General features: G+C 39.3%; 5 protein-coding genes and 1 long non-coding RNA gene across 6 annotated transcripts; 1 reads left to right on the top strand and 5 right to left on the bottom strand.

Moving 5' to 3' along the window:
* The first annotated feature begins 36,145 nt into the window (after positions 1-36,145).
* Positions 36,146-37,903, top strand: LOC145793045 (uncharacterized). Its single transcript, XM_082875433.1, has 3 exons — positions 36,146-36,532; positions 36,712-36,800; positions 36,880-37,903. The coding sequence occupies exons 1-3, from the start codon at positions 36,449-36,451 to the stop codon at positions 37,655-37,657; spliced, it is 951 nt and encodes a 316-aa protein (XP_082731559.1). The 5' UTR covers positions 36,146-36,448; the 3' UTR covers positions 37,658-37,903.
* Positions 37,904-39,845: 1,942 nt separating this feature from the next.
* LOC145793046 (uncharacterized) lies at positions 39,846-42,146 on the bottom strand. The gene is made up of 2 exons (XM_082875434.1): positions 41,354-42,146; positions 39,846-40,383 (listed from the first exon to the last, which is right to left on the bottom strand). The coding sequence occupies exons 1-2, from the start codon at positions 41,602-41,604 to the stop codon at positions 40,326-40,328; spliced, it is 309 nt and encodes a 102-aa protein (XP_082731560.1). The 5' UTR covers positions 41,605-42,146; the 3' UTR covers positions 39,846-40,325.
* A 6,316-nt stretch (positions 42,147-48,462) lies between these two features.
* LOC145793836 (transcription factor VIP1-like) lies at positions 48,463-48,951 on the bottom strand. Its single transcript, XM_082876708.1, has one exon. It carries the CDS (start codon positions 48,949-48,951, stop codon positions 48,463-48,465), a length of 489 nt encoding a protein of 162 aa, XP_082732834.1.
* Positions 48,952-52,432: 3,481 nt separating this feature from the next.
* On the bottom strand, positions 52,433-57,267 carry LOC145793044 (uncharacterized). Its single transcript, XR_014333550.1, has 3 exons — positions 57,168-57,267; positions 53,826-54,207; positions 52,433-52,921 (listed from the first exon to the last, which is right to left on the bottom strand). It is a non-coding gene; the product is annotated as an uncharacterized LOC145793044 (long non-coding RNA).
* Positions 57,268-61,027: 3,760 nt separating this feature from the next.
* LOC145793835 (uncharacterized) lies at positions 61,028-62,030 on the bottom strand. The gene is made up of 2 exons (XM_082876707.1): positions 61,292-62,030; positions 61,028-61,204 (listed from the first exon to the last, which is right to left on the bottom strand). Exons 1-2 carry the CDS (start codon positions 61,853-61,855, stop codon positions 61,028-61,030), a joined length of 741 nt encoding a protein of 246 aa, XP_082732833.1. The 5' UTR covers positions 61,856-62,030.
* Positions 62,031-62,286: 256 nt separating this feature from the next.
* LOC145793834 (uncharacterized) lies at positions 62,287-65,904 on the bottom strand. The gene is made up of 4 exons (XM_082876706.1): positions 63,596-65,904; positions 63,307-63,504; positions 63,006-63,093; positions 62,287-62,925 (listed from the first exon to the last, which is right to left on the bottom strand). The coding sequence occupies exons 1-4, from the start codon at positions 65,902-65,904 to the stop codon at positions 62,287-62,289; spliced, it is 3,234 nt and encodes a 1,077-aa protein (XP_082732832.1).
* Between the last annotated feature and the right edge of the window lie 5,977 nt (positions 65,905-71,881).

The following is a 71,881-nucleotide window of genomic DNA, read 5'->3' as shown; positions in this document are numbered from 1 at the left end:
TATTTTACAGTCTAAGGTATTGGTGAATGTCACGACCTAAACCCGGACCTATGGGTTTAGCACCGTAACCGGCCGGTAATCTGAGATTACCGAAGGCTTGCAGAACAGTAATACAGTAAAACAGAGTACAGGGCCTGGCGGAAGCCAAAACAGTAAATAAACCATGCCCAATGAGCTGTGACAGTCTGTATGCAAAAGGACTTTTCATACATTTATACATAACCAGTACAGAATAGTATGCACAATATATACAATCATTCCGACTAGGGACTCAACCCTATAAAACAGTACAGTAAACATATACAAAACAGTAAGACGGTGCAGAAGGGGGAAAAACAAGACACCCCAAAGCCATAACATGGCAACTCGGAACCTCGCGGTAAGGCACAAAGGCTGGCTTGACAAAACTGGAGCCTAACCCGTGCTCCTAGCTTCGGTCTGGTGGCTGAGCACCTACATATATATAAACAGTGAGCTAAAGCCCAGTGAATAACATAATGTGTAAGGAGGTTAAGAATGAAATGTCCTTACAGTAATGAAATCAGTTCATTAAACAATACTTCAGTCTTTCAGTCAGAACAGTTATTCAATCATATGTGGTACATCCATTAGCATAACAGTAAACAGTAGGTCTTAAAGACCGAACAGTAATGATGGCCATCAATCAATAAACAGTAGTGGTTCCACAAGGGAACCGACAGAGATCTCTGTACAGTAAGAGTCAGTAACAGTAGTTGCTAAGGATGCCACAATACAGTTCAGAATAGAGGACATACATTCATTCAATTAACAGTAACAGTTCAGAAAGCAGTACAGTTCAATTGTTCAGGAGATAATCATTTGGAACATATCGTTACACAGTTGTTACTCACAGAGTTTGGGCTACAGTATGCTAGAGCGCGTCTCCCCAGTCGCCAACCCTACACAGTTAACAGATTGAACACACACTAAGCTACACAGTTGGGAGATAACATAATTTAACCCCTAATGCCTCGGTGTGTTCTACATCTATCCTCAACAAGATGTCTAAAACTAGGCCTAAGAATGCCTAGAATGGGATGAGGATGCAAAGATGTACATTTAAAAAGCATTTTCAGAAAAACAGAGTCCCGCTCGAGCGCAGGTTTACCCGCTCGAGCGGTCATGCAACAAGGGTACACGCTCGAGCGTCAACTTTCCCGCTCGAGCGTACTGTAAAAGTACTGGATGGGTGAAATCTCCGCTCGACGCCCGCTTGAGCTTGAGACATGACTCTGCTCGAGCGCCCAATCCTCCACTCGAGCGGACTGTAAAACAGTGCAGAGGTATTGGATGCTCGAATTCCATGCTCGAGCGACACTTCCCCTGCTCGAGCGGAAGTGCAGAATCTGGGAATTCCAGATTGCACCTCCAAGCTCCAACACACATTCAAATGCATCAAAACCAATCCTCTTGGGCCCATTTTCTGAGAAATCAAGGCCCAAGGGTGTTTAATTGAAACCCAATTTCAAACCATTTTTCAAGAACAATATGAACATGCAAACATGCATGAATTCAAATCATTTTGAAGTTCCAAATTGATGCTCTAAGGAGCCAATTGTTTCTAAAACATGATGAAATTATGGACTTGAACATAATTGTGAACATGCATGCAATATTTGCCATGAACTCAACTCAAACTCCAACAACACTAACATGCATGCAAGAAATGAGCTTCAATTCACCATTAATGAACCAATTCAAACATCTACAATTCAAACATAGCTCTATAATTAGGCATGAACCATGCAAGAACTAGCTCAATGACATCAATAAGAAGATGAGTTTCCTACCTTAGTCTTGTATTCAAGGTTTAGGAGCTCAAATATGAAATCTACACTTCAATTCTCCAGGTTGTCCAAGCCAAACTCTCAAGAATTACACAAACTCTCACTCTCTCCCTCTCTAAGGTCGGCTAGAACAAGAGATATGGACTGATGAAATGTTTTGATCAAGTGTAATGAACTCAAAGGTGTATAAGCTAGTGGCCCACTAAGGCTAATTTGGTAAATAAGTCAAACTTCAGCAATTAACTTATTTTACTCTAATTTAATCATACCTAATCAGTTTTCAGATAAAAAATACTATAAAATCACATTAATTATGATGATCATAAAACACCAATCGGTTTCTAATTCAGCCGCCGATAAGGCCTTCAATGAGCAGTTTAAACACAAGACATGAACAGATCAAACAAACAGTCAACAGATAAAATGCAATTCAAACAGATGTATTCATCCAATTCAGTTTCAATTTCGGTCAATCAGTTCAGTACTTTTAATCAGTCCAATTATCAGTCATAATCAATTCAGTTTAATGGTAATCGATGGTTATCGGTAATCAATCAGTCATTATTCGGTAAACAGTATGAGGGTTGTTACAGTGAAGGATGATGAGATTAAGGAAAGATGGAAGAATTATTTTAAGAAACTATTAAATGAGGAACATGGAGGTACGACAATAGGGGAAGAAATAGCCAGTAATACGATAAACCAAGACTATAGGTTCTATCGCAGGATTAGGAACTTTGAAGTGGAGATTGCACTTAAGAAGATGAAATCAAATAAGGCTTTAGGACCCGATGATATCCCTATTGAAGCTTGGAAGTGTTTGGGTAAAAAGGGAGTTGCTTGGTTGACTAGGTTGTTTAGCAAAATTTTGTTGACTAGGAACATGCCAGATGAGTGGAGGAAGAGTATTTTAGTGCCAATCTATAAGAATAAAGGTGATGTCCAGAATTGTAACAACTATAGAGGAATCAAGCCAATGTGTCATTGTAGACACCCTATTTTTGACCGACCTTAAGACTCAGACGTCATCGATTAAGTGCTCGGTGATGGTGCATGTTGTGCTCGTTCTGAAGTTTTGGAATTTGCTGAGAGCCTTACCCCCAAACTTCGGGACTCTTTTGTGCTTTGCCTCGGATTGCGAACTGGGTTCTGTCTTCTCTTCCCGAAGGGAGGGAGAGGTCTCATAGACCATCTCTCAGTGGCCCTAGGCTACTTTTCGTGGTCGTAGACCACTGTTCCCTTTTGGAGACCAGTTTTCGATTTTCGGAGCCGTCGATCGTGCGCCTCGGTTCGAGACCGCTTAACTTTCTCCGTTTGCTTCGGTTTTTGGCACACACCTTGTTTCCTCTCTCTAGAGGGACACTGTGGCCTGGGAGACCACCTTCGTGGTCGCACGCCACTTTCAATGCTTAACAGTCAGTTTTCGGGGCACTCGGCTGCGCATTTTGACCCCCGAACCCTCGTTTTGCATCCGTCTTGGTTCATTTTTGGCATGGACCTTGTTTTCATTGTTTGGAAAGTGGTACAAGGGTGGGAGACCACATTTTCTCCTTGGAGACCACTTTTCCCTTGCTGGCCGGTTTCCTTGACAGGTAACTGGTTTCCCTTACTTTTGGGCCACAATTGCTAGTCTCCCACCACACCACTAGCTTGCATTCAATTGGGAGACCACCAATTAGGATGGCCGACCACCATTTACTTACTTGAACCTTTTGAACTAGTCGGCCGACCAGGGGGAGTGGTCGGCCGACCACCTGAACTGGTCGACCTGCCTCCCTTAGTTCTGTCTCTATGAGTTGTTGCCAGTTGTGTCAGCTGGAAGGCACAGAATGGATCCTCCATATACGTGTATGGAGGACCTTCAAGCTTGTTTTTTAGCTTCTTTGAGAAGCTTTGGACCCCTTTGGCTATAAAAGAGACCCTCTCCCTCATTAGAAAATGTTCAAAATTTTAGTCTAAGGCATACAATACCTCTCTATCTATATCTCTACATTCAAGCTCAAAAAGTGCTAAGTTCTTGCCCCTTTGCACACTACCTCTTAGCCTAACACCTCCAACACCAACCTAATCTTCTTGGAGGGTCTTGAGAGGTCCTAAGGAACTGCATTTTTGGTCCATAAGCTGCTGGAGTTGCTGAGCTACAAGGGTAACACCCTATTCCCTCTTTGGAGCTTTATTTTGCTCCATCTTTTAGCCATACTTGAAAACATTTTTGAGCTTCGGTGTAAACTGAAAAAGTCTTATTTTGAGGTCCTTAACATGTTTGTTTAAGATCATTTTCCCGTTGGGGGTCATCTACCCCATTGCATGCTTCATTTTGCCTTATTTTGAGCATGCATTAGGGCCTTTGCATCGACCTTTGTTTGGCCTTCTAGCCACTGAAATCCAGTAGATTTTTAGTGGCTAGGATGCTGTTTTGAGTGCCAAAATGAGAGAGGGGTGACCCTTTCTCCCCTTGTTTTGTTTCCTAGCATATTTTGCCTAACAAATGAGCCCTTATTTGCATGCTTCCAAGCCATGTTTCAGGCTATTTTTGGTGAGTTTTAGGACCTACATAGGCTCTGTCCAGAGCTTGTTTTTCCATATTGGGTGTCCATCTTGCATGTGTAGAATAACCCTCTTCATAGCCTATCAAAGGAGCATGTCATTCTTGCATGCATTGACCATGTTTCAATGAGTTTTTGGGCTTTATTTGGCATGTCATACCTCTGAATTTTGCTGGTTTAGTGACCTCTTGAATGCTTCATATACTTGTAGTGTAAACCCTCTTCACTAGCTTGTATTGCATACTATTTTGGTCTTTGATTCTAGCAGTTTTTGGCCATGCCTTTTATGCCTCATGGTCGAATGATGCTTTCTATACATGGTTGCAGTGTAATACCCTTGCCTAGCCTTGAGTTTTGAAGCCTATTGCATGCTTATACTGAGGTGTTTTCATGTTTTGGGGCCATTGAGCATGTCATTTCAGAGCCTATACTTGTGTCATATTCTCATATTTTCCATTCTTTAAACGTGTTTGAGAGTTGTGCATGAATACCTCATTTGTAGACCATTGCATGAGCTTCATTTCTATGCATTTCGAGCCATCATTTTAGACCATTTTCCCACTGTCTTGGACCTGCATAGGGACTTTTTGGGGCTGGTTGGGTCATTTGAGCATTGCTTTGTATACCTCTAGTGTAATGCACTTCACTAGTTTCGGTATTTGAGCCATCTAGCATGCATTGTGTGAGGTGTTTGCATGATTCGGGACCGTCTTGCATGTCATTTCAGAGTTGGAAAATATGTGATTGTATAACATATTTCATGCTTACCATGCTTTGGTGGAGTTGCACTTTGTGCCTTAGGTTTGGTCCCCTGCATTTGTGCATGTTTGCATATGTGTTGCTTCATTTTCATCATGTTTGGCCACTGATTTGAGTGTGGCTGAGGCCCATTCATTTTAGTTTAAGTCCATCTTGCATTGTATATGCCATGTCCATGTTGTCGCATGCTTGATCGTCGCATTGTGTATGCCTTGATTATGCCTTTGTGTATGTCCATCGTCATATGTGCGTTGTGTATGCCATATAGCGTCATGTGCATTGAGTATGCCATTCATAGTTCATAGCATTGCATATGTTAGTTGCACCTTTGCATGTCATTCCCTGTATGTTTGCATGTCTTAGTTGCATGTCGTTTAGGATTGCATGCTAGTTGTTGCATTGTGTTTGCATGCCATGCCATTCTAGTTGTTGCATAGTGTTTGGAGTAGGGTTTAGTCCAAACACGGGAAACGAGGGACGTTTCGTACTCAAAGTGACGAAACGTGCTTCGATTCCCGGTCGCCGACACTCTTGATTATCCATAATGGAGTTTAGGCCTTATTGTGTTCATTTGTGCATCCATTTGACATTGAGTCATGCAATTCGACTATCGGCCATCATGCATCGAGATGCGTGATTGGTGGCACGAGGATCGAGGACTACACTCCCTAGAGCTTATGCAATGATGGGGAGAGTTGTCGTGCACACATATGTTAAAAATACTTTGCCATGCTCTTTTCTTGCTCTCTGTTGCAGCAAACCGAAAGCCAGCAGCAAAAACTAGTCGGTAGTATCCCTACAGCATGGTAGAGTTTCAGCCTTCTGGAGTTTTGTACAGTGTTCTGGGACCAGTTGCAAACAGAGGCAAATCGGGGCATTGCGATGGATTTTCCGGCAAGGCGACTCGGGCATGCATACATTCCTTATCATTCAAGACCGAGCTGAGGCAGTCCATTTCATATGTTTTGCATGCTAGCTTATTTATTTTAGTTAATTTGTTAATTAATTAGGGTTGTGTAATAATTAGCTATAATTCGTTATTCATTCGGTTGTGTATTATTTATTCGGACCCTCCGAGGAGGGCAATGTTATAATAAGTGTGCATGTGTGTGATGTATGTCTTCCAACCCCACGTCTTCTCCCTTTTATTTTCTAGCTTATGATGGTTAGTTTTAGGGCATGTTTCAATTAGCATCTATATGTTCGCATGTTTGCATTCATTCATCTGTATTGCATGCATTGGGCTCGGCGCATCATGCTAACTGCATTGTATTTCAATTCCAAGTTAAATACATGTATCGATTGTTGCATCTCATATGCCATCTTAAAATAGCCGAGTCTATTGTAGTTGCATTTTTGCCTGTGTTGCATTAGGCATTCTTAGCATAGTTAGGATTCATGCATGATTTCTAATTAGCTTCTTTCTTTGGCTCGGAGTACTCGGTAAGTGTTTATGCTTTAGCATTCTTGCATGTGTGTGAGCGACTGCCATGATAGCATGCTTACCATGAGGCTATGTGCTTATGTGATATAACTGCCTGAATGCCTGTGGGTGAAGGTTGGGTTATTTGAATTGAAACAATTCACCAATTGAGAGTTTTAAGTCCACTTGAGAGTGGCAAAATCATGTTTTCTTAAGCCCACTTAGGGGTGGCAAATCCACGTCTTAGCCTACTTGCGAGTAGCACCATCAAACCACCTTTCAAATAAACAAACATGAAATGTTTTGTTACAACTCAAACGATCCAGTCTATACTTGTATGATGTGTGCATCACATAGTAATTCTAAGCTAATAACCGGAATAAGAGCACATAATGTTTTCAAAACTCGATATCATGGTTAGTAGAGGCCGATCTTTAATCGGGTGCGCGGGGGTGCTCACGAAGTGACCTTTTCCAATCGTACCCAAGTTTCCAAGCCGAGGCAACTTTGGTGATGACGGACACGTGGCCTTAGGCACGAGTCAGGGTTTCCTAAATTCTCTCAAAATAAAATATTTAGGTGGCGACCCTGTATCTGGCAAAGCAGTCCATGTTTGGCACTTTTTTCTAAAAATTAGTTTTTCAAAACGATTTGCCGGATTTGGACTCTTTGATGATTCATCGGTCTTGCATTGCATTCTGCGAGATTAGATACAAGACCGTGACATTGAGTCCAAACTGTAGTAAGCCCCAATGAACAAAATGAGATTCCCTCCTGGGACGTTCTGGGACGTCTACAGTCATATAATGAAAGTGTGGGAGAGGGTGATGGAACACCGATTGCGAGACATAATAGACGTGTCAGAGAATCAATTTGGGTTTATGCCTGGTAGGTCAACAATGGAAGCGATCTATCTTTTGAAGAGAGTAATAGAAAAGTATAAAGAAAAGAAAAGAGACAGTCATATGGTATTTATCGACCTTGAGAAAACATATGACAGAGTGTCCTGGGATATAATATGGTGGGTGTTAGAGAAGAAAGGGGTGACAAAAGGTTACATTGACGTGATTAGGGACATGTATGAAGGGGTGGTGACCACTATTAGTTTCACAACCCAAACTCGCCCTTATGGGTTTAGCACCGTAACCGGCCACTAATCCGTGATTACCAAAGGTGTGCTTAACAGTAAAGACAGTAATACAGAGTAAGGGGCTGGCGAAAGCCAAAACAATAAATAAAATGTGTTCAATGAGCTGTGACATTCTGAACGCAAAAAGACTTTCCTGAACATATTCACATTCAAACCAAAACAATGTATACATACATCATATACAGACATTCAGGCTAGGGACCAAATCCCTAACATAACAGTACAGTGCAAGTCTCAACATTTATTACAGAACAGAGGCAAAAGAGGAAATCTAAAACACCCCAAACCAGCCTTGGCTTTGACGCACTCGGGACCTCGAAGTGAGGCACAATGGTTGGCTTTGACAAAACAGGAGCTTAGCCTGACGCTCCTAGCATTGGTTCGGTGCCTGGACACCTACGTATATATATATATATATATAAACAGTGAGCTAAAACCCAATGAATAACAGTTATGCAAAGAGGTTAAGAATAAATGTCCTTTCAGTAATTAAACAGTCATATCAGTTGTTTAGAAACCATAGCAGTCATATGTGGTACATCCTATAGCAAAACAATACAGTAGGTCTTAACAGACCGAACAGTCAGTTGATGGCCATCATAACAGTAGCAGTAGTGGTTCCAAACTTGGGAACCGACAGAGATCTCTGTGACAGTAGCAGTAACAGTACAATAACAGTAAGTTGCTAAGGATGCCACGAATACAATTTACAAATAGGACAAACATTCGTTCATTAAACAATAATGTTTCAGTAAACAGAACAGTTGATCATTCATAAAATATTCATAATTGAACATATCTTTACAACATTGTTGCTCACAGAGCACTGGGCTATAAGCAGCTAATGAGCGTCCTCGGATGCCAACCCTACACAGTTACAGAACGAACACACACTAAGTTACACACTTGGGAATCAACAACTTAGTCCCTATCTTGACTCGGTGTGGTTTTACATCAATATGCTCATTAAGATGCCTTAAACATGGCCTCGGAATGCCTAGGATGGAAAGAGGATGCAAAGATGCACTATAAAACACTTTTCAAAATTTTCAGAAAACAGGGGTCTCGCTCGAGCGTGGCTTTCTACGCTTGAGCGGACATGCAGACAAAGGATCTCCGCTCGAGCATGACTTCCTTCGCTCGAGCGGACTGCAAACTTCATGAAAAGTACTGGATACATGCAATTCACGCTCAACGGACGCTCGACCTCTGCTCGAGCGTGAGACTCAGGTCCTCGCTCGAGCGTGAACTCTCTCGCTCGAGCGGACTGTAAAACACAAAAACTTCTTGGTACATGCATTTCACGCTCGAGCGCAACTTTCCATGCTTGAGCGGAAGTGCACGACTCAGAGGGTACGCTCGAGCGTGAAGTCCTACGTTCGAGCGTGGGTCCAAAATCTAGAATTTTCAGATTCATCCCCAAGCACGAAACTCAAGCATTTAAGCCTCAAACTCGATCCTTTTGGGCTAATTTTCTGGAAAAACACTTTAAACCCATAATACAACATATTTCAAAGATCAATTTTGTAAAATCAAGCCCAAAGGTAAACCAATTGAACACCAATTTCAAATAAACTTCAAGAACAAGATGTACATTTAACATGCATGTGTTCAATTGAATTCAAAGCTACTAGCACATGACCAAATGCAAGTTTTAGCTCAAGAACATGATGAATTCATGGACTATAACAAAAATGTGGACATGCATGTGGAAATTCATGAAGAACAACCTTAAAATGCTATGGTATATACATGCATGTATGAATTCACTCTCAAACTTGACTCTTAAAACCAATTCTTGAATCTAAACACTAATTTACCATGGACCATGCAAGATATAACTCAAATTCACAAATGAGAGGATAAAATCTCTACCTTAGGTCTTCAATTTCAAGTATGGAAGCTTAATTATGCAATTCCTCTTCAAATTTTCTAAGTTTCCAAGCAAAACTCTTGATGAAACCAATTTTCCTCTACTCTCCCTCTCTCTGACGGTTTTCCTCTAGAAAAGGATGAAGAATGATGCAACTAAGCTCTAAACAATATTTTTGACAAAGTGGCCCACTAGTATGGCAAAAATGTAATTAAGTCCAACTAATGTACTTTAACTTAAATAACTCTAATTTAATCATCCCAAATCAAATTTAAATTAAAACTACCATAAAATCACATAAATTCTAATTAACATAAAACACCAATCAATTTCTGAATCGGCCGCTGACAAGGCCTTCAATTCGCAATTCGAAACTAAAAATATGAACAGATCAATTTATGACAAACAAATTAAAAATGCAATTAAGCAACATACTCATGCGTTTAGTTCAGAATTTCAGTCTGTTCAATTACTTATCATGCTTAATCATAGATTAGCACTAATCAGATGTGAGGGTTGTCACAATTAGATCGCCAGCTGGAGAGACAAATGAATTTCCCATCACTGTAGGGTTACACCAAGGATCTACCTTAAGCCCTTATCTTTTTGCTTTAGTTATGGACGAGTTGATGATAAATATTCAGGATGACGTGCCATGGTGTATGCTTTTTGCAGACGATATTATGCTAGTGGATGAGACTAGAGAAAAAGTTAATACAAAAATGGAGATTTGAAGAAAAGCTCTTGAATCTAAAGGATTCCGGATAAGCAGAACTAAGACAGAGTACATGGAGTGTAAATTTAGTAACAGTAACAATGAAAGCAGAGGAGAAGTGAAGATTGAGAACCAAGAACTGCCTAAGAGTGAACATTTTCGCTATTTAGGATCGATTATCACAACAGCAGGAGAGATTGATGCAGATGTGACCCATAGGATTAATGTGGGATGGTGTAAGTGGAGAAGTGCGTCTGGGATATTGTGCGATAAACGAATACCCACTAGACTAAAATGTAAGTTTTATAGAACGGCTATTAGACCAGTTATGTTGTATGGGACGGAGTGTTGGGCAACCAAGAAACAGCATGTAGATAAGATGAGTGTGACTAAGATGATGATGCTAAGGTGGTTGTGTGGTAAGACTGGACAAGACAAGATTAGGAATAAGTGTATTCGAGAATGGGTAGGAGTAGTACCGATAGAAGATAAGTTGAGAGAGAATCGTTTGAGATGGTTTGGTCATATTCAACGGAGACCAACAGAGGCAGTAGTAAAGAGATGCGATGCTGTAACGGTAGATGGAAATGTTAGAGGACGGGGTAGGCCTAGATTAACGTTGACTAGCGTTATAAATAGAGATATGAATCTACTTAACTTGACTAATGAAATGACCTTTGATAGGGCCGCGTGGAGAAGAAGGATTCATGTAGCCAATCCCATTTGATGGGACTTAAGGCTTGGTTTGGTTTGGTTTGGTTTGGTTTATTTTATAATCTTATAATTTAATATATATATATATATATATATCATATATAACCATTATATGATAATTCAACTATAACATATTTATATTTAATTTTTTTAATAAATTTTATATAATTTTTATTTCTACATATTTTTATTTTTCAAATGAATATAAAAGAAAATTAAATAGTTAGAATTACTTTTAATTTTTTGTTACTAATTCTTCTTCTCATTTAACTATTATTTTTAATATTAAAATGAGTATTTATTTTATTATTTTATAATTTAATATATATCATACAAAATTATTATATGATAATTGTATTTTTATAATACAATAGAACTAAAATTATCAAAATACACAGATAATTTAACTAACATTAATATATATATATATATATATATAAGCATTCAAGAAATAATTTTATAAAAAACTAGCGCTAATATTATTAAAATAAATAGTTAAAATTAAAATTAAAATTATTTTTTATAACACATTATATGGTCAAATATTTTTTGAAAAGAAAATAACACGGAAACTGCACGAGTCAACTGCTAGCCATATTACTTATTTTAAAAAATTAACAATAACTCCTACCACTCTCAAGTTCATAATCGAGTTTTTCCAGTAAAAATGCTTTTAAGTTGATTTTCTTCAAATTTTAAAGGGTAAATTACACTGACATCCTTGAGGTTCATATTTATTAAAGTTTCCTCCTCACTTTTTAGAAATTACATTTCTCACTCGAGGTTTAAAGTCTCATTACATATTCTTCCTTCAGCAATTTAATATTTTTAAATACCAATTTTGCTCTCATTGGATAAATTACATTGACACCCCTTACATTTTAAAAATTACAATCCCCTTTCTAAGGTTTAAAGTAGCATTACTAATTGCCCCCCAGTTAGTATTAGTTGGAAAAAAAATTCATTGAACAAAAAATTAATTAGAAAAAAAATTATTTGAAAAAAATATTAATTGAAAAAAAATTTTGTTAGTAAAGTTTTTAAATTTCTGTTTAAAAACCAACGTAAGCTCATTTTTTGAATTTATGTTTTTTTTTCAAATTTACAAGCTGAGACAACCATTTATAAACCAAAACAATTATCAAACAAGTTTTTATGATAGTTTTTTAAATTTTTGTAAACATAAATTGAAAACTGAAAACGAAATAATTACCAAACATGCTTGATGGTAAAAATGTCGTAAAATTAACAGATAATTAAATAAGTTACCAACGTAAGAAATGACTTATCAAAAGATTCTTAGACTATGTATGATTTGATTTTTAAAAAAAAAAATTTAAAAATTAAAAATTAATTTGGTTAAGAAATAAAAAATAAAAAAGTAAAAAATATTATGTGTTTGGTGGTACATAGCCTAAGAATTTAGTATTTCTAGGCTATGTTTGGTTTGATAATTATTTTTATTTTTTATTTCTTAACTAAATTAATTTTTAATTTTTTTTAAAAAAATCTAAAAATCAAATCATACATAGCTTAAAAATCTTTTGATAAGTCACTTCTTACGTTGGTAACTTATTTAATTATTTGTTAATTTTACGACATTTTTACAATCAAGCTTGTTTGGTAATCATTTCGTTTTCAGTTTTCAATTTATATTTACAAAATTTTTAAAAATTGTCATAAAAACCTGTTTGATAATTTTTTTAGTTTATAAAAGGTTGTCTCAGTTTGTAAATTTGAGAAAAAAACGTAAATTCAAAAAATGAGCTTACATTGATTTTTAAACAGAAATTTAAAAACTTTACTAACAAAAAAATTTCAATTAATTTTTTTTTCAACTAATTTTTTTTCAATGAATTTTTTTTCTAACTAATACTAGTTGAGGGGGTAATTGGTAATGTTACTTTAAACCTTAGGGAGGGGATTGTAATTTCTAAAATGTGAGGAGTGTCAATGTAATTTACCCAATGAGGGCAAAATTGGTATTTAAAAAAATTAAATTGCTGAAGGGAGAAATTTATAATGAAACTTTAAACCTCAAGAGGAGATATAATTTTCAAAAGATAAGGAGAAATTGTAATAAATATAAACCTCAAGTGATATCAGTGTAATTTATCCAATTTTAAAATTTTAAAAAGAGAGTCCGTTTATTTATTAGTAATTAATTTTTGACTACCTTTGATATTGCGCAGAAAGTAGACCCAGCTGGTACGAGAATTTTGTGGATTTATTTATTTATTTTGGAGCTGAAGTAGGTTGGGTTGTCAAAAATGATCTCGCCAATGATGAAGGGGAGTTCAAAGCGTTGGGTTTTTTTTCTTTGGCGTTGGCCTCTGCTGGGTTTGTGGAGGCCCACCACGGATCTCGGATTTGTGGAGGTCCATCACGGGTCTCGTTTTGATATTCTGAATCGTTTAATATGTAGAATTTGTCGAGTACTATAAGCCTGTAAAAATCACGTTAATCGGATATCGGTAACTATGTGATCAAATCAAATTTTTGTCAACCGTTAACTTATTCACCGTCTATTTTTTTATATACAAAACTGATTTAATTATATAGCTACCGATATCCAATTAACGTGATTTTTTATAAGCTTATAGTAATCGAAAAGTTCTACATATTGAACGGTTCAGATAATCAAAACGGGACCCGTGGTGGGCCTCCACGGGCCTAACAGCACGGTCCAGTCCGATTAAGGACTGGATAGAAGCCAAGCCCTTTTTTTTTTGGTTAATTAATATTAAAGTAATTATAAATATGAGAAATATTTATATATACTCAATAGATTATTAACCTCATATAAATAAAAAAAAAAATTAGATTAACAGCTCACAATAGTTAGAAAATGGACAAAACTTAACATAACAAATATATCAAATCCAAGCTTAATAATTACTATTAACAACCACTATTAATTGAATATAAATATGAAAAATATTTACATTATCAAAAACAGATTATGTACGGGGAGCAAATATTCCGCTTAGCCTGTACTCCTTTCTACTAAGCTCCTTGTCGATCCGATCGACCTGCGAACACAACGGCGATGAGCTACTCGTCGGAGTGTGGCCGGAAAACCCCTCCGACGGTTAAGTTAGCACACACTCAGAGATAGAGAGAGAGAGAGGAGAGACTTGAATGTATAGATTTATCTCACTAAAATATGTTTCATCCCCAGCATGGGGGGCGCAGACACGCTTATATACTTTTTGCGCCCAAATCTGCTCCCATTAGTCTCTTGACACGTGGTGCTGCTCTTCCATCTAGCAGCAGAAATTCTGCAATCACCACCTAACCAAACCGTCAGGCTATATTAGCGGAGCCTGACAGACCAGCGGAACCACCTCGGCCTTTCACGATCGCGCTGCGCAGCGTACCCGAGTGCTCCACTCGCCGAGCTCCAGAACGACCGACCTCGGTTGCATTCCGGCAAAGTCGAGTTCAAGATAGGTCGAGCCAGCAAACCGAAGGCCTTCCTGCGACGCTAAACGTGTGAACCGTGGAATCCAACATGGCAGGCAATCATCCCGGCCGAGCAACTCAAGTAGCTCAGTTTTCTACATAGACAAGCCCAAGTAGCTCGGTCCCAACATGGTCCTGGGCCTCAACCGAGCAAAACCTTATCTAGACGAGCCCACGCTATCACTGCCCAAATATGTTCGGTCCCTCATTTTGCCTGGCCTTTACATGGCCCATTCCAGCTCATAAATCTCCCTCTCATTGCCCCTTAATTCCGTCCAGGCAAGTGTGACTGGGATTACATGGTCCGTCCGGGGTAGACTCTCCATCGGTCCCTAGTTTGCAAGATGTTAACCGCGCTAATCTCTATGCCCAGTTTCTGGGCTTGCTCGGTCGTCGCCTCAACCTGCCATCTTGTCTCTTCAGAACTGACACCGCCGCCATTATGAACACGCGTCGTGCATTTATTGGCCTCGGGCAGCCAACCCAGACGTCCCTTCATATTCAAATTTAGGTGCCCTTTCACTCTTATAAGTACGCCATTTTCCCTTCACTTTCTCTTCTTATTGCCTCTCTTCCGTTCCTGACGTCTTTGAGCTACAGTGCTTGACCTCCATTCTTGTTCTTCTTCTTTATTTGTGCTTGAAGAAGTAGCCTCTGCCTCCAAACTAGAAAGTTCTTCGAATCCTCTTTGTTGCTCTTTTTTTTTTATTTGGTATTTCACATTCTAGGGCATAAAGTCCATAGGTTTTAGGATATACCCCCCCCCAAAACCCTCTCATGCCCCTGTTCTTTTCGCTGTTCTTCAATTCTAGTAATGAACACAAGAAGATCTGGATCGGACCAGGCTCCAGGTCTTCTTTTGATCCCAAAAAACATCTAAACCGAGAAAATTACAAGTTTGCAAAAACCCCTGTAGAAATCGAGGTAGGTAGAGGACTTGACTGCTCGACCGGGCTAACATCTAGTCCGCTTGAGCGACCAAGCTCCTAGGTTTACCTTCGTGACCGGGGTGGTCTGGCACTCTACTTGACCGAGCTAAAGTCAAGCTCGTTTTGCGCGACCGCGCTTCCGCTTATACTTACCCTTATTTTCCTGCAGAGTCCAAGGGGGACCACACACCAACACCGAGGCTCTCAAAGACCGAGCAGCCACCAAACCAAAGTTTGTGCCAAACCACCTCAGCCACGCTAAAACCAACCGGCCATACATGGGGCGCTACTGCTTTCTGGCCGACACGCCGGTCGCTTTAGCCGCGTTCTGGGAAGAATATGGTATCCCGGACGACGTTCACCTAGAGCTCGGTGTCGAGGACACGACCCTGTGGGTCAGATTAGACCAGTGCCCCTTCACCGTGCTTTCCATCATAGAAGGTGGCCTCCGCTTCCTGGTTAACCCGTTGATCTGCGAATTCTTGCGGCGCACCGGGCTAGCTCCAACCCAGGTCTCAACCAACACCTATCGCATAATAAACGGAATCACCGAGCTAAACAACCGGCTAGGCACCAACTTAGGAATAGCCGAGATACTTCACCAGTATACCCTCGAGCATACAGGCGATGGTCTTGCCTATTACTTAAAGATCAGACCGGGCAAGAAGAAAATAGTGACCGGTACCCCAGACAAGGACTTACATGACGACGAATTTTTCTGGGTGTCCGGTAATTACGAAATGACCGACGTGCCGGGCTAGTATATAAGCAAAAACTTCAACGAAACATGTAAGTCGTGCTAACTGTTCGGTCAAATTTCTTCCTTTCTAAATTCCGTACTTAATATCTTTTCTTCTTTTGCAGCAATTGAAGCTTTGCAAGCCAATTACCATTATCCCAACGAAGCAACCATCAGAACCGTGCTTCGCTACCGCAACCAGGATTGCCACGAACTCTTCGGTTAGGTGCCAACCTACAGGTACTCAGCTCCACGCCGGAGTAAGGTTACAGACTTTCTCCGTGCACCATTTCTCCCTCCTAATCCCACATTGCCGGACGTGCCACTTATCCGGTTGACCGAGGCAGAAGAGATGGCCAAAAGAAGTAGCATCAAGAACTTCCTCACTGCTACCTCCACCGAGCTACCAATCATCCCACCCCGCACAGCCACTGCCGGTCAATCGAGCGGGACCGTAGTTGCACTGGCGTCTCCTGCCGGCGGGCAGGCAAGCAAAGAAAGCCGCCGGGCTGGGAAAAGGCCACGTACTGACCTCTCTGCCGAGTTAGTTGCGGAGTTGAACACTAAGCAACCGGTGGTGACAACTGACCCAACACCGCCATGGAAGCTGCAGCTCAAGCATCGGGGTAAGAAGATCCCGGCGATTGCCTCGGTCAAAGGTGACAAGGAGCATCTACTCGCCTTTGACCTAACCAAAGTCTTGCTGCTACCAAGCGACGTGGTTGGCAGCGACCACGTACCGGACACCCGGCTGATGAAGTCCTCGGTCAAGTCCATGACTCGGGTAAGAACTTTGCGTACTTTGTTCAAATTTTTCCAAGTGTTTGCTTGGTTTCCTTCCTCTGATAAAGTTTTCTTCTTGCAGGCCATCTAGAAACAACACTTGGTGATGGAGAGGATCTATTGACTCCGGCAGAAGGCAACCGACGCTGCCAGCCAGGTTGAACACCTTCAAGCCGAGCTTGGACAATCCAAGGCTTCGCTGGAGATAGCAAATTTTGACAACTCTAGGTTGCTTGGCCAGCTTGGTGTCGTCGAGCAAGAAAGTAATGTTCTCCAGGCCGAGCTGGAGGCGTTGAAGCAGTCAAGGAAGGAGGAACTGGAGGATGCCAACAATGCTGGTTTCAAGAAGGCCGAGGAGAGCTACACAAAGCAAGTCCATGCCACCCAAGACATCTTCTTCAAGGTGGGCTGGAAGGCTGCTTGTGAATAGTTCAGCCAAGGATCTGGGACCGACATGTTTGCCTCTCCCCCAGCTGCCTTCCTGCCGACGTACCTTGTGCTATATGCCAACGACGTCTTCAGCGTGTTGCAGGGCCGAAGAAGAAGAAGAAGAAGCGGAGGACGCCGAGGAAAATGCCGAGGGTGACAACCGCCCAAAGCAGGCCGGCCAGGAATAGGCCGGTGTCCAGGAGACCACAACCACGGTCGACCTGGAGGCGACCGCGATCGGGGATGAATTCACAGACCTTTCCTCCTTAGTTTAGTTTTCTTTGTCTTCTTTCTTTTTCGTTTGAAAATGTAACCGGGCTACTGCCCCACCTTTTGTAATGCTATTACTTATCAATGAAAAGTTGTATTTTCGTTAAGTGTTTGCATTGTGTTTAAGCTAAACAACTTTAGCCGGCCAAATCACCTCGGCTAAACAAATCATTAACTCACCCTTGAACAAATTATCAACCTATTCAACCGGAGTGAAACATCTCGGTTGAAATCACATAGTTGACTAAATCATCAACATGCTTAACCAGAAAAAGACATCTCGGTTTTGATCACAGAGTTAAGTAAATCATCAACTCATTTAACCGGAGTAAAACATCTCGATTGAAATCTTAAAGTTGAGTAAATTATCGACTTGTATAACCAGAACAAGACATCTCGGTTTGAATCACAAAGTTGAGTAAATCATCAACTAATTCAACCGGAATAAAACATCTCGGTTGAAATCTCAAAGTTGAGTAAATCATTAACTTGTTTAACCGGAACAAGACATCTCGGTTTGAATCACAAAGTTGAGTAAATCATCAACTAATTCAATCGGAATAAAACATCTCGGTCGAAATCTCAAAGTTAAGTAAATCATCAACTTGTTTAACCAGAATAAGACATCTCGGTTTAAATCACAAAGTTGAGTAAATCATCAACTCATTTAACCGGAGTGAAACATCTCAATTTTAATATCAAAGTTGAGCAAGTCATCAACTCAATTGACCGGAGTAAAACATCTCGGTTGGAGTCTAAAGGTTGAGTAAATCATCAACTCAACTAACCGGAGTAAAGCATCTCTGTTTAAATCACAAAATAAGCATCGAAAACAACAGAATGCTTCAACAAAGGTAAGTCACTTCTATTATATTGACAAAAAGAGTATTACATTTTGAAATGCAAGGCAAACAAGTCTTTGCTCAAAAGAATAATCATAAAAACTATGAGAACTAAAAATAGTACAGTTTGAGGTTGGCTGCATTCCGTGGCCGGGGTATGCCTTTGCCGTCCAAATCTTCCAAATGGTATGCCCATTTGCCCGCCAGACCGGTTATCCTGTAGGGTCCTTCCCAGTTTGCCCCTAGCTTGCCTTCGCCTGGCATCAGGGTGTTACCCATGACCTTTCTTAAAACCCAATCGCCAACTTTAAACGGTCTGGGGTGCACGGTTTTGTTGTACTTCCTGGACAATTCTTATTGGTATGCAGCCACGTGAATCAAAGCTTTTTCACGGCGCTCTTCAGCAAGGTCCAATTCTAGGGCAACTGCTTCAGAATTCAACTCGGGCTCAAAATTTTCACTGCGGATGGTGGGCATGCCAATTTCCATTGGAATGACAACCTCCATGCTGTACGCCAGGGCAAAAGGAGTTTTCCCGGTAGATCGCCTCGGGGTCGTCCGGTATGCCCAAAGGACACTTGGGAGTTCCTCGGCCCATTTTCCTTTGACCTTCTCAAGTCTTTTCTTCAATCCGTCAAGAATGGTCTTATTTGATGCTTCAGCTTAGCCGTTGGACTGCGGGTAAGCCGGGGTGGAGTTGTAGAATTCAATCTTCAATTCTTCACAAAATCCTCTGAATAAGCGTCCGTCAAATTAGGTGCCATTATCAGAGATTAGAATCTTGGGGACGCCAAACCGCGTTACTACATTCTGCCAGACAAACCATTTGACGTCCTTCTCTTTGATAGTTGTTAAGGGCTCAGCTTCAACCCACTTGGTGAAGTAGTCTGTAGCGGCAATGAAGAACTTCCGGCTGCCCGGTGCTGTTGGGAGTGGTCTCACTATGTCTAGTCCCCACATCGCAAAAGGCCAAGGGTTTGTGAGAGGAAGGAGTTCTCTGGCCGATTGGTGAATTTAGTAGGCGAACTTCTGGCACTTCTCACATTTGCGAACATATTTCTGAGCATCCGTTTGCATGCACGACCACCAATGTCCCTGCGAGATAGCGCAGTAGGCTAAAGATCTGCCCCCTATGTGACTGCTGCATATGCCTTCGTGAATTTCGTACAGGAAAGCTTCCACGCGGTTTGGGTGTACACACTTGAGATAAGGATCGGTGAAAGACTTCTTGTATAAAGCGCCAGATAGAAAGAGCTAAAACCGCTCTGATTTCACCCGGACTTTATGCGCTTCCTTTTTATCGGTCGGAAGTGTCCGCTCTTTCAGGAAGAGGATAATAGGGTCCATCCAAGAAGAGCCAAGCTCGGTGCAGAGTACTTCTGTCTACTCCGGTTCCTCTATACTAGGCCTTGGAAGAAACTCAATCAAGAGAGGACTAGGAGAGGTTCGGTCGACCATGGAAGCCAGACCGGCCAGCTCATCCGCGTGGCCATTGTTTTCCCGTCCAATTTGTTGGACCCTGATCGCCTGGAATCGTTTGATATGGTCCCTTACTAGAGCTTGGTACTTTGCCATTCTGTCATTCTTAGCTTCGTAAACCCCAGATACTTGGTTGACAACTAGTTGGGAATCACTATAGACCATCAGCTCGGACGCACGCACCTGGAGCGCGTTCTTAAGTCCGGCCAGTAACGCCTCGTACTCAGCCTTGTTGTTTGATGCAGGGAATTCGAGGGTGATAGAATGCTCAATGATCAGACCATTTGGCGAGACCAAGACTATGCCTAGCCCGACACCGTGACGATTCGAGGCCCCATCTACAAAAAGTTTCCACATTTTGCCAACAAAGAGCTTCTAACATTCTGAGGGGTCCTGGGAGGCTTGAAGGTTGATGGGATCACGGTCGCTCGGCTGTTCGGCTTCAGGTTCAATGCTGATCGGTTCCACTTCCTCCCCCTTCGGCGACGCGGCACTGGACCAATAGGTTGGTCTGTTATGCCCAAGTCCGTCGTCACATCGCCGGGCTGCGGTAACATGCCGGCAGGAGGTTCTATGGCGAGGCGCGCAAGTTCCACGTCGCCAACACCGCCTTACTGTACAATTTCGGTAGAATCTTCGTTGGCCTCATCAACTACCATGGTGAGATCCACCGGACATACTTGGTGAATCTCGGACGAGAACACGACAACAAAATCTGCCAATGCTTGAGCTTTCTATGGCCGTTCGGGGTTGAAACTTAACGTCAAATTGTCCTAACTCGACTGCCCACTTTAAAATTTGACCGGAGAAGTCCGCCTGTTCGAACAAGGCTTTGAGGGGAAACTCGGTCAAAACGATGATTGTGTGAGCGTGAAAATAGTGTGCCAATTTCCTAGAGGCCATCATCAATGCTAAGGCAAGTTTTTCCAGCGGCAAGTGTCTCGACTCTGCCTGTAGCAAGGTTTTGCTCACGTAGAAGATGGGTAAATGCTGGATACCTACTGACCGGACAAGCACTGCGCTAACTGCATGCTGAGATACGGCCAAATAAAGGTAGAGTTCTTCGCCGGGCTTGGGCGTTACCAATAGTGGTGCAGAAGACAAATACTCTTTGAGTTCGGCCAAAGCCTGGTCACACTCCTTGTCCCACGAAAACTTGGATTTCAAGGCTCGAAAGAAAGGGCGGCAGCGATCTGATAACCGGCTTATGAATCAGTTAAGTGCGGCGGTCATCCCGGCCAGATGCTGCACGTCCTTAGCAGAGTTGGGCTGCTTCAATTCCTGTACGGCTTTGATCTGTGTGAGGTCTGCCTCGATGCCTTGGTTTGTGACTAGGAAACCCAAGAATTTTCCGGATCCCACACCAAAGGCACATTTAGACGCATTCAGGCGTAGCTTGTGCTGTTTGAGGATGACAAACATCTCGGCTAGGTGGACAAGTGGTCTGCTTGATGCCGGCTTTTAACCACCATGTCATCGATATAAGCCTCCATCGTCCAGCCTAGTAGAGGAGCAAACATTTTGGTCACCATCCTTTGGAAAGTTGCCCCGACGTTTTTCAAACCAAAAGGCATGACTCGGTAGCAGAAGCGTTCCCATGGAATAGTGAAAGAGGTGATCTCACGGTCGGGGCCATGCATGGCAATCTGATGATAGCTGCAGTAGGCATCCAAGAAAGTGAGCCTGTTATGTCCGGCCGTTAGATCCACCAACTGGTCTATTCTAGGCAGGAGAAAGCTGTCTTTAGGGCATGCTCGGTTGACGGTCTTGTAGCTGACGTAAACTCACCACTTCCCATTCTTCTTGGGTACTACGACCGTGTTTGAAATCCACCGAGGGTAGTGCACTTCCTGAATAGCCCGAGCTTCAAGCAGGTTCTTTACCTCCTCTACGACTACCTCGGCGTGGTGTAGTGCTGATCTCCTAGTTCTCTGAATGACCGGCCTTGCACTGGGGAAAACATTGAGGTGATGACAAATAAAGCTCGGGTCGATGCCGGGCATGTCGTAGGGTGACCATGCGAAGACTTCGATATTTGCCATCAAGAATTCTACCATCTCGGTCCTTTCTTGGGCGGTAAGGCTTGAGCCGAGCAAGAAGAACTTATTCGGGCTTTTCAGTGTCAATCTGCACTTCTACCAACTCCTCAACAGCTTTGTCCTCAGCCTTGGCGCCCACATCTTCAAGGACTCCACGGTCTTTTGGTTCTTCAATCATTTGGATGAAACCTTTGGCAGCTCGACTCCTGTTCACTGCCACGAAGCATTGTTTCGACATGACTTGATCGCCCCAAACTTCCTCAATTTCCCCCATAGCCGAGGAGAATCTCATAACCTGGTGGTAGATCGACGCCACAGCCTGCATAGCGTGAAGTCAACCCCTGCCGAGGATCAAATTGTACGTAGACGGGACCTGCAATACCCAGAACTCCACCTGCTTGACCACGGATCCGGCTTTGACCGGTAAAATTATCTTTCCCAAAGGCCACTCCGATTACGAGTTGCAACCAACTAGTGGAGAAGTTGCTGAGCGAAGTCTGTATCTCGGAGTTTGAGTTGTTTGAACACGTTGTAGTACATGATCTCGACCGAGCTTCCCTGGTCGATCAAGATGCACTTGACATCAAATTCTTTGACGCGGAGTGTGACCACTAGGGCATCGTTGTGTGGCGTTTGAATGCGTTCCAGGTCCCTTGTGGAGAAACCAATCACGTCTTTCTCCTCGGTCTTGCCCCTTTTGATCGCAGGCTGGACCGACAACACTTCCCTCATGTGTTCCGCCTTTTTAATCATCCCTCGGAGCTCGCATACTGTAGCAACCCTCACCACTGATTACCGTTAAACATTGATGACCGATGACTGAATTGGTTATGACTGATAACTTAACTGATTACGACTGATAAATGAACTGATTAAAGTACTGAAACGACTGACTGAAAACTGGAACTGAATTGTTTGAGTATATGTTAGTTAAATCGCATTCTATCTGTTTGACTGTATGAATATCTGTTCATGCTTATATGTTTAAACTGCTGATTGAAGGCCTTATCGGCGGCCGAATTAGAAATTGATTGGTGTTTTATGATCGTCATATTTAATATGATTTTATGGTATAATTATCTGAAAACTGATTAGGTATGATTAAATTAGATTAAAATAAGCTAATTAAAGAGTTTGACGAAATTACACTTTTGCCATCTAGTGGGGCCTTTGTTTACTCATATTTGAAGCCTTGTGTATGCTTTATCAAAACATTTCCTCAGCCTTGTTTGAGCACTCAGCCGAATTTAGAGAGAGAGGAAGTGAGAGTCTTGAGTTCACTTGTAGAATTGCTTGGAAATTGAAGGATTTAGAGCATAAGATTGCATAGTTGAGCTTGTTCATCTTGCATTCAAGACCTAAGGTAGAGTAATTACCCTATTGTTTATGAATTGAGCTTGTTCTTGCATGATTCATGTCAAATTGAGGAGCTAAGTCTTGTTTTAGTTCATACATGTTGAAATAGAACATAATTCATGCATGCATGTTTGAATTAATGGGTTTTGAGTTGAATTCATGGTAAAATGGTGCATGCATGTTCATGATCTTGTGATGGTCCAAGCTTTCAACATATTTTGGAAACAATTGGCTCCTTAGAGCATCAAATTGAAGCTTTGAAAATGATTTAAGATCATGCATGTCATGTTTGAAGATTGTTCTTGAAAATGATTTGAAATTGAGTTTGAATTAAACACCCTTGGGCTTTGATTTCTCAAATTGAGCTTGAAACATGTTATTCTATGTGTTTATAAATGTTTTCCAGAAAATGGGCCCAAGAGGATCGGTTTTAATGCTTTTGAACTTGGTTTTTGGCTTGGAGGTGCAATATGGAATTTCCAGATTCTGCACTTCCGCTCGAGCGGAGGAAGTGCCGCTCGAGCGTAGAATTCGAGCATCCAGTATCTCTGCACTGTTTTACAGTCCGCTCGAGCGGAGGATTGGGCGCTCGAGCGGAGTCAGGTCTCACGCTCGAGCGGGCGTCGAGCGGAGATTTCCCCCATCCAGTACTTTCACAGTACGCTCGAGCGGAAAAGTTTACGCTCGAGCGTGTACCTTTGTTGCATTACCGCTCGAGCGGGGAAACTTGAGCTCGAGCGGAACTCTGTTTTTCTGAAAATACTTTTAAATGTACATCTTTGCATCCTCATCCCATCCTAGGCATTCTTAGGCCTAGTTTAAGGCATCTTGTTGAGGATATAGATGTAGAACACACCGAGGCATTAGGGATTAAGTTATTACCGTTCCCAATTGTGTGGCTTAGTGTGTTCAATCTGTTAACTGTGTAGGGTTGGCGACTGGGGAGACACGCTCTAGCATACTGTAGTCCAAACTCTGTGAGTAACAATTGTGTAAAGATATGTTCAACTAATTATCTTTTGAATACTGAACTGAACTGTTTACTGAACTGGTATTACTGAATGAATGTATGTCCTTTATTTCTGAACTGTACTGTGGCATCCTTAGTACCTACTGTTTACTGTTACTGTTACTGTTACAGAGATCTCTGTCGGTTCCCTCGTGGAGCCACTACTGTTTACTGACTGATGGCCATCATTACTGTTCGGTCTTTTAAGACCTACTGTTACTGTTATGCTAATGGATGTACCACATATGACTGTTTACTGTACTGAACAACTGAAATACTGATTGAATTGAACTGTTTTCATTACTGTAAGGACATTCATTCTAAACCCCTTTACGCTTTATGTTATTCACTGGGCTTTAGCTCACTGCTCATATATATATGTAGGTGTACAGGCACCAGACCGCGGCTAGGAGCGTCAGAGTAACTCCAGTTTTGTCAAGCCAGCCTATGTGCCTCACTGCGAGGTTCCGAGCCTATCGTGTTAAGGCTTAAGGGTGTTTTATGATTTCCCCTTCTGTACCGTCTTACTGTTCTGTATAGACTGACTGTTCACTGTACTGCTATCTAGGGTTGAGTCCCTAGTCTGAATGATTGTAAATACTGTGCATACCGTTCTGTACTGTTTACGTATGAATGTATGAAAAGTCTTTTTGCATACAGACTGTCACAGCTCATTGGGCATTGTTTATTTACTGTTTTGGCTTCCGCCAGGCCCTGTACTCTGTTTTACTGTATTACTGTTCAGCAGACCTTCGGTAATCTCGGATTACTGGCCGGTTACGGTGCTAAACCCATAGGGCCGGGTTTGGGTCGTGACAGAGTGGTATCAGAGCGATACTTAACCACGAGTTATACCGCACACACGTGCCCAAATGAGCTATAGGGTGTCCTAGAAAAGTAATTAGGGCATCTCATGAGCATGATAAGTGTGTGGTTATGTTATGACTGAATACATGCTAATGTGGTAAACTGTTAAACAAATGACTGCTTATGTTTAAAACTGTTATAACTGCTTATAGTGAAAATGGATAATGCAACCAATGCAAATGAACCTGAATCCTCATCTACTGAGGCAAGAATGGAAAGAATGGAAAGAATGATGGAACTGATAACTGCTAGACTTGAACAACAACAGAACCAACAGCCCCCACCTCCTCCTCCTCCGGTACAGCCGGAGCCTAATGTGAATGTGAATGATAGGGATATTATTGCTCTTACCCAGAAGTTCAGCAAAATGAAACTGCCATCCTTTCAGGGAGGCCTTGAACCGTTAAAAGCTGAAGCTTGGGTTCTGGAAACAGAAAAACTATTTGAAGTGTTCCCGTGCTCAGAAGCGAATAAAGTACTGTTAGCTACCTTCACCTTACAAGAAGAAGCTAGAAGGTGGTGGATGTTGATCCGTGAGACAAATACTGTTATGACCTGGGCTCAGTTCAAGGAGTCCTTCTTTGAAAAGTACTTCCCACAGTGTGTCAAGGACAGGAAAGTAACTGAGTTTGAACAACTGAAACAGGGCACCACGTCGGTTGCCGAATATGAAACAAAATTCACTGAACTTGCCCGTTATGCGCCGTATATGGTGGATACTGAGTACAAGAAGGCCAGAAAATTTGAAGGTGGCCTTAATGTTGCAATACTTGACCGAATAAATGTTTTGAAACTACCGACTTTTGTGGGTGTTCTCGACCGGGCACTGATGACCGAGTCGAACATTGCAGCAGTGAAACAATCTGAAATACCAACAACTGAATGGCATGGTAAAAGGCAGGGTTTTAAGTTCAAGAAAGGCAAGCACAACCCAGCCAACAAGAAACAGAATACGGGGTCGACAACTAGCCCCAGTCAAGGGAGTGGTTTCATACCGCCCTGTTCTGAGTGTGGCAAGAAGCACAAAGGAGTCTGTTACAAGATATCAGGAGCCTGTTACAGGTGTGGCAAAGTGGGCCACATGGTTAAAGACTGTCCTTCTGCTCCACAAACTGGTAGTAAAGCTGCACCAAGCGCAGCAGCATCAACTGTAGCACTAAAGCCTAACCCCAAAGCTACCGGGAAAGAGCCCATGAGGCAGGGCAGAGTGTTCGCCCTAGTACCGGGAGACGTGCAAAATACTGAGACCGTTGTGTCAGGTATCCTCTCTATCTGTACGCAAAATGCATATGTATTGATTGATTCGGGGTCTACACATTCTTATGTATCGCATGCTTTTTCACGGAAATTGAATAGACCCTTAGAACCCATGAACTATCTGCTAGCCGTATCATCACCCGTAGGGGGATCCATGACATGTGCTTATATGTACCCCGCATGTGAAATTATTGTTGGGGATATGCATCTGTTTATTGATTTACTGCCATTGAACATTGATCATTTTGATGTAATATTGGGGATGGATTGGTTACAAAAATATCATGCCACTATTGACTGTGTGACCAAGCAAGTTGTTTTCCGTCCACCTGGTTTGCCTGAATTTGTGTTTAATGGGAGTGGAGTAGTACCTCCTCCGTATTTGATTTCGTCAGTGAAAGCTGTTAAATTAATTAGAAAGGAGTGCAAGGGATATTTGTGTTCTGTACTGACTGTGTCTACTGATGATAGTGTTAAAACTGATGTGAATTGTATTCCTATAGTCAGGGAATTCCCAGATGTATTTCCAGATGATCTGCCAGGGGATTTGATTGACAGGGAGATTGAATTTACGATTGATGTGATTCCCGGAACACAGCCAGTTTCTAAAGCTCCTTACCGAATGGCTCCAACTGAACTGAAGGAACTGAAAGTGCAACTACAGGAACTGTTAGACAAGAAGTTCATCAGACCTAGTACCTCACCGTGGGGCGCACCTGTCTTGTTCGTAAAGAAGAAAGACGGCTCACTGAGACTGTGTATAGACTATCGTGAACTGAATAAGGTAACTGTAAAGAACAAATACCCATTACCGCGTATTGATGACCTGTTTGATCAGTTACAGGGTGCTAAAGTATTTTCCAAGATTGATCTCAGATCCGGATACCATCAGTTGAAAGTTAAACCGGATGACATTGATAAAACTGCTTTTAGAACGAGGTATGGATATTACGAATTTTTAGTTATGCCTTTCGGAGTCACGAATGCCCCTGCTGCTTTTATGGATCTCATGAATAGAATTTTTAAACCGTACCTTGATGACTTTATTGTTGTATTTATTGATGACATATTGATTTACTTCAAGAGTATAGAAGAACACGAACAACATCTGAGACTTGCCCTACAAACCTTAAGAGAATAGAAACTGTATGCTAAACTGTCTAAATGTGAAATTTTGGCTTGACCATGTTATGTTTTTGGGGCATGTTGTTAGCAAAAATGGAATTTCTGTTGATCCACAGAAGATCGAAGCTGTAGTGAACTGGCCTAGACCAACAAATGTGACTGAAGTCCGAAGCTTTTTGGGATTGGCTGGATATTACTGAAGATTTGTCAAAGATTTCTCCAAGATTGCTTTACCGTTGACTCAACTGACACAAAAGGGGACATCATTTGACTGGACTGACCAAAGGGAATCAACATTCCAAGAGTTGAAAACTCGACTTGTGACTGCACCGGTTTTGACTTTACCATCAGGTACGGATGGTTATACTGTATTTAGTGATGCTTCTCATAAGGGTTTGGGATGTGTTTTAATGCAGAATGGGAAAGTTATTGCCTATGCTTCCCGTCAACTGAGACCGCATGAAAAGAACTACCCGACCCATGACCTGGAACTTGCTGCAGTGGTGTTTGCACTGAAAATCTGGCGTCACTATCTGTATGGGGTGACATGTGAAGTATATACCGACCACAAGAGTTTGAAATATTTCTTCACACAGAAAGAACTGAACATGAGACAACGGAGATGGCTAGAACTGATTAAAGATTATGACCTACAGATATTGTACCATCCGGGAAAAGCCAATACCGTTGCCGATGCATTGAGCCAGAAATCGATTGGAAACCTAGCATGTTTGCTTACAGGACAGAAAGAGTTGTTTTGTGACCTTGAAAAATCTGAAATTGAAATTGCTTTGAGAGAACAAGGTGGAACCTTAGCTGCTATTTCTGCTCAACCGGCACTGATTGAAGAGATTAAAGAGAAACAGCAACTGGATGGCTTCTTAAAGAAGATCATCGAAGAAAGAGAATCTAAACCGAGACCGGGATTCAAATTTGAGAACAATGTACTGAAATTTCATGAGAGACTGTGTGTACCGAATGACATTGAACTGAAAAGAAGTGTTCTGCAAGAGAGCCACAATTCAAGATTTTCTATCCACCCGGGGAATACGAAAATGTACCAAGACCTGAAACAGAATTTCTGGTGGCCGGGAATGAAGAAAGAAATTGCCGACTTTGTGTCCAAATGTCTTCATTGCCAACAGGTCAAAGCTGAACATCAACGACCTGCCGGATTATTGCAACCCCTACCCATACCAGAGTAGAAATGGGAGCATATCACGATGGATTTTATCGTTGGATTACCTCACTCCAGAAAAGGTATGGATTCAATTTGGGTTATTGTTGATAGACTAACCAAATCTGCTCACTTCTTACCTGTCAAGACAATCTATAATGCGGACAAACTGGCTGTTATCTATATTGATGAGATTGTGAGACTGCATGGAGTGCCTGTGTCTATTGTTTCTGATAGGGATTCGAAGTTTACATCGAGGTTTTGGCAAAGTCTACAGACTGCATTGGGTACTGAATTGAGGCTGAGTAGTGCCTATCATCCCCAGACAGATGGACAGTCAGAAAGGACCATCCAAACTCTGGAGGATTTACTGAGAATGTGTGTCCTTGATTTTCAGGGAGACTGGGAAAGCCATTTACCTTTGGCTGAATTCGCCTACAACAACAGCTACCATTCGAGTATTGGTATGGCGCCTTTCGAGGCATTGTATGGCAGAAAATGTAGATCTCCGATTTGCTGGGCAGAAGTTGGAGATGGGCCTTTGCTTGGGCCCGAGATTGTTTATGAAACCACTGAAAAAGTGAAACTGATACAACAGAGGCTGAAAACTGCACAGAGCAGACAGAAAAGCTATGCAGATGTTAGAAGACGAGACAGAGAGTATGAAGTGGGTGATCACGTTTTTGTGAAAGTGACACCAATGAAGGGCCAGACTCGTTTTGGAGTCAAAGGCAAGTTAGCGCCAAGATACGTCGGACCATATGAGATTATTGAGAAAGTTAATCCGGTGGCGTATCAAGTTGCGCTTCCTCCTGAAATGGAGCATATGCATAACGTCTTCCACATTTCCATGTTGAGAGACTACCTCCGGGATCCTTTCCATGTAATAGAGCCTACTCATGTGGTGTTAAGTGATGACTACACTTACGAGGAACGGCCTATACAAATTGTAAACAGACGAATCAAGAAACTGAGGAACAAGGAGATCCCGCTAGTGAAGGTTGACTGGCAGAACCACGGTGGCGTGTATGCCACTTGGGAAAGGGAAGATGACATGGCTAAAAAATATCCTGAACTGTTTCCACTGAACCCTGTTTTCTTCCAGAATGAAGGTAACTCGAGTTTAGAGGACTAAACTCTTTATAAGGAGGGGAGACTGTAACAACCCTCACCACTGATTACCGTTAAACATTGATGACCGATGACTGAATTGGTTATGACTGATAACTTAACTGATTACGACTAATAAATGAACTGATTAAAGTACTGAAACGACTGACTGAAAACTGGAACTGAATTGTTTGAGTATATGTTAGTTAAATTGCATTCTATCTGTTTGACTGTATGAATATCTGTTCATGCTTATATGTTTAAACTGCTGATTGAAGGCCTTATCGGCGGCCGAATTAGAAATTGATTGGTGTTTTATGATCGTCATATTTAATATGATTTTATGGTATAATTATCTGAAAACTGATTAGGTATGATTAAATTAGATTAAAATAAACCAATTAAAGAGTTTGACGAAATTACACTTTTGCCATCTAGTGGGGCCTTTGTTTACTCATATTTGAAGCCTTGTGTATGCTTTATCAAAACATTTCCTCAGCCTTGTTTGAGCACTCAGCGGAATTTAGAGAGAGAGAGGAAGTGAGAGTCTTGAGTTCACTTGTAGAATTGCTTGGAAATTGAAGGATTTAGAGCATAAGATTGCATAGTTGAGCTTGTTCATCTTGCATTCAAGACCTAAGGTAGAGTAATTACCCTCTTGTTTATGAATTGAGCTTGTTCTTGCATGATTCATGTCAAATTGAGGAGCTAAGTCTTGTTTTAGTTCATACATGTTGAAATAGAACATAATTCATGCATGCATGTTTGAATTAATGGGTTTTGAGTTGAATTCATGGTAAAATGGTGCATGCATGTTCATGATCTTGTGATGGTCCAAGCTTTCAACATATTTTGGAAACAATTGGCACCTTAGAGCATCAAATTGAAGCTTTGAAAATGATTTAAGATCATGCATGTCATGTTTGAAGATTGTTCTTGAAAATGATTTGAAATTGAGTTTGAATTAAACACCCTTGGGCTTTGATTTCTCAAATTGAGCTTGAAACATGTTATTCTATGTGTTTATAAATGTTTTCCAGAAAATGGGCCCAAGAGGATCGGTTTTAATGCTTTTGAACTTGGTTTTTGGCTTGGAGGTGCAATCTGGAATTTCCAGATTCTGCACTTCCGCTCGAGCGGAGGAAGTGCCGCTCGAGCGTAGAATTCGAGCATCCAGTATCTCTGCACTGTTTTACAGTCCGCTCGAGCGGAGGATTGGGAGCTCGAGCGGAGTCAGGTCTCACGCTCGAGCGGGCGTCGAGCGGAGATTTCACCCATCCAGTACTTTCACAGTACGCTCGAGCGGAAAAGTTTACGCTCGAGCGTGTACCTTTGTTGCATTACCGCTCGAGCGGGGAAACCTGAGCTCGAGCGGAACTCTATTTTTCTGAAAATGCTTTTAAATGTACATCTTTGAATCCTCATCCCATCCTAGGCATTCTTAGGCCTAGTTTAAGGCATCTTGTTGAGGATATAGATGTAGAACACACCGAGGCATTAGGGATTAAGTTATTACCGTTCCCAATTGTGTGGCTTAGTGTGTTCAATCTGTTAACTGTGTAGGGTTGGCGACTGAGGAGACACGCTCTAGCATACTGTAGCCCAAACTCTGTGAGTAACAATTGTGTAAAGATATGCTCAACTGATTATCTTTTGAATACTGAACTGAACTGTTTACTGAACTGGTATTACTGAATGAATGTATGTCCTTTATTTCTGAACTGTACTGTGGCATCCTTAGTACCTACTGTTTACTGTTACTGTTACTGTTACAGAGATCTCTGTCGGTTCCCTCGTGGAGCCACTACTGTTTACTAACTGATGGCCATCATTACTGTTCGGTCTTTTAAGACCTACTGTTACTGTTATGCTAATGGATGTACCACATATGACTGTTTACTGTACTGAACAACTGAAATACTGATTGAATTGAACTGTTTTCATTACTGTAAGGACATTCATTCTAAACCCCTTTACGCTTTATGTTATTCACTGGGCTTTAGCTCACTGCTCATATATATATGTAGGTGTACAGGCACCAGAACGCGGCTAGGAGCGTCAGAGTAACTCCAGTTTTGTCAAGCCAGCCTATGTGCCTCACTGCGAGGTTCCGAGCCTATCGTGTTAAGGCTTAAGGGTGTTTTATGATTTCCCCTTCTGTACCGTCTTACTGTTCTGTATAGACTGACTGTTCACTGTACTGCTATCTAGGGTTGAGTCCCTAGTCTGAATGATTGTAAATACTGTGCATACCGTTCTGTACTGTTTATGTATGAATGTATGAAAAGTCTTTTTGCATACAGACTGTCACAGCTCATTGGGCATTGTTTATTTACTGTTTTGGCTTCCGCCAGGCCCTGTACTCTGTTTTACTGTATTACTGTTCAGCAGACCTTCGGTAATCTCGGATTACTGGCCGGTTACGGTGCTAAACCCATAGGGCCGGGTTTGGGTCGTGACACATACACACGCCGGCTCCACTATGCCATAGATCACATTAATCACTCCTTGAGGGGGCGCCTCCAAGTCATCCGGTCCATGCTGATCGGCCGGGGTGGGATGTGCGGCCTTAACACCCCCGTCAATGTAAAAATCCCAGTGTCCGGCTGCGACTAACTCCTCCAAGTGTTGCTTTACAGGCAAACAGTCCTCTGTCTAGTGTCCTCGCCCCCGGTGATATGTGCAACGGTATCGCGGATTGAAATCCTTTTGTACGTCGCCTAACTTAACAGGAAACCGGACGTAATCCTTGTCACGGATTTCACTAAGTATGCGATAGATTGGAATCTTAAAGACCGTGGTGATGCCTATCCGAGCTTTTAACTTGCTGTTAGCATCAGCTACGTCATCGCGGGGGTATTCCTCTCGGTCATTCCGACGACCCCTTCCCCGGTTTTGACGATTTGACCCTCAGTTAGATTTCTCAGCGCAATCATTTGATCAGTTAGTTTCCTGTCCGACCGCGTGTACCTTGCCAACCAACCTCTTGTCTGTTACCACCAGAGTTGTCTTCGTGGTGGAAGTCGCTGCATCATCCTCTACTCGGATGTGCTCGTTGATGCGCTGCATTAGTTGGCCCATGGATGTCGGCTGGCTCATGGTAAGCGAGTCCCGTAATCTATGTCCGATCGGGAGACCGCGCTTATATTGGGTGTTTGCCAGGTTGATCGGGCAATCTAAAATCTCATTGACGGTTTCCCAGTATCTGGAGTTGTATGTCTTGAGTGTGTCGTTTGGCTCCATTTTGACACTGAGAAGGTGGTCCACCTCCTTTGGCGTTTTTGTGTTGGTCTTGAAACGAGTCACAAAGGCTTCCGCCAACTGTTGCCACTTTTCGATGCTTCCCTCCGGTAGCCTCTCAAACCATTTCAAGCCCACCTCGCCCAAACTCGACGGGAAGATTAGGCACATAAGAGCGTCATTCCGCCTATGTCTGGCCATGACCTGTCGGAAGTGGCTTACATGCATGTATGGATCGGTTTTTCCGTCGTAGAGCATAAACTTTGGCTGGTGAAAGCCCGCGGGAAGTGGTGTTGCTTCTATCTCCAGGGAGAAGGGAATGGCTCTCAGCCTCGCCAAATCTGTGTCTAGAAAGAGGGGCACAGCTGGGCGGGGTGATGGCATTATGACCTCTTCACTGGCATGACCCCCGTAAGATAGCCGTTGGAGCGCCGGCACCCTCTGAGCCTCTCGCCGGCAAGCCCGCTCCTTCAAGGCAGCCCGCAAGTCCTCGGAGCACGCGGAGTAGGAATACCTCGACGTCGTCGCCGGACGCGAAGGTTGATAGGTACTGTCTTACGCGCTCGACTTCTCTACAGGCGCGTCTGAATCTCTAACCCTAAAACTTCTGGTAATAAAAAGGGAAGGGGTGTGCCGCTGGCTCTGACTGCCTGAACGGCGTGGTTGGGTGCGCTCACTGTGGTCTCCCACTCCAACAACACCCTTCCCTTTGACATGCCGCTTGAGATCTTCCATCTCTGTCGCCATTCTTCGGATGACGGCGTCTTGGTCTCTCAACTTGTGCTCTAGACGTCTGGCGTGTGATTCTCTCCGCCGTTGGTGCCCGTCTGGGCTCCGAAAGTGACCAAAACTCCTTCCGCGCTTATCCCGCGCGTCTCTTGAATGTCCTCCTAGGGAAGTCTCCAGGTCTGCCATGGGTGGAATAGCAGGGAGTCCGTCTCTCCGTCTGGCTGACTCCGGGGTAACTCCGTCGATGGCGAACAATGGTATCTCGTCGTTGTTCGCCATGGAAGGCGATCAGATGAGCTTGGAAGACAAGGTTTTGTCTATCAAGTTCGCACAGACGGCACCAGTTGTACGGGGAGCAAATATTCCGCCTAGCCCGTACTCCTTTCTATCAAGCTCCTTGTCCGTCCGATCGACCTGCGAACACAACGGCGGTGAGCTACCCGGCGGAGTTTGGCCGAAAAACCCCTCCAACGGTCAAGTTAGCACACACTCAGAGATAGAGAGAGAGAGAGGAGAGACTTGAATGTATAGATTTATCTCACCAAATTATGTTCCATCCCCAGCATGGGGGGCGCAAACACGCTTATATACTTTCTGTGCCCAAATCTGCTCCTATTAGTCTCTTGGCATGTGGTGCTACTCTGCAATCTGTCAACACAAATCCTGCAATCACTACCTAACCAAACCGTCAGGCTATATTAGCGGAGCCCGACAGACCGGCGGAACCACCTCGGCCTTTCACGACCGCGCTGCGCAGCTTACCCGAGTGCTCCACTCGTCGAGCTCCAGAACGACCGAGCTCGATTGCATTCCAGCAAAGCCGAGTTCAAGATAGGTCGAGCTAGCAAACCGAAGGCCTTCCTGTCGCGCTAAACGCGTGAACCGTGGAATCCGGCATGGCAGGCAATCATTTCGGCCGAGCAACTCAAGTAGCTTGGTTTTCTACATAGACAAGCCCAAGTAGCTCGGTCCCAACATGGTCCTGGGCCTCAACCGAGCAAAACCTTATCTGGACGAGCCCAATCTATCACAGCCCAAACATGTTCAGCCCTTCATTTTGCCTGGCCTTTACTATAGCCCATTCCAGCTCATAAATCTCCCTCTCAGATTACTAGTGCATAATAGTTAACAAGTCAAATTTCTCTTCTCATAAGTTGAACCGAAGATCTCATTTTACAAAAAGTGTTACACAACCTTAAATCAAATGCCTTAATTCTAAAGGTTTGTCTAACTGTAAAATAATTTGTAAAAATTAAAATAAGGTTATATTTTTTGTTTGACAGAATAAATAACTTCACTCAATAACAGGATATCGAGTTCCAAAACACAAAAACCAAATATAGAACCATTACAAAAGACGAGGCATCGTAGTACCTACTAAAGCAAGAACCTAAAACTAACAACGGCTGGTTTGGGAACTTTAGCTATTTTAATTGGTTATTTATTTATTTATTTTTGATTATTTTAGTTTGATTAAAAAATATATATTTAGGATGACAGTTTTTTTTTTTTTTTTGTGTAATTAATTTGATAATTGTGAAAAAAAAAAATTATGATTTGTATGTGATATTTTTTCTTATTAACTATTTTAATTTTTGTTATCTTTATTAACTATTTTAGTCCAAACTTCTTATTCCAAGCACTCCGACATTTGAATGAAAGAATTTGGGAAAATTACTCCCTAGTTGTACTACCAGAAATTTATTACAAATTCATGAATTTTTTTATAATTTTAATTATTAATATACATAAATTTTACTATTTATTTGTAATTTTCTTTTTCTTTTTCTTTTTCTTTTTTTTTTTTAAGATTCAAATTTGTAATTTTCTTTTGAAGCATACACTGAATTGAATTTTCCCCAAAGAATTTGGGATTCAAATTTTAAACATATCTAGGACTTATCTGGAAAGTTACCATTTTAGTTTAAAAGTTAAAAAGTCATTAAATAAATTAAAAAGTCAACAAATTATACAAAAAAAATTTATTTTCTCTCTACTTTTTATACATTTTTTTGGGATAAGAAGTCAAAAAATCTTTCCAAACATACTACTTTTTTTTATCTCATATTTTAACAAAAAATTACTACAATAACATGTTCTCAAATTAGACAAGAAAGAGAAAAAAAAAAAAAGAAAAGAAAAAAAAAGAGGGAAATATCAAATCAATGGGAAAGTTTGAAAAAATAATTATAAATTAATAATTTTTTTTTATAAATATTAATAATTAAAATTGTGTACTTTTCCATCAATATATATATATATATATATGTTCCTGATTACACTGGCTACAACTACCCAAAAAAAAAAAAACGAAGTAGTGAGAAAATTGTTGAAGCAAAGCAAGGGTGGAGCCGTACTTTATGCAATGAGCAGGGGGAGGGTGTCGTTTTATTAATTAAACTCTCGTGTGTGTGTGTGTGCGCCCAACTCACCCATCATCATTACTACTCTCCAACGTTCCTATTTTCAAACGCACACTTGGAGCCAAAATGCATTCAAATTTGCATCACTCAAACTCAAACTCTCTCTCTTTCTCTCTCTCTCCTGATGCAATCTTCAGCATAAAGACCCTTTGAGAACCAGGGCATGGTGTGTTGATCTGGACAGGCTCTCTAATGGGTTGTTTTTTGGCCTGTTTTGGTTTCTCCAAGAAGCATAAACGCCGAAAACCGGCCAACAAAGTCCTGTCTCCAGACCAAGTGAGATACCATCTTCAACCTCTCATCAATTATATATATAGTTCCTAGTGTTTTTATGTTTAAATTCGCTGGATCTTGAATTGGTGGTGGAAGGAAATGAAAGAGAAGAGACAAGTCAATGATCCAAACAGTGTATATAGCTTTTTTTTAGGGTTTTAATACAACACAATTTGTTGCAGGGACATGGAAGCTACAAGCCTCTAGACTCTGATGTCACTATAAACCTTGACATCACAGACAATCCCAGCAAGTCAGACTCTGAGTTCAGGTCAGTCTCTGACTTTCTTGATTTTCTTGGTTTTTGTCTTTTTTATTTAATTAATTTTTTGTTCCTTTTTTGTTTGTAGTATTAAGGGTAAGGAAAGATCGATCTTGAGAATAAAAAAGAAAGTCAGCTTCAATTTGAATATCAAGGCCTATGAGCCACTACCAAATCATGATTTCACCAGTTATTTATCCGAAAGTGAAGAGAAATGTGAAGAGAACAAACAAGAAACAGCGAAAGCGAGTAATGATTCAGAGGCATCAAAAACGAGCTCTTACCCTTCGAATTACCGGTACCAAAATTGCAGAGACCCTTATGATGAAGATGATGACATAAAAATCGAGGAAAGTGACGACGATGACATTGATGACCGTGATGAAGAATATGATGGTGATAGCGACAACAGTGACAATTTCAAAATGTGCCAAGAAGAGTTTTCAGAGCGATTCTGTTCTTTATCAATGGAGTCAGAGAAAAGGGTTGCCTCTGTTCAATTGGGTGATGACAAAACCAATAATCTCATGCCAATCACAGCTTCACTTGATCAAGAACTCAAGAAACTCGGGTTGAATCATAAGGCAGCTAGAGATAGGAGTGAGTATGTATTCTCTGTGCTGAACCCAGTTGAAAATCTCACTCAATGGAAAGCAGTGAAAGCTAAAGCAACAACACCATTGAAGCAACAGAGAAAAGAGAACATTGAATTAGAGCAACAGCAACAGAGGAGACCCTTGTGCAGGAAGCCAATTGCAGTTGATGCAAGCCTCTCTACGTGGTTGGATCCATCATTCCAAGATAGCACCATTGTGGGTCCCGCTATGTATCGGAAACCGAACATGTTGTGCAGATCAGGTTCATGAGAAAAATAGTAGAGACAAGATAGGCCATTACTGATCTCCAAGTTGTGGAATCATACAGTTCCTATCAAAGACAGTCAAGCAAACTGGTTGTGTGTAATAAGTCTAGTGTTATTGTTGTATTGTGTGTCCTGAAGATTTTATTCATTGATTCTACTGATTGTTTTTGCAAATGATGATGAAGTGAGTTAATTTGTTGGTTGTTTTGCCCGTACAACAGAGAAATGAAAGTATCTGATTTGTGTATTACATCACTTTGATTCTGATTTATAGTTACTGTGAAAGATGAAAATAAGGAAACTTCTACTCATATATAAAATCTATACAAAAAAACTTCACAAGAATCATGTGCACCATTATTATAAATAAATCCATTTTTAATGGTGTATTGTTTTGAAGGGAAAAATCCACAATAAACCAAATCATTATATATGAAAATTATGTATAAATTTTTGTTTGTTAGCATTACTATGACAATAATTGATCTCCAAAAGAATGGTTTCATTTATGCATGAAGTAATTGTCCAAAACTCTAATCACCAACAAACTTCAAAATTTCCAAAAGATTTGAACACCCTACCTAATACCCAAAGTAACACCATCACTAACCTCCAAACCCTAATCACATACCCACCATAGCCACCACTTCCTTCACTATTGGCCACTTAAGGCGCCACTGCCACCTCCTCCACCTTCCTTGTCTTGGAAACCCTAGCCGCCACCTCCCCTCACCTTGAAAACCCTAGCTGTCACCTCTCCAAACAGGTGGCCTTCATTTGACTATACAGAGCTGAAGCTTTTGCATTTGTCTAATTCTCCAAAACCAAATAGGTGACATTCCCCCCGACTCTGGTCGTCTACGTCCGAGCAGTTCTCATTTATTTGACTATATGCAACCAAACACTGTCCTCCTGTTGATGGCTATCTATCCGAATGATGGCAAAACAACAAGGGTGGTTGTGGAGAGAGGGGTTGTTGGAGCGGCAGCAGACGGGTGGTGATGTTTCCAACGAGGTGGGGGAGAAGAAGGTGGATTCAGAGAGGTGCCCACAGAATTGAGCCCTCAGTAGTAATTCACTTGGGTAAAATTGCAATAAAAGACATGAAAAGGCAGGGGTCCAAAGAAAAAAAGCGGAGGCATTTAGACCTCACGTCTCAAATACATTGTACACGTCAAACAATTAATAGAGGGAATACGTGTCAAACGTGAAACTATTTGAGGGACCTTATGCTAATTCTCTCTCTCACACACACACAAAAAATAAAAAATAAAAAGAGGAATACGAGGAACAAAGTAGGCTATCTGTGCAAGAATGCAGATTGTGAAGCAGTAATGCTGATCCATGAATTTCCCTTCACAGACACCAATGAAAGCAGTGCCCCTCATATAATTGGTACTGATTATGACCAATAGAACAACTGATTGTAGTGTGCATTATCTTCGCTATTCATCTTTTTGACCAAAACTGCAACAACAGTGCAAAAGACATGCTCAAAACCATGTATAAAATTTTTCTTACGGTCTTAAACTGTGTAATATATTAGTGTATATCATCAAAACAACAATGGGAGTATATCAGTACAAACCAAAAGTTGCAGACCAGACATGGAACTGATCCATAAGAATAATTAAATATAAAGAATTACCAACATGACATGACTTAGTCTTATCACCTTGCAGTTCTACTTTATGGTTAATAAAAACAAAATAAAATAAAAAGGCGACCCCTAAAGTATAAAATCTGAAATGTTCTAGCTAACTCTACTTTTGCAAGAAATGACACCACCACTCAGAATAATAGTAAAATTTTTGGCAAAAATGGCACAAAGACATCTCCCTGCCCATATTGGATTGTGAACAGAATTAAGAATGTGACTGAATTCCGATTATGTCGTAAATTCTAGCAATTAAGAGAGAGAGAGAGAGAGCATCATGACACGTATCTGCTTCATCATACTTGATCATTCTTAATACTCTTATATAAATGTCAAGACTCAACAGACATGCAATAATTCTAAAGAAAACAAAAAATAAAAAAAAATAAAAAAGAAAGAAAAGAAGAAGGTGCAAGTGCAACTGTGCTTAATATGTTAGTGCAAGATACTCTTTGTAAGTTGCTGTGAATGCAAATGAAAAAATTAATTTGGCACATAAGGTGAGAATCAACAGTGCAGTAAATCAAGCAAGAACTGAACAGAAAAACCTGCTGCTTCATTATACAAGACGGTCATAAACAAATATCAACCATGTCTCTAATATCATGACTAACAAAAGAAACACAAATATCAACCATGTGTCTAATATCGTGACTAACAAAAAAATAAGAAAAATCTTAATTGTACTAATATATGGTATATATCATGGGATCAAGACTGTTGTGATCTTTATCTGCTTTCATCCCGGGGAGAAATTGATGTGGTTCAGCTCAGGTCAACGGATAACTCAACTCGAATCCTTTTAGCAAATGTTGTCTTAAATGAAAGACAACAAATTGTTACCTCCACTTGAGAGACATCTGTGCCGGTTATCAGAACCTTTGGTCCATGTTTGCAACAGGAAATTAAAAAAATGCCAACTTTTTACTGAAATCTCTAGAAATCGAAATGGTGGAATTCAATCCCTTAATTTGTCCAGCTGGAATTGCTGATAAGTTGATCTATTGAATAAGATCTACATTATGGTGCAGATGCAAGAATCTAAATCCTCATCGTCAGAGTCACTAACATCACTGCAGGCAGAAATAGGAAAGAAAACTGAGATTATGCCAAAATAAGAACAACTCGGTAAATTGCCTATTCTAAATCTAAACATATATTCAACACATTCACTAATTTGTAATTCTTCTCATTGGGTTATAATTTCTCCAGCTACTGCAAGTGCAGAACACCAGAGAACATAATACACGGTTCATTTTGATAGTCAAAATATCTACTATTTATCCTCATTTTATTGTCCTGACAGCCAAGAATGTATGGCTAAATAAGACAAGAAGGGGATTTGAAACCACCAACGTCGAGAGCAGAATCAAAAGTACTTGAGCTAAAGGCCAGTGGTGCATATTCCCAGGACTTGTAACTGTACTATGAGCAATGAACATTCAATGGATCATAAAATACAATGGAGAAGTGTACAGGGGATCATATATGCCCCAAAATCCATGCACATGTGACTGATGATACACCAAATTGCAGTGTCGGCGGCCCACATGGACTGTCCATTAGATAATGGGAATTAAGAACCGTAGTAATCTTACAATGGGACATTTTAAATCCGAAGGCCATTCAATCTGATTGAAAAAAGCAAGGCACTATTTCTTCTTTCCTTCTTTGGTACTTAATATATATATATATATATATATGTAAGTATATATATAAAAAAAACAACAGAAGGACCATGGATTAACCAACAAAACCACAAAACTAGGTTTTAGATTAATTTTAAATGAAGTTATGCTCTTTCCTGAATTTTAAGATAGACCTTTGTTCTTAGCATTCCACTAAAAGATCCAACAAGCTGTTTTGTAAGGGCATCATGAACACCACAGAGATAACCAACAAACAATTTAGGTGTTTAAATCAAATATTCACAATTAAAAACAACTTTGCCAGTCCATATAAACAAAGCTGATGGATCAAAAATTCTCATAACTTGACCAACATGATACATACGTAATTAAATGAAGTGCAGCAATATATTACCTTGGTTGGAATTCCAATACCTCTGCAAGCTTATTCCCAATTTTGTCATTCCACTGCACTTTCCGCCGTGGCTTCCCAGATTTTTTCGATAACCCACCACCCTTCTTTCTTAACCCACCCTTCCTAGGTGGCAATAACGACTCCGCCTCGTTATCCTTATCTCTCTCCCCATTGAATTCAACCTTTTCTGAATCTACACTAGCCAGGGGCTTAGTTTTCACATTATTACAATCCTTTCCATTTTTATCCATTGCCAACTACACAATCAGAGTGCTAAAACTAGAAAAAGAGGGAATTCTCAAAGCTTAATATATCAATCAACTCCATAAAACAGGCACAGGCGATTGATTGACAAACAAACGATATCTTAAAAAACCCATTTCAACCCAATTCATAAAAACTCGATAAGTAAGAAGCCCTAGCTCCTAAATTTCAAATAATGGATGTAGATTCACTCACCAAACAAAGTCAACGATCATTTGGACGAGATCAGGCCTTGAATGTATGTCCAGTATCAAAAACTAAAAAGACTAGGCAATTATACAACAAAAAAAAACTCTTGAAAAACATGAAATTTAAACCAAAGATTGGATAATTGTTGTGTAAGTCGAATTTCGGTTGAATTGTTGAGATCCAAATGTCTGAATCAAAAGCTAGATATATAAGATAAAGAAAAAGAAACCCTAGAACAAAGGAATTGATGTGGGAAGAGGGAAATCGCAATGGAGAGATAATGGCGAAGTGCGCTTACTTTTTTTGTTTTGATAGAAAGGCTTTGTGAATATATATGTTAGCCACCGTTTGGGAAGTGGGTTGGCTTTTTGGTTTTTTGGCTTTTTTGGCTATTTTAGTCTGAGCTAAAAAGCTTAGTTTGGGAAGGGCTTTTTGACTTTTTGGCTTTTTGGCTTTTTTGACTTTTTTTGTGAGAGAAGAGTGTAATGATTATGGGTTGGATGTGATGTTTTGTTTTTTGTGGCTAAAATAGCCTATTTTGTCTTTTGTGGCTAAAATAGCCAAAAAAACCCGCTTTAGTTCTTCCCAAACGGACCCTTAATGTATGAATGTATTTGTATGTGTATACATTCTTCAAAATGGGTGTACATTTTTGTAAGAAATATTAAGGAGTTGTATATCATCTGTAACTTTTTTATTAGGAGTGTAAAAAAAAAAAAAAAAAAAAATTAAAATTTCTTATATTAAGATTTTATAATATAAATGATACGAAATATTTTTTTATAGTAATTGGGGTTTCTCAAATTTCGAAGCAGAGAAATTTTGAAACACAGAGAAATTTGTCTGGTTTGAAATTTCTCTGATTTGCTTATAAATTTCTCTGTATTTTGACCAATTTTGTCTTATTTGCTCATAATTTTCAAAATGCTTTGAACAAACTAAAGAAAATTGAGCTACTTACAAACCTATTTTTTTATAATTTTTACAAGAAAACACCATGTTAAATTCATTAAAGAACTTAAAATACAAAAATATAATTACAGTTTAAAAAAAAAAAAGTGTGTTTGGTAACGTTTACGTTTTCAGTTTATATTTACAAAAATTTTATAAACTGGTTTTTGTTTATTTTTAAAAAAACATAAACTATAAACGCGTTTGGTAATTGACAAAATGTTTAAAAAAATTTAAAAATTTAAAAAAGAGAGAGAAATGGCAAGTGGTAGCAAGTGGCGGCGGAAGACGGTGGTGGAAAGTGGTGACAGTGGGTGGTGGGTAGCTGGTGGTGGTGGGTGGGTGGCGGTAGCGGGTGGTGGGTGGTAGCGAGTGGGTGGTGGGTGGTGGGTGGTGGTGGTGGTAGCAGGTGGGTGACGGATGGTGGGTAGTGGGGGTGGGTGGTGGTGGCGGGTTTTGGTGGTGGGTGGGTGTGTGACGGTAGTGGGTGGTAGCGAGTGGGTGATGGTGGTAGTGGTGGTGGTGGCGGGTGGCAGGTGGGTGGCGGATGGCAGGTGGTGGCAGGTGGGTGGTGTGTGGGCGGGTGACGGTGGTGGGTAGTGGGTGGTAGCAAGTGGGTGGTGGTGGTGGTGGCGGGTGATGGATGGTGGTGGTATGTGGGTGGCGGGTGGTGGTGGTGGATGGGTGGATGGCGGTGGCGGGTGGTGGTGGTGGATGGGTGGATGGCGGTGGCGGGTGGTAGGTGGTAACGAGTGGGTGGTGGTGGCAGGTGGGTGGTGGATGAGTGGTAGGTGGCTGGTGGTGGCGAGTGGCTGGTGGTGGCAGGTGAGTGGTGAATGGTGGTGGCAAGTAGATGCGGGTGGTGGTGGTGGGCGGTGGATGGTAATGGCGGGTGGTGGGTGGATGGTAGGTGGGTGGTAGGTGGTGGTGGTGGTGGTGGCGGCGAGGGGTGGGTGGTGGTGGCAAGTGGATGGCAGGTGGGTGGTGGTGGTGAGTGGTGGTGGCAGGTGGGTGGTGGTGGCAAGTGGTGGTAGCGGAAGACGATGGTGGAAAATGGTGGCGGGTGGTGGCTAGTATCGGGTGGTAAAAAAAAAAAAACTCAAAACTCAAAACGGAAACACATTTTTTTGTGTTTTCATTTTTTAGCCAAATTTATAAACTGAGACCACTGATTTATAAATTAAAAATTTTACCAAACAAGTTTTTATTTGAGTTTTTTAAATTTTTATAAATATAAATTGAAAATTGAAAACGTAAGTGTTACCAAACGACATCTACACATTCCAAAAGATCAAAAATAAAATTAGAAATTAGAAATCCAATAAAAATCAAATAAGCAACATAAATTAGTGGGAGCTCAATGTAGGCAAGAAAATTCAAATGCTAGAGAAAATTAATCTAAAGGAGATATCTTAGTGTCAAAGAAAATTCATCTCAAAGGGAAAATTACACACAAGGAGAACTAAAATTAGTGGGAGTTTAACTCAAGGAAAATTCAACTCAAGGGACCACTAACTAGTGAAAATCAAACAAACAATATAAATTAATAGGAGTTTAATGTGGTCAAGAAAAACTAAAATGCCAAAGAAAATTGGAGAGAAAATCAAAGAGACAACAAGCTATAGAAAATCAAGTAAAACACATAGAGTAAAGCGAATCTAATGTGTTTAGAGAAAATTGTGATGTTAGAGAAAATTCATCTCAAGAGGAAAATTACATACAAGGAGACAACTAACTAATGAAAATCAAACAACCAACATAATTTGATAGGTTAGGAAAAATTCAGATGTTAGAGAAATTCAATCAAAATATTGGCTCAAACTCAGAGAAATTTCGACCCAACTCAGAAATTTTGCCCAACTCAGAGAAATTTCCTTAATTTTCTCTGTGTTTTGGAAAATTTTCTAATTTGAAGAAATTTCTTTGTGTATTATACATAAAAGAGAGAGAAGAAAAAAATGGAATAGTTTCTTGTCAACCTTTTAATTATTTCCTCTACAAGGGAAATAATTCAATAAGTGATGCAAACATGTGTCTTATAAATATATATATATATATATATATATATTGTTTGTATAGAAACTAGGAACATAGTCACTAATATATTTTTCATTCAACTCTATATTCATTTTTAAATACAGTAGAGTCAAGAAAGAATATACACTCAGACATTTATAGAAGCTTAAAGATGTCGAATTGTAAAAAAGAGGCAGATAGCAAAGATATCATCCACTGCCATACCTAGTTTCTTACGTTTCCAAGCACAAACCGCGTGTTGGACTAATCTTTTAACTAATTCTTCTCGAAAAATCACCACAAACATCAATCCTTCTTATATATATAAAGAGAGAGAGAGAGAGAGAGAGAGAGAGAATACAGAGACAAAAGAGAGAAAAGAGATGAAAGAGAAAGAGGAATAGAGATTTGGTATATATATATATAAAGAGAGAGAGGGTGCGATATATGGGTGTAAGTGAGGGACTTTAGGCTACAAAAAAAAAACATTATGAACCTCTTTCATTACTAAAAGTTAGAGAATGATGTTAAATTAGTTTTTCACAAAAAAATTGATGGAACCAGTAAACCAATCCAATTCAATATAAATTGTCAATTTGGTTTGGTTTTTATTAGCTTCGATTCTAGTTCTGGTTCTGAAAATAATGGAATCGTTCAAATTGGTCCGCTTCCCAATTCCGATTTCGAACCGAATCGGACCATGACATATTTATTTATTATTTTTTTATATGTTTATATGTAAAAATTAAGATTTGAACACTAACTTTCATTGCGAAATTGATAAACTCTAACCAACTTAATAAAATTAATTATCATTAATTTATTTACTAACATAAAATATATACCATAAAACCGAACCGAATCAAACTAGTTTTTATGGTTCGGTTTCCCAATTTAACGGTTTGATTGCGATTCTAATTTTTCTTAAACCAGTTCCTACTATTTGGTTCTTAATTTACTCTAAAACTAGACCAATTCGATCTTTTACCTATTTTTTTCAGCAAATGTTGTATTTTTTTCTTGCATCATTTGTGACGGATATTATGGATTGTTTTTTTTGATACACAATTTGTAATTTGTTAAGATAAATTGATAGAGAGAGATACAGAGAGAATGAATTATGTATTGATTGATTTGTTTACAATGTTTACAATTCCTATATATAGAAGAGAGGGTGGTAGTAGGTGTAGGTGGTAGTGGAGGTGGTAGGTAGAGTGGGTGGTAGTGGAGGTGGTAGGTGGGTGGTAGTTTACATTTTACAATTTACATTTTACATTAACGGCTAAAACTCAAGGAGGATAGGTACTAGCCAACTTAAGTTTGGAGAGAGTAATAAAACAGAAAAATAAGCTGACAATTAAAAATGGGATAGGAGACACTGTATGGTCGTGTCGGACCGTTGTAGCAGACAGTTTACGGGGTCATGTCGGACCGTTGTAGCAGACAGTTTACGGGGTCATGTCGGACCGTTGTAGCAGACACTGTGCGGTCGTGTCAGACCGATGTAGAAGACAGTTTATGGGGTCATGTCGGACCGTTGTAGCAGGACAGTTTACGGGGTCATGTCGGACCGTTGTAGAAGACAGTTTACGGGGTCATGTCGGACCAATGTAGCAGGACAGTTTACGGGGTCATGTCGGACCGTTGTAGAAGACAGTTTACGGGGTCATGTCGGACCGATGTAGCAGGACAGTTTACGGGGTCATGTCGGACCGTTGTAGCAGACAGTTTACGGGGTCATGTCGGACCGTTGTAGCAGACACTGTGTGGTCGTGTCAGACCGTTGTAGAAGACAGTTTATGGGGTCATGTCGGACCGATGTAGCAGACAGTTTACGGGGTCATGTCGGACCGTTGTAGAAGAATTGTGGTGGTTCACCAAGGGGGCGACTTAGGGAGTGCGCCATGGGCGACTTATACATGATACTGTGTATAACCCCCCCTCAAACTCAAATAGGTGTGAAGATAGAAACCTATTTGAGGTTGAAACAAAGGGATTGATAAAGCTGACCGGTGTGGAAGACACTGTATGAGTGTGTATATAGGCTGCCCAAAAGATATACATGGATGTAGATATCGAGCCCTCAAAAGTCGTGCCCTCAAAAGGTGTGCCCAATCTGTCAAAAGGCGTGCCATCAAAAGGCGTGCCCGATGCATCAAAAGGCGTGCCAGATATGATGGCGAGGCACGTGAGTGCCTTGGCTGGCGTGCCCGTTTGTCTGGCGTCAAGAGGCGCGCGATGCGCGTGGCTGCCTCGACTATTTAACCAAGATGAAGCCTGAGGCCGAGGCAGAGGCAAAAATCCTGCGAAATCCTCTGAAAAACTCTTCGTTGTGCTGAGAGAGAGAGTCTGTAACACTCTGTGGCGAGAGATATTCTGTAACACTCTGTTGCCCAGAAAATGGCCTCTTCGTCCCGTGGTCTGCTTACTCTCTTTCCCGATCTCAACGAGTCAACAAGAGAGATAACGGGTGCGGTGTCCTGTGAACCTCAACCAAACACCACTGGGTTTGCTCCGTTGAACTTTCCGATGCAGTCGGTGGAGCAAAAAATGGCAGTGCAAACGGATGTGGAGGCGAATCAGTATACTTTGAAGGCATGTGTGGAGTCCATGACGGCGGTCACAAACTTGTCGCACCGGCTGCAGAGTAGGACAAATGAGGTGCAGCAATTAAACTCCCAGCTGGCTCTGCTCCAACGCATGTATAAGGATGCGCGAGCAGAGATAAGCGTGCTAAGGGCAGAAAACAAGGAGCTGAAGCGGAAGGCCACCGTGATGTTCCGATTTGGAGGGCCGCCATATGCTGCAGTGGAGGAGCATGGGGGAGTGAACGTGCTCGGTGGCGTGGGAAACACAGAGGCAGCACCGGTAAGGGACACCCAAGAGAAAAGTAAGAAGAAGAGACCTACAGTAGAGTAGAGAAGAAAAAAAAAAAAAAAAAAAAAAAAAAAAAAAAAAAAGAAGCCCGCTGTGGGTGTGGTTGTTTTGTTTTGTTTTTGTTTTTTTTTGTTTTGTTTTGTTTTGTTTTTTTTTTTTTGGTGTAAAATGGTGAGCGAGGTTGATCCCTGAGATGAATAAAATATGGGTTGTTGTGCAAATTTGTAAATTGTTTTGGGTTTTTTTTTTTTTTTTATGTGAAAAGAAGGGAATCGAAGAAAAAAAAATAATAATAAAAATAAAATAAGGTGATGGCGACGAAATGATGAGCATGGTGATGAGGAATATATAATGATGAATAAAAATAATAAATGTGAGAGTGGGGAACAGGACGAATGGAGAGCACCAATTAAGCTGTATAAGAAAAAATAAAGTTGGGACGGTGAATGGGTGGGTTTAAATAAATAAATAAAAAGAAAGAGAAATTAGACCAACTAAGTTTTATAATAATGAAAAGAAAGGTTGGGCGATGGATGGGTGTATCCATGTGAGGTGAGTAAAGATATTAAAAATATTCTCATATCATAAGAAAAGGAAGTGAGTGGGTCTAGTGGAGATAAAAGGGACCAGAGAGAGAGAGAAAAAGAGAGGGGTAGAGAGAGTGTAGGTTGGTCGAGCCGCCACCGTCTGTGGCGACGACGGCGACGGTAGGTTGATCAAAGACAAAAGTGGCAGATCTGTGGGTCGAGAGAGCAAGTCTAAAGAGTCCTTTTTGTTTTGGTTTTGCCCAGCTTCAACCGAAGAAAGAGAGTTTATATAAAACCAATTGACCAAATTGCTAAAACATCTGTGGGTGGGAAGAGAATTGTGGAGGTAGAGCTCTGTTTGAAGGGGTTTCTATTGGCAGCTGGGATTTGACCCGTTGCTATCTTAAGCCGTTGTACTTCTTCCCTCAGTGTTTCATTCAAAGCATCTCGAAGATGTGCTTGTTGTTCCATCGCCTGTAACCGCAGTTTGAGTTCCTTGTTCTCAGTAGTCAATCCAGTTGTGTCTCTCTGGAGCATTGTGACCTGTGCAGAGAGGGTGGTAGCTTCCGTCTGAAGGGTCTGTACTTTCCTCTCCAGCTCGTTTGTATATCGTATTTTTCGCTCCTTTGAACGTGCCGCAGATTGTCGATTCGCAAGAATTCTTTTAGCTCGCTTGGGATCAAGGAGAGCGAGCCGATCAGGAGCCATGGTCTTCTTAACTCCATCGATCATCAACGATGAATCGGCCTCAAACGACAACATCGAGCTGTCCATCGAGTTACTGTGCCTGTGACGATAATGGCTGGCCGGCGGCGGCTTCCCGCCAAATCTCTCGGATTCGGCGGCGACGGCGGCGCCATCGCCGGAGTACTTTGAAGATCTTTTGATGCAACCAATGACTCAGCTGGAGTCTGATCAGGACATTCTAGAAGGCTTTTCTGGGTGTGAAGGAGTGCGAGGCAAGATGGAGTGGGTGGGCTGGTGTTAATTACACACAGAGACCACTACGTCAATGTTACAAGGAGAAGGGCATTGGAAGCAGATGCCAAAGATGTTGAGCAAATTAATGGTTACACATCCGAGAGAGAGAGGATTTGGGCAATGATGGGAAGGTATGTGTAGCATGGGAAGGTATGTGTAGAAAATAAGCGGACTAGGTTGAGGTCCGGCGGGCGGTCAAGGCAAGGTTGCCGCCCGCCGGAAGGCGAAGAACACCAAGATCTTTAACCTATAGCTCTGATACCATGTTAAGATAAATTGATAGAGAGAGATACAGAGAGAATGAATTATGTATTGATTGATTTGTTTACAATGTTTACAATTCCTATATATAGAAGAGAGGGTGGTAGTAGGTGTAGGTGGTAGTGGAGGTGGTAGGTGGGTGGTAGTTTACATTTTACAATTTACATTTTACATTAACATAATTCATAAATAAAATAACATATTTTCTAATAATGTTAAAGTTTTTGAAAATGTGTAACTAATAGGCACTACAAGAAAAATCACTTTTGGCGACTAAATTTTTAGTCGCCAAAAGTCCACTTTTAGTCGCCGAAAGTCGAGTTTTTGCTTTCAGCGACTAATTTTTTTAGTCGCCCCTTTTGTCGCGCATAAATGGTCGCGAGAGGTATCGGCGACTAAACTTTTTTTAGTCGGCAAAAAATAGCTCTTTAGCGACCAAATGTTTAGTCGCCATTGGTGCATTACACATTTTAAAAGCACACATTTGGCGACTAATATTTTAGTCGCCAATAGTCCATGAATCTCCGACTAAACAATTTTGTCGCCCAAAATAACACTTTTGGCGACTAAAAGTTTAGTCGCCAAAGGTTCTTCCGTAAAAAAAAAAAAAAACAAATTCTTTGGTTTTTCTGAGATTCGAACCGTGAACCATTCCAAGTGCCAACACCTTTACCAACATACTCCCCCCACTATGCCACTTGAACCTCACATGATTATATATGCAATATATATTATTTATATACTATTTTGACCGGTATTTATACAAAACCATATCTGTAAATATAATTATTTTTATTGAATATAATTTATGTAAAAAATAAATTATTTATTAAAAAAAAATGTAGGCCACTTTTGGCGACTAAATCAATTATTTAGTCGCCAATTCTATGATTTTTGGGCTACTAATTAATTTGTTGTCGCTAAAAAAATATGTTTAAATTAAAAATAGCACTTTTCGCGACTAAATCTGTTTTTAGTCGCCAAAAACGTCCCGTTTTGGCTACTAAATTGAAATTTAGTCGCCAATTCACTGTTTTTAGCTACTAATTTTTTTTTGTAGCCAAAAATCTTCATTTTCAGCGACTAATCTTTTTTTAGTCGGCAAAAGACCCATAATCGGCGACTAAAATGGTTTTTAGTCGCCAAAACCATAACTTTTGGCTACTAAATTATTTTAGTCGCCAAAAACCGTCGCTTTTGGCTACCAAACACCCTTTAGTCGGCAAAACTGTTACATTCGGCGACCAACAAACAGTTTAGTCGCTAAATCCTTGGTATTCGGCGACTAATTCATTTTAGTCGGCAAAAGGCTTCATTTTTGGCGACTAAATCAAGTTTAGTCGCCATTTGGTCAACTTTCAGCGACGAAATTCTTCATTTTAGTCGCCATTTGTGCTTTTTCTTGTAGTGAGGGTATATGATACATATCTTCCATAGCATTATATGTATGTATATATATATATATATGTATACATGTATTTGGTCGTTACAGAATGTGGGATCCAATTGTGGAGTGTGAAGTTGTCTTCAGGCGTAGGTTCGTTAATTTCGTTGTCGTCAATAGTAGCATTGTTTGGTTGGTTGGTTGGTTGGTTGGTTCATAGTTTTTATTTTTATATGTTTGGTTCATCGTTAGTGATTCATGGAAAGGGTTGAATTATTAAAAAATTATACATTATGGAAGTTTTTCTTTTGAACTAACGAAAGGTATCCTTCCAGAACATCCAAAGCTATGGTTGGCAGGAGAGAGAGAGAGAGTGTGTGTTTTTATTGGCACACTATTATCTTTATTCTCAACCTTTTACTCTTATTTTTTTCTGACGTGGTCTCAGTGTAACTCTCACATTTATTAATGTATTTTATTTTAGAGCGCTACTACGTAGTTCGAAAAATACTTGACTCGAAATGATTTGAATTCAAAATGACGTCATTTTGATTTGTTTTTTTTTTTTCCATATTTCTTTCTCTTTTCTCATTTGTTTCTTCTCTTCCTCTGTTCATCTCTTTCTCTCCCTCTATTCACAATCACCAAACTGAAATCAAGCTCAATTTTTTTTTTCTTCCGGCCAGCATCATCATCATCATCATTTGAATTTATTTTTCAATGCATCATCATCATATACAGATTTTGGGCATTTTTTTTTTCCCTCTTATATCTTGAAACAGACGGAGGAAGAGAGAAGAAGAGAAAGAGAAAGAGAGAGAAGAGGGAGGAAGAGGGAAGAGAGAGAAGAGGGAACAAATTTGTGTTCAACCAGACTGGTTGTGGCCGGGCGATGGAGAAGAATCAGAGATCGGAGGCAGCGATTGACAATTGTGATTTGACGATGGCGGCGGCGATCAAGCCATTCGGCAAAGGAGAGACGAGTGCTCTCTCTCTTCCCCCTCCCTCTTCTCTCTTGCTTTCTCTTCTCTTTTTCTCCTTTTGTCTCTCTTCTTCTCTCTTCGTCCAAATATAAGAGGGAAAGAAAGAGAAAAAAAAAAAATTACCCAAAACAACATCGTTTTGAGTAGTAGAGCCATTTGGGACAAAAGAATTTCGAGTTACGAAAGATTATTCTTATTTTATTATTAATTTATATATGGTGTTCATGTGGCATCGCAAAATAAATAATGTCATCAATAAATTGATGTGACACCAAAACAACATTTTATATCCCTTTCAGTGATTTTTTATTTTTATTTTTAAATGCATTCAATAATACCACTTCAGTTTGTAATGTATACATTATTAATTTGAATAACACTACTTCATTTAAGATTGTAAATTTTGTTAGTTTTGTGTATATTTCAAATACCGATCACACAAGACAACATATTTGGTTTCAAGTTTAGTGAAAAAAAGAAAAGGGAAAAAAAGAAGAAGATAAATTTTCAATCAGTACTTGCCAATGCAACGGCCTTTAAGTTCCATAAAGAAAGCAGTCATCAAGAAACACAAGAGCAGCAAATTATTTTGATCTTCTGCAAGCACAATAACGAAATTGTATAAGAAAGAAAACCACTTAAAACATTGACAAAGTAGGAGCTATGTATAAGCAAAGGAGATAGTAGCATTTCTTCAATCCAAGATTAAACAGGGTGGAAGTAATTTCTTTGCAAAAAATGGTATACAAGCTGATGATCAATGAAACCAACTGATCTGATATATTGAGCATTGATTGGTCAGTGTTATGGCATGGATCCACTCTTAATACTAACGAATCAATACTCAACACATCAATTAATTTCAAGCCAACTGTCAGCACGAATAGAACTGCTCTTTCTTTGTCTTGTGCACTTGAGTTGTTTGGCAGACATGAAAATGTGTTTTCCAGGTAGATTTCCAACAATGGGTCCAGCAATGATTTTGTGCTGGCATAAGCTTCTTTGATAGTTTTGGCTGGTAGTTAGTTCTAACATAGTTGACCACCATATCCATGTGGGGGAGGAGGAGGAGGAAGAGCTGTCACTTCTGCCTTCCAAATCCTTCTGGCAAAAAGTCAACTGGATATATCCAGTCCTGTGAGAGAAGAGAACAAGTGAAACCCATAGTTTGTTGATTGGGGAGAGGAAAATTATCCCAATCTAAAATATCTTTCTGGCAGATTTTATCAAACATGGGTTCAGTGAGATATCCAACTCCCTGGAATTTTTTTTTTTTTAAAATCAGGTTAAATGAATAGAATAAATACCCTCAATGTACATGTATAGTGTAATGAAATCAAGACATTGAAATGGTAATGCAACATGCCAGAAATCTCAAATGACCAACATTCAGTTTGTTTCGGCCAAAAAGATTTTTTTAGAGAACTTTTTTCTGCAAAAAACACTTTTGGGAAATAGTTTTTGCATAAATCATTTTTCGGTATTTGGTTGTGACCTTAAAAATGATGTGCTGGTGTTGGTGTGGCTGTGGTAGTGGCAGGGTGTCGGTGGTGGTTGTAGTGTTGACCATGGTGCTGGGTGGTGAGGTGGTAGTGGAGGGTAGCAGAGATGTTGGTGTTGGTAAGTTCTAGTTCAAAAAATGTGTTCCACATTTAAAAATAGAAAACATTTTTTTACCCAAATCAACCCATTATCATAGAATTGTTCCAAAAAAAAAAAAAAAACCCATTATCATAGAAAATATTTTCCATTGATTTCGTTTTCAATCATACCAATGCCAAAAAATACAACAAATATTTCTTTAAAACATATTCCACCAAAACAAAGGAAATCCTGCACGTCTCCCCTCATTAAACAATTTTCTAAACCCCACTTAAAATATATATATACAGATACCACAAAGGACTCAAAACGACAAATAATAATAAGTTGAGTGGTCAAATTTCATGTCCAATAGATGTTTTCTTCTATTCTAATCCCAATCATAAGTTTCTATCTGGTCAAATAAAATGGAATCAAGGGGTCCAAAAGAGAATTACCTCAAATATCCTTTCACTGACTGTACATTGTTGCAACTCTCATGTCTGAGTCCCTTGGTGGTTAGTTCAAATCCCAGAATGTGAAAGAAAATATTGGATCAGTAGGTGCCACTTTAGCAACCAGTTGTGGTATGTACGCTGCAAGACATGAGGTACTATGGCACAACTTGAAAATCAAATGAGCACTATTAAGGCTTCATCTAAAGAGTCCCAAACAACATTGAGCTAATACAATTTCAGATCTTCTAATTCAGATCACTTTCAAGTCATTTCATTGCCTCAATCATTCACATATGACTCGCTGAAGGTTCACCTGTGTTTCTACTTCAACCATAAATATTTGGTTTATCTCCATCTTATGATTCACTTTGATCCTGTCGTTCTTCAGCACACACATACTCTTGTTAAATTACATTCTTTCTCTAAACTTGATGCAGGATAGACTTACACAAAAAGAACAAAAAGTAACAACTAGAAAAAGTGGTGTGGGATTTCTCCCATTTTGAAGAATTCAAGCAAAAACTGAACATATCAAGATCGCATCCCATGGAACTACTAGCAAACCGAATTATTTTCAGACAGTGAAACTAAAATAATTAAAAAAAAAAATCTGCAACATAATCTGAATTTTATTGTTGTTTCATGTGATCTTTCCATCTCTCTCTCATAGGCTTCTGTCTTCATCTAGTTTTGTTGCATTGCTGAAACTACAAAACACGTTTTTTAATCCTTTGAGCTTAATCGCTGTTCAATATTTTTGCAGACACAAAATAAGTTTAGGCAATAGATTGAACCATGGCCCTTCTTGGGATGGTCCCTCTAATTCCTGCTTTGTCACTGTGAATAATCTTCGATGAATAAAAGCATTTGAAAATCCCATATTCCAGGAAAATGTTATCTATAGTCACATAATATAGGTATAGCAACTTTGCAACTGATTACTCCCCATTTTGGACATCTTGTGCTCTTACACATATAGTGTCAAAACATCCAAAAAAGTCTGGCGGCCTGCAAACCCTGAGGTTTGGATGGCAGGCATGGACGTGAAATGGTAATCTAATGTCAAGTCTCCTTCATTGCATAGTTTGCATACATCTAAGACATGGAAAATCATTTTGGTTACCATTCAAGGCATAATGAGATTGCCACGCTAAGTAGGAACTTCATTCCCACACCCCCCATGGGAATCTCAAGTTCTTGTATAATCAACGTATCACCTTGTTGGACATTCATAGACACATGACACACATAACATCCTACTTGGAGACTAGGAAGGGTATCCACCTCTATTCTTTTTCCGGAAGTGTGGACATATGTGGGTTTTGTTTTAATTTATCTAATCTTAAGCCCATAATATGGTTATAACATTATTATTTCATAATTTACTATGGTGCTGCCTGAGGAAACACGGTATATGACTATCATGGCCAAAGATTTTAATGTAGCGGAGACTAGTCCAGGCTCTTTGATATGTGCATACTAGTGTAGGCGCATTCAAAGTAGATGTATTGCATGGATTTGATACACAAAAATACCTAAACCAATGTGTTTGTGACTAGATTTTTCAGAGTATTTTTGAACTACTTATATGCGACAACTTGAGAGACTGATTTAAATAACAATGTGCCAGAAGCTAGGTAATGGTAGTAAAATTCCTCAGATGAAGACTAGATACACAGAACCCATACTGCCAGAAACTTGTGCCCGAAACTCAACAATGAATTTTTGAACTGTTTATCACAAACAGCCATCTTCACCATTAAAGCAATGAAGACAATAGAATCAAAGCCCAACCCATGTCACAACTAGCAGCTTGACAAAAACAGTCTCTTGAAAAGGAAATCACTCTTCAATGGCTACAGATATAAGTTGAACTTTCACCACACACTAACAAGGTTATAACCCAAACTATAGTTTCAAAAAACCATGAAAGGTGGACCTAAACAATAAAGTTGGGTGTAAAACAGCCCACAATTACAGATAAATAAAACTAATTGCTTATTGAAGAGATATGAACACAAAGGGACACTTTGCTTCAACCAATTCACAATACCATTAGTGATGGAAAATTAATATTCAGCATAAAAAGGTAAGAAACACAAGATAACAACTAATTTTTATTTAAGCATACGGCAGGGGAAAAAATGTCTGTTTGCCAACAACAGGTATATGGGGGAAAATAGAGAAGAAAAAAAAAGGTTTACACTATCTACCCATAGGCAATGAACAAATCTATGACAACTCAAAAGTGATAAAAACCATCCACACCCATTTTCTGTACCACAATAAAAAAGAAAACAGACCCAAAAACTCTTATTCTATTTCAAATTCAGGAAATGCCTGCATCAGCATACTATCAGATTCAAGTTGTGCCAACAATGGCCCGCTTGCCTCAACAGACCTCAAGTTCCGATGATGACATAATAACCCAAACAACACCAAACTCACAATCAAGACCACAATTGCATGCCCAATGAACAAGAGATTCATCAAGGCAATACCTCTTAACCTATCTTCATCAAGGTCACACTTAACATCAGTCTTCCCCTGAGCTGGGTAGAGAGCAATTTTGTCACAACCCTTCAATGCAAAAGTATCAGTATACAAAGACAACCCAGTTTGCAATGCCCAAGTGCCCTTAAAGACGAGTCCTGAAGACAACAAGAATTCAGAGAAAAACACCGCCGGTCTAATCGAAAGATACAAGCAACAAGCAGCACAAACAAGTGTCAATCCACCCAACAAGTCATACACAACACCACCAAGACCTGTAATTCCTTCACCCATCAACATATACTCGATGAGAAACAAAATTCCAGCAAAAATGAATATGAAATTCTCAGGAATGGAAAAAGGGTCGAAATTTTCCCGGAAAATGATGAGAATGACGAGAACCCAGAAGAGAGAAACAAGTGCTGATTGCTGCAAGAAGGCGAATCGGTGGGTGGGGTGGCCAGAGAAAGAGAGAAAGATGAAAAGGTCAGAGAAAGAGGCAATGGGTAAAGCAATGAGGAGGGTATAACAGTCAAAGTTTTTCCATTTGGGTTCTGAGAAATACCATGTTTTTGATCGGTAGAGACAAGGATTTTTGAGGTAGAGAGAGAAAGAGGAGACGAGGCGGCGAATTCCCACAGGGCAGAGGAAGAGGAATGTGGCGAAGTGTGTGACTAATGATGCCATTTGTGTTTGTGGTTTGTTCTTTGATGGTTCTTTGATTGTTATTGTGTTTGTTTATCATGTATATATATAAATATGATGTGTAGAGAGAGAATTGAAAGAAGAGATTGTTCAATCTAGAGATTTAGTAGACGAATCAAAATCCATGGATGGATAGAGGGTTACCTCTTGAACAGAGCCGAGAAAATCTGGTAGATGCTTACGCGTTCGATTTCATTTTTTTTTTCTTTCTCAGAAGCGAGAGAGAGAGAGAGAGGGGTTGAATTTCATTGCATAATTTTCTTTGGGATTCTTTTTGGGGTATATTTTGAAATACAGAAAACATTGTTTCCATTTTGAGAATTTTTTGGGGACTTTTTCAAATAAAGCTACATTTGTTGGACTTTATGGAAATCCAAGAAATTTCGTACTATTTGAACAGGTAAAGAAAAGAGAAATTAACACACACACAAAAAAAAAAATAATAATAATAATAACAAAATAAAAAAAAATCATACATTCTTTCTTATTGTTGAACCTTTTATGTCTTCAAACTGTCCCTAATTATATATATATTTTTAAAATAAAATACAAATCTCAAAAATAGGGATGAACATATTTTGATTTGGTTTGATTTAGGGGTTGTTTGGAGTGTCTAAATAAGTGTACTTTTTGTCTTTTTGGACTAAAAAATTAAGAAAAAAAAATATGAATGTTTGGATTAATTTTTTGACTTTTTATGAAAAAATATGTATTAAAAAATTGTATAAATTAGTGTGTAAGGGAAAATTATTGAGAGTTGTGGAACCGTAATTTTTAATTTTTAATGAATAGTGATAATTTTTTAACTTTTTGAGTAATTTTTTGACTTTTTGACTTTTTTTTAACTTGTCAAACTTGGCCGCAAGAGAAAATCACTACAACAAAATACACATTTGGCGACCCAGAAATTGGTCGCCAAAAGTACACATTTCGTCACCAAAAGAATCTGCGACAAATATACAATTTGTCGCCAAAGGCCTGTCACTAAAAGTATTGGCGACGAAATCAGAAATTGTCGCCGTATGTAGACATTTAGCAACAAGAAAATTTGTCGCCAAAAATCATATATTTTGTCGCTATAAAATTACAATTTGTTGCTAAAAGGTTGAAATTTGGATAGGCCCTGTAGTTTTAGCGACAAATAAATGCGTCGCCAAAAGTACTATTTAACGACAAAATTAATTTGGTCGCTAAAAATCACGTTTTTAGCGACAAATAAGTTTTGGTTGCGAAAAGTTCTTGGAATAACCACTAACTTTTAGCAACAAAAACAATATGTTGTCGCCAAATACATTAACAGCGACCAAATTACCACCTGTCACTAAAAATTCAGTACATAAATTTTGATTTTAATAATTTTCCTGTTCAAAATAATCCAAAACACCTGTTTTCCTGTGCACAATATATACACAAATGTAATGTGAATAATAATACACCTGTGCAAGACATTCATACTAATTCAAAATTAATAGCTATGAAAAATCCCAATAAACATAATTACAATTCTCTGACAATCTAAAACATGCATGCCAAAGTACTTACAAACTACTAACATCAAACCCATAAATACATTACCAAATGCTATGTCAAAATATTTTCAAAATTACAACCAAATATTTTGATGTTAAACATCTAACCAACAAGTCAATTACTAAAATCCTATGTTAAAATATTTGCAAAAATACAACACCAAATATTTTGATGCTAAACATTTAATCCATAAATCATTTACCAAAATCCTATGTCAAAATATTTCCAAAAACACAAAATCAAATCTTCTGATGCAGCCCAAACTATTTTCCACCACTGCCAATCTGTCACATGAAAAAACAAAACAATATTAGATTGACCAAAAAAAAAAAAAAAAAAAAAAAAAACCTCGATATGAATTTCACAATTTTGATTTTAATTTTGTAACGGGAAGTCCAATCGGGTGCTGTTTGCTCATACAAGTTTGCTCATACAAGTCTATTTAGGCTTGAACAAGCTGCCTGTGCAAAGTTTCGGTGGTTTCAGTGGTCATTTTGCAATTTCGGCCCCCGAACGGGCCTTTTAAGTCTTGTATTTTACAATTTTCCTTCTAATTTTCTAACGGAAGATCCAATCGAGGTCCCGTTTGTTCCTACAAGTCTATTTAGGCTTGAACAAGCTGTCCGTGCTAAGTTTCGATGGTTTCGGTGGTCATTTCATAGTTTCGACCCCCGAACGGGCCTTTTAAGTCTTGTATTTTACAATTTTCCTTCTAATTTTCTAACCGAAGATCCAATTGAGGTCCCGTTTGTTCCTACAAGTCTATTTAGGCCTTAACTAGCTGTCCGTGCTAAGTTTCGATGGTTTCGGTGGTCATTTCACAATTTCGGCCCCCGTACGGGCCTTTTAAGTCTTATATTTTACAATTTTCCTTCTAATTTTCCAACCGGAGATCCAATAGAGGTCCCGTTTGTTCCTACAAGTCTATTTAGGCTTGAACAAGCTGTCCGTGCCAAGTTTCGGTGGTTTCGATTGTCATTTTGCAATTTCGGCCCCCGAACGGGCCTTTTAAGTCTTGTATTTTACAATTTTCCTTCTAATTTTCTAACCGGAGATCCAATTGAGGTCCCGTTTGTTCCTTCATGTCTATTTAGGCTTGAACAAGCTGTCCGTGCCAAGTTTCAGTGGTTTCGGTGGTCATTTCGCAATTTCGGCCCCCGAACGGGCCTTTTAAGTCTTGTATTTTACAATTTTCCTTCTAATTTTCTAACCGAAGATCCAATTGAGGTCCCGTTTGTTCCTAAAAGTCTATTTAGGCCTTAACCAGCTGTCCGTGCCAAGTTTCAGTGGTTTTGGTGGTCATTTCGCAATTTCGGCCCCCGAACGGGCCTTTTAAGTCTTGTATTTTACAATTTTCCTTCTAATTTTCTAACCGAAGATCCAATTGAGGTCTCGTTTGTTCCTACAAGTCTATTTAGGCCTTAACCAGCTGTCCGTGCCAAGTTTCAGTGGTTTCGGTGGTCATTTCGCAATTTCGGCCCCCGAACAGGCCTTTTAAGTCTTGTATTTTACAATTTTTCTTCTAATTTTCTAACCGGAGATCCAATCGAGGTCTTGTTTGTTCAACACAACCAGACATATTAAATGAAATGCTTGTGCTGATTTGAAAAGTAAATTATGAAAAATATACTTACAAAAGTGTTTGTCAATAAGATTCCTCTGATGAATAATTATTTTCATCAACCTGCATGCCTGCCTGATCCTTGGTCATCCTCATAAACTTTTCAATCTCTTCAAATCTTTTGTTTTGCATTTCAATCATTTTAGCTTGCTCTTGTGCTACCAGGTTCTGGGCTGCAATTTGTTCTTGCTGGATCTCGGACAAATTCTTCAATGACTCTAGTTCTTTTTGTAGGCTCGAAACCACCTCAGTATGTGCTTGTGCAGTAACAGAAGATCTGGATGATGATGGTTTTGGACCAACTCCAAAGCCTTTTAAGTATCCCGATTTCTTTCCAAGAATCTCAATTGACAGCTGCTCCTGAGTTAAAGGTATTGCCCCAGGCTCTAAAGACTCATCATGTCACTTTTTCAAAGCTTCCTATCAATTTGTAAACAACTTCAACAAATACCATCATTTACATAAATATGTAACTCTATTAATTGGCATACTTACATGTAATTGACCACATATCGGGGCTACCCAATTCGACTTTCTCTTGTTCCAATGGGAATCTTTGTAGAAGTCTACAAAGTCAGTCTTCTCGGTACCCTAATTCCATTTAAAAGTAAACATACATAATTAATTTCAATCATTATGTTAGATATAATAAATGCATCACCTGTTTATACATTGCAGCTTGAAATGACTTGGAGCCCATTGTATGATTATATGGTAACCTCGCTCGACTATCCCTTGCTTTTTTAGCCAAGTTCTGCAAAATTAATTGATTAGTAAAATTAAATTGAAATTACATGATTCTTCAAATTAGGAAATTTTACCTGATAATCTTCATCAAGCCATACATGATTGATCATGTATACCCAAGCCTCAGAATCGACCCCTTTGTATGGTTAACACCAGCGTCTACCAACTTCGAGTAATGAGTCTTCATCTTGTTACGCCAACTTCTGTAAAGAGTTTTACACTTTTTATTGACTCCTTTCCGAACCTCTTCATCCTCATCATAATCAACAATCTCAAATTTATCCTACAAATATAATGAATGCTTTTATTAATATCAAAATGCAAGTAATGGTGATAATCTAATTATCTGAAAAGTAGCAAATACATGTACCTGAACTGCTTGAATGATTGGGGCTTTATGAATCTCATCAATCTTGTCCCACTTTTTTATACCAATGATTGGTGCAGCCATCCTTATCTGTAAGCCAAGTTCATTTGCAAATGGAGTGGCATAAGGTCCTACTGGCACCTTCGCATCTGCAGGGATCCAAACAGGAAGTTTTTTACCACCATTGTTAGCTATGAGACGTGCTATGCTCTTCCCTCGAGTCTGACCCCTGACTTGTCTAGAACGAGTACGCAAACTAGTGGTAGATGGCACATCATGGGTAGTAGTTGCATTTGTAGATGGTGCAGCCTGAGTAGTAGCTACATTTGTAGATGGTGCAGCCTGGGCTGTAGTTGCATTTGTAGATGGTGCAACCTGGGTAGTAGTTGCATTTGTCGGTGGTGTAGGCTGGATACTTAGAGCATTTGTAGATGGTACACTCTGAATAGATGGGGTTAAAATAGGTGGTGCATGCTGAGTAGGGGCAGCAATTCTAGCTGCAGCTTGTTGGGAAGGTAGAAGAACTTTGGATGATGCTGCATGTCGAACTTTACCAGGGCCTGCCATCTAGCACAACAACTCAACAATTACATGTGTGAAGCATATGTAAAATAAGCAATTACATTAATATCAATGGCTATATAATAGAATCAATGTCAGAACATAAGTAATAACTAAACAATAACATAACATAAGAAACAAAAAAAATAAATTAGACAAAGAGAGACAGATAGGGACACACACAAACACATATATACAAAAATAATAAATAAATAAATAAAAAATTCATGCAGAATTGTCATTGTACTCAAACTCAAAGGCACTTAAACAACAGTGTCATCAAAACATATTACAATCACACAACAATTAAAGTTCTATGTCAAAATCTATATTACAATCAAAATGATTATGTAGCTCATCTTCTCGAATAGTCAATGCTCGTAGTAATCATCTTCATTATCGCACCCCTCTTCCTCATCAACACCATCGTTGTGTGCTCAATTAACTGATTGTAAAACCACCTCACTTGGGATAATTTGAGGATCAATGTCATTCCTATGAACTGAGATTGTCACGGGGTCTTCAACGCTCACTGGGACAACATCAGTTGTTTCATTTTGTTGCAATACATTTTCAGGTTCAAAGCCATCTTGTTCTGGTACATCCCATATTCCTCGATGTTGTAGTCTTTCTACGACTTTCCAATGTCCGCCTAACTTTGTATCATTAACGTAAAAAACTTGTTTCACATGACTTGGTAAGACAAATGGATCATCTTTATACCATCGACTTCTAACATCAATACTTGTGCAATGTGTATCGGTATGTAATGTTCCATTACTACCGGTATTGAACCATTCGCATTGGAATAAAACAACTCGATGTCCAAGTATGTAATGCATCTCCCACACTCTATTCAAGTACCCATAAAAGTTAATTGTTTGTCTCTCATGCTCCCCTTCCACAACTAACCCACTATTTTGGCATTTATGACTACTATCACGATCCTTACTATGAAATCGAACACCATTGGAAATGCAAGCTAAATACAAGTTAACATTCATACTAGGACCATTTGCTAATGACCACAAATCATCAGTTGCTTCTGGTAATCCTTGAGCTCGTAATTGGTTCATCTACATAACGACATCAATTTCAATCATTATGTTAGTATTCATATAAGTGTAGCTAAATAAAGTTTGGGATTATATCTTACATGTTCTTTGAACCACTTGGGGAATTCCTTTTTCTGTCTATTTGTGATGTCACGTACACCTTCATTTTCTAAAAGATTCTTGTGTTGCCTACTTACAAACATATGATTCATAAGTAACATATTATATTGAAAACATAATTCTACAAAAAAAACAAGATTAAGAACGTACTCTAGATAATGGTCAAGCTCGAGGCTATTATTCAAGACAAACCAATGAGCCATTTCACGTTCTTTTTGAGACACGTTAGAAACCCTTGTTATTAGCCCAAAAGGACGAACATTTTACGCGAAGACCTCTAACCCTGACTCATGCACACTAACATCGACATTCTGTTCCTCTCGATTAAATACAGTTTCAATCCCACCCACATACATCGAGCAAAATGTGAGACACTCCTTGACAACATAAGCTTCTGTGATCGAACCTTCTGGACGAGCTCGATTTGCAACATATCCTTTTAAAGTTCCAAGCAGCATATGAAACAAACAATAGAATAATCTTATTACACACACACTCATATTTTTATAAATACATATGCAGGTTGTGCTACAATTTAAGTATTCTAGTGTTTTAATAAGTTAGTAAGTACCTTTCAATGGGGTACATCCACCGATATTGCACAGGTCCACCAAGAATGGCTTCACGCGGCAAATGAATCGCCAAATGGACCATCACATCAAAAAACGCTGGTGGGAAAATTTTTTCTAACTTGCATAGTATGAATATTATGCGATCTTCTAATATTTCCAAATTCTTCATTTTCAATGTCTTCGAGCAAAGCTCTTGGAAGAAATTTCCCAACTCAAATAATGCGACACAAATATCATTGTGAAGATATCCACGCATTCCAATGGGAAGAAGTCGCTGTATGAGGACATGACAATCATGACTTTTTAGGCCTGTTAACTTATCACCTTTTGTGTTCACACACCTTGAGATGTTTGCTGCATAACCATCAGGATACTTAATTGACTTTAAAAACTCACAAAAACCATATCTTTCATCTGAGGACAAAGTGTACAATGCTGGGGGCTTTTCAAAAGATCCATCGGCACGCCTTTTTAAGTGCAACTCCTTCCTTATTTTCATATCTTCCAAATCCATGCGTGCTTTTTCTGTGTCTTTGTTCTTCCCATCTATACTCAGTAATGTTCCAAGCAAACTATCACATATATTCTTCTCTATGTGCATAACATCGAGGTTGTGTCGGAGTTTAAGTGTTTTCCAATATGGCAACTCAAAGAAGATGCTTTTTTTTGTCCAATTCAATACTGGATTTTCCCTTTTTCTTTTCTTATTGGTTGGATGCTTTCCAAATGGTTTGAATGTCCCTGAATCCAATTGTTCTAAGATTTGTTCCCCTGATAACTGTAAAGGTCTTGACAGGAACTCAGTCTTACCATTATAAAGTCGACTCCTTCGCCAAGGGTGGTCATCAGGCAGGTAACGACGAGCGCCTGTGTACCCTATCTTACCTCTCAACCGTTGTGAGGAAGCATTTTTGTTACAAGTGGGACAAGCCAAATACCCTTTCGTACTCCATCCCGACAAGTTTCCATATGCAGGAAAGTCATTAATTGTCCACATAACAGCTGCATGCATTTGAAAACTTAATTCAGTTGAGGCATCATAAGTAAGCACACCATCTTCCCACAACTCCTTCAACTCATCAATTAATGGTCGCATGTAAACATCGATATCTCTCCCTGGTGCTTGTGGTCCAGGGATAAGCAATGACAGCATACTAAATGCTTGTTTCATACATTTCCAAGGAGGCAAGTTGTAAGGCATAACAATCACAGGCCACATACTGTACGAGTTGCTCATGTTTCCAAAAGGATTGAAACCATCAGTGGCCAACCCTAACCTCACATTTCGACTCTCTTGGGAAAACAAAGGATGTTGCCTATCAAAATCCTTCCATGCCTCACCATCAGCCGGGTGTCTCAATATCCCATCATCTACTCGTTTCTCTTTATGCCATCTCATATCTGTTGCTGTTTTTCTCGACATATATAATCTCTGCAACCTTGATGTCAACGGGAAGTATCTTAAGGTCTTGTGAGGAACTTTTTTACCTTTTCCATAATTCGACTTGTATCTAGACTCTTGACAAATCGGACAATTCTCTAAATTTGCATTCTCTTTCCAGAAAAGTGCACAATCATACTTGTATGCATGAATCGACACATATCCTAAGCCTAAGGCACGTAAGAATTTTTTGGCTTCATAAAGGGTCCATGGAATCACTTGATCACTTACCGGCAGAAGGTCCTTTAATATCCCCAACAACATGTTGAAAGACTTATTGCTCCACTTGTTCAACACCTTCACATGAAGCATCTTAACAACAAATGATAAAAGAGAAAACTTACGACACCCAGGGTACAACTCTCTTTGAGCATCATTCAACAATTTGTTAAAGTTGGGCACGCCCTCTTTTTCAACATTGTTAGCCACATCATCGTCATTGTCATTGTCATTGTCACCTTCCTCCTCATCCTCTTCATTTTCATCATCATTTATGGTAGTCCCCATGTAAACATCTTCTAACAAATTTAGGATTTCATCTTGATCTTCGCCTGTCTCTGCTTCCATTCTATCCCCAACACTTCCAAAGTCATTGTGGTTGTCATTATTCAATGCATGAGATTGATTCATGGGAACAGATTCCCCGTGATGCACCCAAGTCTTATAAGAAGGAGACATCCCTTTCACAACTAAATGATACTCCACAATTTTACAAGTATGTCGTTCACAATTCAAACAGTCCATACATGGGCAACGAATCTTATCATTTGGCTCTACATTCATCATTACAAATTGAACAAAAGCCTTCACCCCATCTCGATACTGGGAACTCATCCTATCCCTAAGTAACATCCAACTCTTATCCATATTTGGTCACCTACAAAGCCATGGTTATGTGAAATTCCTTTGAATTAGAGAATTACATGTCAAATAGTTCCTTGAGTCATATAAGTGTTTGTCATATCATGAATGCTCAAAACATTAGGTAAACATTGAGAAACAATAAAAAAATAATATTTTCTCTCAAAAAAGCCAAACCTTGTAATACATTTTTTTAATTTAACATTTAATTTAAAGATGCTGCATGTACACATGATGACATTGTATAGTATAAGAAACTATAAGTCAAATTATATGGTGATCTTCCAACATCCTATTGGCCTTGATGGCTGTTTTCCAATGATATTTGAACATATATGTTTTTTGTAATATTGTTAGCAAGACTTTAAATAGACGTAGCATTGCTCTTAAACTATTCTTACCTAATAAACTATAAACAGAAACTATACAAAACAGTTTAAATTGATTCTAAAAATAATAAATAACTATAAACAACTCATATAAACCATACAAAACAGTCCCATAATGTGGCATGAACCACATATAAACTGAAGGGTAATTTACAGTTGCCCTTTTATTTTTTATTTTTTTAATCAACAACAAATAACCCTTTATTGATGATGGATAACCTTACAGAAAGGAAGAAAACATCAACAAAAAGAGAGGGATGATGCAAGCAATACAGCAACTACAAACCAAAATAGAGGCATGCAACCTAATCCAAATACAAACAAAACAAAAAGAGCCATGGAACCAGTGCTAGCATAGGCCAAAAACAGCAACAGACACACATCAGATTAGCAGATTAGCATCAGGTTATCACCCAACAGATACAGACCAGCCACACAGCAGCAGAGAACCAGATTAACAAAAAATCAGATTATCACCCAACAGATACAGATTAGCAGATAATCAAATTATCACCCAGTAGTCCCACAAACAACCCTCATTTTATATGATGTGGCAGGAAACATGCATTTTCTATCTAATTTTGAACAAAAGTTAGTTTTAAGAGTAAATTAGAAAAAAACTTGAAACATGAATGATCAAAATAAAAAAAATAAAAAAATGACTAAAAATAAAGGGAAAAAGTGCAATTTATCCTAAAAGAATTGGATCCAAATATATATTGACTAGGTATCTATATTACTGGTTTGAAACATAGAGAGGTCCTACACAGTATCCTTGTGATCCATATCTCAATCAGGAACTTTGAACAAAGTTGCAACTAAGATTCTCTTTATTACCTTATGGGATTATTCATGGACTTCATTTTATCAAAGTGTGTGATTTTAGCTTTGTTGTCACATACTCACCCAGAGACTTTACAAAAAGATAACTGATTATTTCTGTTTTCTTTTTAGGCCTGTTTGGGACTTATATTTTGGGTAAATAGTCAATAGAAAAAAATAGTTAATAAAACAAAATGTCATGTCCTATACATTAATCAACAACTTTTTTTTTTACAATTATCTATTCACCTACAAAAAAAAAAAAAAAAATCCACAAATCATCCAAAACATAATTCTTTTTCATTTCATAAAAAAATAAAAAAATCAACTAAAATATTAAAGTTGCTAAATGACGTATCTAGTCCCATTTTTTTTGACAACTAGACTTATTAAATTTAATAAGGTTATATAGTTTCAAGATCATAGGTGTAGAAACTAAAATGACTAACTTGATAAATAAATTTAAAATGCCCTAAAATATAGTCAAAGCTTACTTGATGTAGTAATTGCCCCCAACGAATGATTGCAGCTTTTTTATCTCTTCGCATTAGCCAATAACCTATAACATTTGAATTGTAAATCAAAGTTTAAATTAAAATCGCACTGTACATGAAATTAACGGAGAGTGGACATGAAATGAATGTTATATGATGAAATTATTAAAAGGGTCACCGATACACAATATATCTATAATTTTTTGGGCAATGAATAGTTGTAACTTGTAAGAATATTCAACACAAAACTGTGGTCCACCCTCATGACACACCACTTGCATAAAAATACAAAAAAAATGCAAGTTCCCTGGTTCATTCACATACCCAACAAAACAAAACAAGAGTCATATTTTGCATACTCCATCTAAACCAATGGCAAAGATGATCTCAGCCAATGCTCTTGAATATCCCATTAACATATGCTTCTTAATGCCATGTCATGCTGTGTGCTCACAATCGATAGGCCTCATCGACACACTGACAGCGGTGGTAAATATTAATCCAAACAATATTTTTTCACTTTTTAACAATGAAAAATATTTTTCACCCAAACAAATTATTTTTCATTGACTATAAAAAATATATTTTTTTGTTAACTTTTGTTTTCCTTCATAAAAAACTATAGAAAATACAGAAAATAAAAAATAACTTTCACTTAAACAAATGAGCTTAAGTTTGATCTCTGTTTTGTTGGTAACATCCATTTACCTTTTTGCCTTCTAATGCTATATAATACATCACCAAGAAATAAAAAAAAATAAAAAATAAAAAAGAACAGAGACAGAGACAGACACCAAAATTCTCACAGCTCCAAAATCAATCACAAGAACAGAGATTATCACAGCTCCAAAATCAATCACAAGAACAGAGAAGACACCATAAATTCTCTATAAAGTCTTATATAAACCATCCTTGCATCTCTTGAAAAAGCTCTAGATTTTGTTTCTTACAAAAATCAGTCCAAAAATTCCGAACATACCAGTCCCGAAAATTAGTTTCAAAATTAGTCCAAAAATTAGAATAGATCAATCCCGAAAATCACAATATCAGTCCGAAACTCACAATATCAGTCCGAAACTCTCACAGTGTGAGTGAGTGAGAGTGAGAGTGAGAGGGAGAGGGAGAATGAGAGGGAGAGGGAAAGAGAGACGAAGAAGAGGGAGAGAAAAATACCTGTTTGGGCCGCTTCTGTTTGTGCCGCTGCAGATTCGGAACTGAGAAGATGAAGAAATCTCCTTTTAGGTCACTTTTGTTTATTCACTTAAAAGTCATTTAAAAAAAAAAAAAAAAAAGACATATTCGAAACTCTCACAGTGTGAGTGAGTGAGATTGAGAGGGAGAGGGAGAGGGAGAATGAGAGGGAGAGGGAAAGAGAGACGAAGAAGAGGGAGAGAAAAATACCTGTTTGTGCCGCCTCTGTTTGTGCCGCTGCAAATTCTGAAATGAGAAGATGAAGAAGTCTCTTTTAGGTCAGTTTTGTTTATTCACTTATTTAAAAAAAAAAAGAAAAAAAAAGACAGATTCAAAACGACGTCGTTTTGATAATAAATTTATTAGCGACGAAAATAATTTCGTTGCCATAAATAGCACTCACCTTTCAGCGACTAGTTTAATTCTGTCGCCAAAAAGTCGAAAATTGGCGACAAACAGTTTCGTCGCCATATATTAATTGCGTCGCCAAAACTTTTTTAGCGCTCCCGCGCGAAAAATTAAATTGGCGCCAACCATTTTTCGCGACGAATTTAAATATTTGTTGCTAATGGTGTATTTTTTGGCGACCAACACGTATATTGTCGCCAAAAAAATACAATTGGCAACCAAATTCAATTTTGTTGCTAAAAAACGTCGCAAAAAATGCTTTTTGTTGTAGTGAATTAAGAAATAAATTGTTACATATAGTTCCATAAATTTAAAATCAAACCAAATTATAAAAATCATGAAACTAAACTAGATCAAATCAATCAATATGATGTGATTTGGTTTGATTTGGAACCGTGATTTATATTAATCTATTATGGTCACAATTGATCTACAAAAATATTGTTCAACAAAAGTAGTAAGTAATTCAGTTGTCAATAAAACCATTGTTCAAGTAACCATTATCAATAAATCATATTAGAGAGACTATCAAGCAACTAGGGTTATGAGATTACCCAAATTAGGTTTAATATAAGTATTATATAGGATTATGAAAAATACTTTTAAATCTATAGTAAGTAATGACTTATATATATATATATATATATTATACGTTCAATTCGACTCAGTTTATAGTTCACTTATTTTAATAATAGAATTTAACTATACATTAAAAAAGTACTAGACTAAATTGAGGATTTGAAGCATAATTTTTTATTTTTTATTTGGAAAATTTACCGGTAAGTCTCATACATAAAATTCAAAATTCATCTAGTTCCAAAACAAAACATTTGCACTAATTAATCCAACATATTTTTAATTATTACCATTGTTTTTTTTAAATTTACAAATGCTGCTACATTCTATCATCGCCGGACTTTCGTCAAACGGTAACCGGAGTCTTGTCAAAATGTTCAACATCACTAGAAAGTCGCCGAAGTATCACCAGAGTGTTTTGAACATCTAAAAGTTGTCAGAATGTCCAGAACGTTCGCTGGACACAGGGCCGGCCCTGAGGTGAGGCAACTAAGGCGGTTGCCTCGAGCCCCCAATTTTGAACAAAATTTAGGGCCCCCAATTAGGTGAGTGTATCATGTCGTTTTATTTTATGATTACTTTAATAGTAGTTCAATTCATTTATTTTCATGTTGTTGTATTGTGTTATTTTGATTTGTGTCTAATTAATATTTAATGTGAAAACTTTTAATTTTAGTTAAAATTAACTTGGCAAGTGTATGAAGAGATTAAAATTTTTTCCATAAGTTGAATTTTATAAAATTTATTTCTACTACATGAAATTATTCATAGAATGTTTGATTTTAATTCAATTGCATTTTTCTAATTAAAAAAATTATACCTTATTACTATATATTTTTTATTAGATTGCCTCTAAAATAGGTAATAAAAAAATACATATCTTAAATGAAAAAAAGATATTAGCCTTAATTATTATTTTACATACTTTTTTATTCAGTTAGATGGAGTTAAATAAAAGATTAAGAAAATGTTATGACATCCCTTAGTGAATATTAAAATATATAACTAATAATTCATATTATTGAGTCGTGTCATACTTAGATTCATGTTGAAAAATAGTCAACCCTAACTGTGGGGATATATTCTTTGAGTATCAACACGTGGCCAAGGTGACGCCGACGTGTCAGCCGAGGTGCCACGTGTCCTGGTCATGACGCCGAGGTTATCTCGGCTAGGCCGAGGTTATCTCCGAAGATATCGGAATCCGAGATAAGCAGATAAGGCACGAGAGTCCTAAAATGAGAAAGGACTGCAGCATGGATAAGGATAACGCTCTTAGAGAGTTTATCTTTATCTCTTGGAGAGTCCAGGATAAGTACTGAGCAGAAGTCCATTGAAGCTAGGCTTTTATGGGGACTAGGATTGAATTAACTATAAAAGAGAGGCACCCCCGATTGGTCTAAGGTACGCAATTGATATTCTGAACAGTAAGATTAGCACTATTGATTATCTTTAGGAGATATACTGACTTGATCGTCGGAGTGCCCCCGGGTGGACGAACCACCGTCGGAATCTTGTTTTTCTGTTGCAGGTCAGTCAGGTGTCATTTATTCTGCCAGTGCTCTCCAACTGAATACTGAGTTTGGTAGTGTGGTCAGAAATTCACTCACACAATTTGGCGCCGTCTGTGGGAAAGAAAAAAGAATAGATGGCCAGTGACAGACAGAAGGATAAGGTTAGGGACGAAATCCTTGCTAGGAGTGGTAAACACGTTGACCCAAACGTGGAAGAAGATGGTCGCAATGAGGAGACTCAGAACCAAAATCACGGCAAGAAAGACGTCGACCAGGATGGCGACGTGCCAAAGAAACCAGATCGAAGTGGATACTACAACGAAGATGACCTCCAGGTATGGAAAGATAGATGCCTGCGGAGGGACGAAGAGGTGAAAGAGATGGTAAACAAGTTGGCAGACCTGCAATCGGTCTTCAATTTTATGATGCAAAATAACGTCATGCAGCTACCATTCCCGCTGCAGGACACGCCTATTCTAGCGGCCAATGCCCAGAAGGGAGGGCAAAAACCAATCCCAATAGCCCATCAACACACCAGAAATGAAAAACACTCTCACCGGCCTTCTAGGGAGGTCGGGCGAGGAGAGTC

This window comes from Camellia sinensis, chromosome 6 (genome assembly GCF_055761805.1).
Source record: "Camellia sinensis isolate YWXY chromosome 6, ASM5576180v1, whole genome shotgun sequence".
In the NCBI taxonomy this organism is placed as follows: Eukaryota; Viridiplantae; Streptophyta; class Magnoliopsida; order Ericales; family Theaceae; genus Camellia; species Camellia sinensis.
The sequence above is the reverse complement of the archived record's forward strand: the minus strand, read 5'-3'. Positions and strand labels throughout refer to the sequence as shown.

Excerpts from the sequence above, each read along its gene's own strand:
- LOC145793045 (XM_082875433.1), top strand. The coding sequence starts at position 36,449 with ATGGGTTGTTTTTTGGCCTGTTTTGGTTTCTCCAAGAAGCATAAACGC. Across the intron at positions 36,533-36,711 it reads AAGTCCTGTCTCCAGACCAA|GGACATGGAAGCTACAAGCC; the intron begins GTGAGATACCAT and ends AATTTGTTGCAG. Across the intron at positions 36,801-36,879 it reads AAGTCAGACTCTGAGTTCAG|TATTAAGGGTAAGGAAAGAT; the intron begins GTCAGTCTCTGA and ends TTTTGTTTGTAG.
- LOC145793046 (XM_082875434.1), bottom strand. The coding sequence starts at position 41,604 with ATGGATAAAAATGGAAAGGATTGTAATAATGTGAAAACTAAGCCCCTG. Across the intron at positions 40,384-41,353 it reads GTATTGGAATTCCAACCAAG|TGATGTTAGTGACTCTGACG; the intron begins GTAATATATTGC and ends TTCTGCCTGCAG.
- LOC145793836 (XM_082876708.1), bottom strand. The coding sequence starts at position 48,951 with ATGGACAGCTCGATGTTGTCGTTTGAGGCCGATTCATCGTTGATGATC.
- LOC145793835 (XM_082876707.1), bottom strand. The coding sequence starts at position 61,855 with ATGGCAGGCCCTGGTAAAGTTCGACATGCAGCATCATCCAAAGTTCTT. Across the intron at positions 61,205-61,291 it reads CAATCATTCAAGCAGTTCAG|GATAAATTTGAGATTGTTGA; the intron begins GTACATGTATTT and ends TTATATTTGTAG.
- LOC145793834 (XM_082876706.1), bottom strand. The coding sequence starts at position 65,904 with ATGGATAAGAGTTGGATGTTACTTAGGGATAGGATGAGTTCCCAGTAT. Across the intron at positions 63,094-63,306 it reads GTTAGTGTGCATGAGTCAGG|GCAACACAAGAATCTTTTAG; the intron begins GTTAGAGGTCTT and ends GTTTGTAAGTAG. Across the intron at positions 62,926-63,005 it reads CCAAGTGGTTCAAAGAACAT|ATGAACCAATTACGAGCTCA; the intron begins GTAAGATATAAT and ends GTCGTTATGTAG.